Source organism: Pongo abelii, chromosome X (assembly GCF_028885655.2).
Source record: "Pongo abelii isolate AG06213 chromosome X, NHGRI_mPonAbe1-v2.0_pri, whole genome shotgun sequence".
Lineage (NCBI taxonomy): Eukaryota > Metazoa > Chordata > Mammalia > Primates > Hominidae > Pongo > Pongo abelii.
The window spans coordinates 123,193,050-123,265,138 of NC_072008.2; positions in this window are offsets into that span (position 1 = coordinate 123,193,050).

The following is a 72,089-nucleotide window of genomic DNA, read 5'->3' on the forward strand; positions in this document are numbered from 1 at the left end:
AAGAATTTTCCTCTTTTCCTAATTGAATACCCTTGATTTCCTTGTCCTGCCTAATTGCCCTGGCCAGAACATCCAACACTATGTTGAATAGAAGTGGTGAGAGAGGGCATCCCTGTCTTGTGCCAGTTTTCAAAGGGAATGCTTCCAGTTTTTGCCCATTCAGTATGATATTGGCTGTGGGTTTCTCATAGATAGCTCTTACTATTTTGAGATACGTCCCATCAATACCTAATTTATTGAGAGTTTTTAGCATGAAGGGTTGTTGAATTTTGTCAAAGGCCTTTTCTGCATCTATTGAGATAATCATGTGGTTTTTGTCTTTGGTTCTATTTATATGCTGGATTACATTTATTGATTTGCGTATATTGAACCAGCCTTGCATCCCTTGAATGAAGCCCACTTGATCATGGTGGATAAGCTTTTTGATGTGCTGCTGGATTCGGTTTGCCAGTATTTTATTGAGGATTTTTGCATCAATGTTCATCAAGGATATTGGTCTAAAATTCTCTTTTTTTGTTGTGTCTCTGCCAGGCTTTGGTATCAGGATGATGCGGGCCTCATCAAATGAGTTAGGGAGGATTCCCTCTTTTTCTATTGATTGGAATAGTTTCAGAAGGAATGGTACCAGTTCCTCCTTGTACCTCTGGTAGAATTCGGCTGTGAACCAATCTGGTCCTGGACTTTTTTTGGTTGGTAAGCTATCAATTATTGCCACAATTTCAGCTCCTGTTATTGGTCTATTCAGAAATTCAACTTCTTCCTGGTTTAGTCTTGGGAGGGTGTATGTGTTGAGGAATTTATCCATTTCTTCTAGATTTTCTAGTTTATTTGCGTAGAGGTGTTTGTAATAGTCTCTGATGGTAGTTTGTATTTCTGTGGGATCGGTGGTGATATCCCCTTTATCATTTTTTGTTGCATCTATTTGATTCTTCTCTCTTTTTTTCTTTATTAATCTTGCTAGTGGTCTATCAATTTTGTTGATCCTTTCCAAAAACCAGCTCCTGGATTCATTAATTTTTTGAAGGGTTTTTTTTGTCTCTATTTCCTTCAGTTCTGCTCTGATTTTAGTTATTTCTTGCCTTCTCCTAGCTTTTGAATGTGTTTGCTCTTGCTTTTCTAGTTCTTTTAATTGTGATGTTAGGGTGTCAATTTTGGATCTTTCCTGCTTTCTCTTGTGGGCATTTAGTGCTATAAATTTCCCTCTACACACTGCTTTGAATGCATCCCAGAGATTCTGGTATGTTGTGTCTTGGTTCTCGTTGATTTCAAAGAACATCTTTATTTCTGCCTTCATTTCGTTATGTACCCAGTAGTCATTCAGGAGCAGGTTGTTCAGTTTCCACGTAGTTGAGCGGTTTTGAGTGAGATTCTTAATCCTGAGTTCTAGTTTGATTGCATTGTGGTCTGAGAGACAGTTTGTTATAATTTCTGTTCTTTTACATTGATTGAGGAGAGCTTTACTTCCAAGTATATGGTCAATTTTGGAATAGGTGTGGTGTGGTGCTGAAAAAAATGTATATTCTGTTGACTTGGGGTGGAGAGTTCTGTAGATGTCTATTAGGTCTGCTTGGTGCAGAGCTGAGTTCAATTCCTGGGTATCCTTGTTGACTTTCTGTCTCGTTGATCTGTCTAATGTTGACAGTGGGGTGTTAAAGTCTCCCATTATTAATGTGTGGGAGTCTAAGTCTCTTTGTAGGTCACTCAGGACTTGCTTTATGAATCTGGGTGCTCCTGTATTGGGTGCATATATATTTAGGATAGTTAGCGCTTCTTGTTGAATTAATCCCTTTACGATTATGTAATGGCCTTCTTTGTCTCTTTTGATCTTTGTTGGTTTAAAGTCTGTTTTATCAGAGACTAGGATTGCAACCCCTGCCTTTTTTTGTTTTCCATTTGCTTGGTAGATCTTCCTCCATCCTTTTATTCTGAGCCTATGTGTGTCACTGCACGTGAGATGGGTTTCCTGAATACAGCACACTGATAGGTCTTGAGTCTTTATCCAATTTGCCAGTCTGTGTCTTTTAATTGGAGCATTTAGTCCATTTACATTTAAAGTTAATATTGTTATGTGTGAATCTGATCCTGTCATTATGATGTTAGCTGGTTATTTTGCTCCTTAGTTTATGCAGTCTCTTCCTAGTCTCGATGGTCTTTACATTTCGGTATGATTTTGCAGTGGCTGGTACCGGTTGTGCCTTTCCATGTTTAGTGCTTCCTTCAGGAGCTCTTTTAGGGCAGGCCTGGTGGTGACAAAATCTCTCAGCATTTGCTTGTCTGTAAAGTATTTTATTTCTCCTTCACTTATGAAGCTTAGTTTGGCAGGATATGAAATTCTGGGTTGAAAATTCTTTTCTTTAAGAGTGTTGAATATTGGCCCCCACTCTCTTCTGGCTTGTAGGGTTTCTCCTGAGAGATCCGCTGTTAGTCTGATGGCCTTCCCTTTGATGGTAACCCGACCTTTCTCTCTGGCTGCCCTTAACATTTTTTCCTTCATTTCAACTTTGGTGAATCTGACAATTATGTGTCTTGGAGTTGCTCTTCTCGAGGAGTATCTTTGTGGCATTCTCTGTATTTCCTGAATCTGAGTGTTGGCCTGCCTTGCTAGATTGGGGAAGTTCTCCTGGATAATATCCTGCAGAGTGTTTTCCAACTTGGTTCCATTCTCCCCGTCACTTTCAGGGACACCAATCAGACGTAGATTTGGTCTTTTCACATAGTCCTACATTTCTTGGAGGCTTTGCTCGTTTCTTTTTATTCTTTTTTCTCTCAACTTCCCTTCTCGCTTCATTTCATTCATTTCATCTTCCAGGGCTGATACCCTTTCTTCCATTTGATCGCATCGGCTCCTGAGGCTTCTGCATTCTTCACGTAGTTCTCCAGCCTTGGTTTTCAGCTCCATCAGCTCCTTTAAGCACTTCTCTGTATTGGTTATTCTAGTTATACATTCTTCTAAATTTTTTTCAAAGTTTTCAACTTCTTTGCCTTTGGTTTGAATATCCTCCAGTAGCTCAGAGTAATTTGATTGTCTGAAGCCTTCTTCTCTCAGCTCGTCAAAGTCATTCTCCGTCCAGCTTTGTTCCGTTGCTGGTGAGGAACTGCGTTCCTTTGGAGGAGGAGAGGTACTCTGCTTTTTAGAGTTTCCAGTTTTTCTGCTCTGTTTTTTCCCCATCTTTGTGGTTTTATCTACTTTTGGTCTTTGATGATGGTGATGTACAGATGGGTTTTTGCTGTGGATGTCCTTTCTGTTAGTTTTCCTTCTAACAGACAGGACCCTCAGCTGCAGGTCTGTTGGAGTACGTGGCCGGCCGTGTGAGGTGTCAGTCTGCCCCTGCTGGGGGGTGCCTCCCAGTTAGGCTGCTCGGGGGTCAGGGGTCAGGGACCCACTTGAGGAGGCAGTCAGCCCGTTCTCAGATCTCCAGCTGCGTGCTGGGAGAACCACTGCTCTCCTCAAAGCTGTCAGACAGGGACATTTAAGTCTGCAGAGGTTACTGCTGTCTTTTTGTTTGTCTGTGCCCTGCCCCCAGAGGTGGAGCCTACAGAGGCAGGCAGGCCTCCCTGAGCTGTGGTGGGCTCCACCCAGTTCAAGCTTCCAGGCTGCTTTGTTTACCTAAGGGAGCCTGGGCAATGGCGGGTGCCCCTCCCCCAGCCTCGCTGCCGACTTGCTGTTTGATCTCAGACTGCTGTGCTAGCAATCAGCGAGACTCCGTGGGCGTGGGCGTAGAACCCTCTGAGCCAGGTGCAGGCTATACTCTCCTGGGGCACCGTTTCCTAAGCCCGTCGGAAAAGCACAGTATTCGGGTGGGAGTGGCCTGATTTTCCAGGTGCAGTCTGTCACCCCTGGAAAGGGAACTCCCTGACCCCTTGCGCTTCCCGAGTGAGGCAATGCCTCGCCCCTGCTTCGGCTGGCACACGGTGCACTCACCCACTGACCTGCGCCCACTGTCTGGCACTCCCTAGTGAGATGAACACAGTTACCTCAGCTGGAAATGCAAAAATCACCCGTCTTCTGCCTCGCTCGCGCTGGGAGCTGTAGACAGGAGCTGTTCCTATTCGGCCATCTTGGCTCCTCCCCCAGAAAAGAATTTTCAACACAGAATTGCATATCCAGCCAAACCAAGCTTCATAAGCGAAGGAGAAATAAATAAAATCCTTTACAGACAAGCAAATGCTGAGAGATTTTGTCACCACCTGGGCTACCTTACAAAAGCTCCTGAAGGAAGCACTAAATATGGAAAGGAAAAACAGGTACCAGCCACTGCAAAAACATATCAAATTGTAAAGTCCACCGATACTATAAAGAAACTGCATCAACTAAAGGGCAAAATAACCAGCTAGCAAAATAATTACAGGATTAAATTCACACATAACAATATTAACCTTAAATGTAAATGGGCTAAATGCCTCAATTAAAAGATACAGACTGGCAAATTGGATAAAGAGTCAAGACCCATCAGTGTGCTGCATTCAGGAGACGCATCTCACATGCAAAGACACACATAGACTCAAAATAAAGGGATGGAGAAATAATTACCAAGCAAATGGAAAGCAAAAAAAAGCAGGTGTTGCAATCCTAATCTCTGATAAAACAGACTTTAAACCAATAAAGATCAAAAGAGACAAAGAAGGGCATTACATAATGGTAAAGGGATCAATGCAACAAGAAGAGGTAACTATCCTAAATATATACACACCCAATACAGGAGAACCCAGATTCATAAAGCAAGTTCTTAGAGACCTACAAAGAGACTTAGACTCCCACACAATAATAGTGGGAAGTCTTTAACACCCCACTGTCAATATTAGACAAATCAACAAGTCAGAAAATTAACAAGGATATTCAGGACTTGAACTCAGCTCTGGACCAAGCAGACCTAATAGTTATCTACAGAACTCTCCACCCCAAATCAATAGAATATACATTCTTCTCAGGACCTCATCACACTTATCCATATCAAAAAATAATTGACCACATAATTGGAAGTAAAACACCCCTCAGCAAATGCAAAAGAATGGAAATCATAACAAACCGTCTCTCAGACCACAGTGCAATCAAACTAGCACTCCGGATTAAGAAACTAACTCAAAACCACACAACTACATGGAAACTGAACAACCTGTTCCTAAATGACTACCAGGTAAATAACAAAATAAAGGCAGAAATAAAGATGTTCTTTGAAACCAAAGAGAATGAAGGCACAATGTACCAGAATTTCTGGGACACATTTAAACCAGGGTGTAGAGGGAAATTTGTAGCACTAAATGCTCACAAGAGAAAGCAGGAAAGATGGAAAATTGACATACTAACATCAAAATTCAAAGAACTAGAGAAGCAAGAGCAAACAAATGCAAAAGCTAGCAGGAGACTAGCAGTAACTAAGTTCAGAGCAGAACTGAAGGAGATAGAGACACAAAAAACCCTTCAAAAAATCAATGAATCCAGCAGGTGTGTTTTTGAAAGGATCAACAAAACAGACCGCTAGCCAGACTAATACAGAAGAAAAGAGAGAAGAATCAAATAGACACAATAAAAATGATATAGGGGATATCACCATTGATCACACAGAAATATAAACTACCATCTAAGAACACTATAAACACCTCTACGTAAATAAACTAGAAAATCTAGAAGACATGGATAAATTCCTGGAAGCATATACCCTCCCAAGTCTACACCAGGAAGAAGTAAAATCCTGAATAGACCAATAACAAATTCTGAAATTAAGGCAGTAACTAATAGTCTACCAAGCAAAAAAAGTCCAGGACCAGACAGATTCACAGCCAAATTCTACCAGATGTACAAAGAGGAGATGGTACCATTCCTTCTGAAAATATTCCAAACAATAGAAAAAGAGGGAATCCTCCTGAACTCATTTTATGAGGCCAGCATCATCCTGATATGAAAACCTGGCAGAGACACAACAAAAAAAGAAAATTTCCGGCCAATATCCCTGATGAAGATTGATGCAAAAATCCTCAATAAAATACTGGCAAACTGAATCCAGCAGCACATCAAAAAGCTTATCCACCATGATCAACTCGGCTTCATCCGTGGGATACAAGGCTGGTTCAACATATGCAAATCAATAAACATAATCCATCACATAAACAGAACCAATGACAAAAACCACATAATTATCTCAATACATGCAGAAAAGGCATTTGACAAATACAACAGCCTTTCATGCTAAAAATTCTCAATAAACTAGGGATTGATGGCACGTATCTCAAAATAATAAGAACTATTTAGGACAAACCCAGAGCCAATATCATACTGAATGGGCAAAAACTGGAAGCATTCCCTTTGAAAACTAGCACAAGACAAGGATGTCCTCTCTCACCACTCCCATTCAACATAGTATTGGAAGTTCTGGCCAGGGCAATCAGGCAATAGAAAGAAATAAAGACTATTCAAATGGGAAGAGAGGAAGTCAAATTGTCTCTGTTTGCAGATGACATGATTGTATATTTAGAAAACTCCATTGTCTCAGCCCAAAATCTCCTTAAGCTGATAAGCAACTTCAGCAAAGTCTCAGGATACAAAATCAATGTGCAAAAATCACAAGCATTCCTATACACTAATAACAGACAGAGAGCCAAATCATGAGTGAACTCCCATTCACAATTGCTACTAGGAGAATAAAATACCTAGGAATAAAACTTACAAGGGATATGAAGGACCTCTTCAAGGAGAACTACAAACCACTGCTCAAGAAAATAAGAGAGGACACAAACAAATGAAAAACATTTTGTGCTCATGGATAGGAAGAATCTATATCGTGAAAATGGCCATACTTCCCAAAGTAATTTATAGATTCAATGTTATCCCCATCAAGCTACCACTGACTTTCTTTACAGAATTGGAAAAAACTACTTTAAACTTCATATGGAACAAAAAAAGAGCCCATATAACCAAGACAATCATAAGCAAAAAGAACAAAGCTGGAGGCATCCTGACTACCTGACTTCAAACTATACTACAAGGCTACAATAACCAAAACAGCATGGTACTGGTACCAAAACAGATATATAGACCAGGGGAACATAACAGAGGCCTCAGAAATAACACCACACATCTACAACCATCTGATCTTTGACAAACCTGGCACAAATAAGCAATAGGGAAATGATTCCCTATTTAATAAATGGTGTTGGGAACACTGGCTAGGCATATGCAGAAAACTGAAACTGGACCCCTCCCTTATACCTTATGTAAAAGTTAACTCAAGATGGAGTAAAGACTTGAATGTAAGACCTAAAACCATAAAAACCCTAGAAGAAAACCTGGGCAATACCATTCAGGACATAGGCATGGTCAAGGACTTCATGTCTAAAACACCAAAAGCAATGGCACCAAAAGCCAAACTTGACAAATGGGATCTAATTAAACTAAAGAGCTTCTGCACAGCAAAGAAACTATCATCAGAGTGAACAGGCAACATACAGAATGTGTGAAAACTTTTGCAATCTGTCCATCTAACAAAGGGCTAATATCTAGAATCTACAAAGAACTTACCAAATTTACAAGAAAAAAACAACCCCATCAAAAAGTGGGTGAAGGATATGAACAGACACTTCCCAAAGGAAGACACTTATGCAGCCAACAAGCATATGAAAAATAGTCATCATCACTGTTCATTAGAGAAATGCAAATCAAAACCACAATGAGATACCATCTCATACCACTTAGAATGGTGATCATTAAAAAGTCAAGAAACAACAGATGCTGGTGAGGATGTGGACAAATAGGAAAGCTTTTACACTGCTGGTGGGAGTGTAAATTATTTCAACCACTGTGGAAGACAGTGTGGTGATTCCTCAAGGATCTAGAACTAGAAATACCATTTGACTCAGCAATCCCATTACTGGGTATACACCCAGAAGATTATAAATCATGCTACTATAAAGACACACGCACACATATGTTCATTGCGGCACTATTCACAATAGCAAAGACTTGGAACCAACCCAAATGTCCATCAATGATAGACTGGATTAAGAAAATGTGGCACATATATAGCATGGAATACTATGCAGCCATAAAAAGGATAAGTTCATGTCCTTTGCAGGGACATGAATGAAGCTGGAAACCATCATTCTCAGCAAACTAACACAAGAACAGAAAACCAAACACTACATGTTCTCACTCATAAGTGGGTGTTGAACAATGAGAACACATGGACACAGGGAGGGGAACATCACACACCTGGACCTGTTGGGGTGTGGGGAGCTAGGGGAGGGATAGCATTAGGAGAAATACCTAATGTAGGTGATGGGTTGATGGGTGCAGCAAACCACCATGGCACATGTATACCTATGTAACAAAACTGCATATTCTGCACATTTCCCCCAGAATTTAAAGTATAATAATAAAAAAATACAGTATAAAAGATTTTTAAAAAGACACAGGCATGCATATGTTCGTTGCAGAACTATTCACAATAGCCAAGACATGGAATTAACCTATATGCCCATCAATAGTAGTCTGGATAAAGAAAACATGATACATGCCCACCATTAAATACTATGCAGCCATAAAGAAGAAGAAGATTATGTCGTTTGCAGCTACATGGATGGAGTGGGAGGCTATTATCCTAAGCAAACTAACACAGGAATGGAAAAACCAAATACTGCATGTTGTGACTCATAAGTGGGAGCTAAAGATTATGACCACAAAGAAGGGAACTACAGACTCCAGGACCTACTTGATGGTAGAGAGTAGGAAGAGATTGAGGACTGAAAAACTACCTATCACCAACTATGCTTTTTTTTTTACCTGGGTGACAAAATAAACTGTAAATGAATCCATCATGACATGTAACATATGTCCCCCTAACATCCAACCTGATTATATTATTTCACTTCAACTATGTTATTGACCTTAGGCCTACAAATCTAAAATAAAAGTTTTATATAAAAATTTAGGGTGACCAATTTGTCCTGGTTTTTCTAAATACTGTCTTGGTTTTGAAGCTGGAAGTTCCCCTCCTCATAAACTTTCTAAGTCCTGGAAAACCTGGGATTGTGATATGATATGATAACATTCCTGAGTTGTACAATAGCTTTCAAAAACCATCATTTGATGAGCACTGTCTAAATCTCAAACACATACACAACACACAATTTCTGAAATGTACATAAAGTGCTAAGGTCATGGCTCTACTAAGCTGAGAGCTCTAAATACTACAATCTAAGCATTACATGCCCTCCCCACTCCCCCAGATATGCAGAAGAGGTTGAAATATCAAGAGGGTTTTACTGGAGATCTATTTATTATTAATAGCTAGAAAGGGAACCCCTCTGGAAATTTGGGTGATGGACTTTAAACTTGTGACACTGGTTAAATTTACAATCCTTCCTAGGTTTTTTATTACTAAAACTAATAGAATACTTAGGCTGAGGCTCTTATATCTAAATTACCTATTCTAATATTCTAAACTTTATGTTTAATTAGTTACTCAGGATATTGAGAGGTGCAATAGAGAATGTCACTAATATATGAAGTATATTTCAAAACTGTTTCACACTTGTAGGATAGATATAATTGAGTGGTTAGCACAAGGGTGTGTCTTCTTTGGACCACAGAGCGTATTTTTAAAAACCTCAAATTGGTTGCCAATCTTTGAAACCCAAGAGACATTCAGAATAATCTGAACACAGGAAATGCTCCATAAACATGCGTGTCACAGAGTAAAAGTTTTCAATTAATGTTTGTTAAAATAACTGAATGCTAGAGAACAACTTCCAGTGTCCTGAGTTATATAATCTCTCTGAATTGTAGAACAGGTGCAGTTACTTCAATGGACATGCCATTAGGAAGCTGCACATATCAGCTTTGCCTATTGCTTTGAAAATAAAGACATGTTACCAATTAGGTTATATTACATTTAAGCTTTTGCCACTTGGAAAAGGTCCACTATAGCCTTAGGCTCTGTCTACATGCTGCCAAGCATCTGGATAAACATTGACAGCCTCAGTTAATCATTTTGGTAATAATAAACCCTTCCATTTTGATAGTTCTATGTTTTTAAAGCACTGCTATATTTACAGTCTCATTTGAGTCTCACAGCAATTGGCTATCATTTAAAATAGCTTGGTGATTAAGACTCAGGTTATAGAGTCAAATGGATCTGGGCTCAAATCACTATTTTTATATTTGCTAGTTGCATGACTTTTGGCGAGCTATTTAACCTCTCTCTCTGAGCCTTAATGAGTTTGACTTAAACTTGAGGATAATAATACCTGTCTCATGAGACTGCTGTGATGATTAAGTGATTATGGAGGTCAAGCACTGAGCACAGAGCCTGGAACATAGTAAAGGCTCAGTAACTTTTAGCTGCCATTATCATAATTTTAGTTAATTTTATTAATATTGATTTAGATACTATATATCTCATAGTCAAATATTCACAGGCTTAACTGTGTCTTCAATTTTACTGTGTAGGCAAGCCACAGTAAGCTGCGGGGCAAGGGGGGATTTATTACATTGCTTGTCTAAACTACAAAGGGGCATATTTCAGAAGGTCGAAAGCTACAAATATCTCACAGTCCTAAAACTGACAGCTCTAGGCTAAGGACAAGAATTAAAGAGATTGGTGGCAGCAATGGCTTACAAGAGAGGATCCTTAGTACCACAAAAGATAAAACTCAGGAAAGTGTGTAAGCATCCTGCTCCCTCTTTTTAACCTTTGGATATCTTTCAGAGAACATTGCTCTAGCATAATAAATAATTATTGTTGAACACCTACCCTGATAGGCAATGGAATTATTATTCCTATTTAACCTATGAAGAAACTGAGGCTAATAAAAATCAAATAAATTGCACAGGTCACACTGATAAAAATAAATAGAGTTAGGCCTTACCTATAGGTCTCCAAAATCCATATTTTTATCCACCATATGATGCGGTCTTTCGTCATACCTCAGGATATCATCAATCACACACTTCTAATGGAGTCAGCCAGGCTGGCTTCCAGTGAGCATGCCCTTTCTACTTGTCAACCCTCTTATGAAGGAGAATTGGCAAGTCACATGTAGAAGAATGAAACTGGATCATCATCTCTCACCTGTTCGAAATAAGGTCGGAAGAGGGAGAGGATCAGAACAAATAACTATTGGGACTAGGCTTAGTACCTGGGTGCCAAAATAATCTGTACAACAAACCCCTGTGACACGAGTTTACCTATATAACAAACCTGCACGTCTACCCAGAACCTAAAATAATGGTTTTTTGTTTGTTTCTTTGTTTGTTTTTTAAAGAGCTGAAGGGAAGGAGAAAATTATAGACTATTTTCTCAAAGGGTTTAGTAGCAGAGGGAAGGACAATGGATAGTCTGATAAGTGAGGAAGATTCAGGGCTGAGGGAAGATTTTTGTTTTGTTTTTATTTTGAAGGCATATAGGCTTTGGTTAATTGTAGGCAGAGAACAAAGACCCAATGAATAGGAAGTAATTGGAGAGATAGGAGAGAAAAAGAATAACTAATAGAGCACAGTTTTTTTTTTGTGGAAGATAATGAACATAAGTGGCTGGCTTCATCATAAGGGGGGAACATCAAAATATTTTAACTCATTTTGCATTCAGTCACATAGAATCTTTCTTCATCACAAAACTATTCAGCAATGGCTATCACTAGAGCAAACCCTAATCTAGGATCTCATTGCTTTATATCTGAGAGACTGTGATGGCCTTGTAATTATGTTCCTTCTCTATAATCTTCTCCATTCAAAATTGTCCCTGCATGTTAGCTAGTGGAGCGCTCTTCCAAAATCTTTTCTAGAAACAATCCCATATATGGCCCCTTCTTTCTGGTCTCTGATTATAGCTTGGCATCTTAACTTTTCGGTATGGATAAGGATTTGGGTTGTTACTACTCCCTTTAAGTCTAGATTCCTTTACAGTTTCCATTATCAGAAGATACCATGTAACTCCTAATTCTGTTGTGACTGGCATTTGACACACTGAAATTTATTGCTGTAACTGATTTTATTTTAATTATTATACTTTAAGTTTTAGGGTACATGTGCACAATGTGCAGGTTAGATACATATGTATACATGTGCCATGTTGGTGTGCTGCACCCATTAACTCGCCATTTAGCATTAGGTATATCTCTTAATGCTATCCCTCCCCCCTCCCCCACCCCACAACAGTCCCCAGAGTGTGATGTTCCCCTTCCTGTGTCCGTGTGTTCTCATTGTTCAATTCCCATCTATGAGTCAGAACATGCGGTGTTTGGTTTTTTGTCCTTGCGATAGTTTGCTGAGAATGATGATTTCCAATTTCATCCATGTCCCTACAAAGGACATGAACTCATCATTTTTTATGGCTGCATAGTATTCCATGGTGTATATGTGCCACACTTTCTTAATCCAGTCTATCATTGTTGGACATATGGGTTAGTTCCAAGTCTTTGCTATTGTGAATAGTGCCGCAATAAACATACGTGTGCATGTGTCTTTATAGCAGCATGATTTATAGTCCTTTGGGTATACACCCAGTAATGGGATGGCTGGGCCAAATGGTATTTCTAGTTCTAGATCCCTGAGGAATTGCCACACTGACTTCCACAAGGGTTGAACTAGTTTACAGTCCCACCAACAGTGTAAAAGTGTTCCTATTTCTCCACATCCTCTCCAGCACCTGTCATTTCCTGACTTTTTAATGATTGCCATTCTAACTGGTGTGAGATGGTATCTCATTGTGGTTTTGATTTGCATTTCTCTGATGGCCAGTGATGATGAGCATTTTTTCATGTGTCTTTTGGCTGCATAAATGTCTTCTTTTGAGAAGTGTCTGTTCATGTTCTTCGCCCACTTTTTGATGGGGTTGTTTGTTTTTTTCTTGTAAATTTGTTGGAGTTCATTGTAGATTCTGGATATTAGCCCTTTGTCAGATGAGTAGGTTGCGAAAATTTTCTCCCATTTTGTAGGTTACCTGTTCACTCTGATGGTAGTTTCTTTTGCTGTGCAGAAGCTCTTTAGTTTAATTAGATCCCATTTGTCAATTTTGGCTTTTTTTGCCATTGCTTTTGGTGTTTTAGACATGAAGTCCTTCCCATGCCTATGTCCTGAATGGTAATGCCTAGGTTTTCTTCTAGGGTTTTTATGGTTTCAGGTCTAACGTTTAAGTCTTTAATCCATCTTGAATTAATTTTTGTATAAGGTGTAAGGAAGGGATCCAGTTTCAGCTTTCTACATATGGCTAGCCAGTTTTCCCAGCACCAGTTATTAAATAGGGAATCCTTTCCCCATTGCTTGTTTTTCTCAGCTTTGTCAAAGATCAGACAGTTGTAGATATGCGGCATTATTTCTGAGGGCTCTGTATTGTTCCATTGATCTATATCTCTGTTTTGGTACCAGTACCATGCTGTTTTGGTTACTGTAGCCTTGTAGTATAGTTTGAAGTCAGGTAGTGTGATGCCTCCAGCTTTGTTCCTTTGGCTTAGAATTGACTTGGAGATGCAGGCTCTTTTTTGGTTCCATATGAACTTTAAAGTAGTTTTTTCCAATTCTGTGAAGAAAGTCATTGGTAGCTTGATGGGGATGGCTTTGAATGTATAAATTACCTTGGGCAGTATGGCCATTTTCACGATATTGATTCTTCCTACCCATGAGCATGGAATGTTCTTCCATTTGTTTGTATCCTCTTTTATTTCATTGAGCAGTGGTTTGTGGTTCTCCTTGAAGAGGTCCTTCACATCTCTTGTAAGTTGGATTCCTAGGTATTTTATTCTCTTTGAAGCAATTGTGAATGGGAGTTCACTCATGATTTGGCTCTCTGTTTGTCTGTTATTGGTGTATAAGAATGCTTGTGATTTTTGTACATTGATTTTGTATCCTGAGACTTTGCTGAAGTTGCTTATCAGCTTAAGGAGATTTTGGGCTGAGACAATGGGGTTTTCTAGATATACAATCATGTCATCTGCAAACAGGGACAACGTGACTTCCTCTTTTCCTAATTGAATACCCTTTATTTCCTTCTCCAGAAGGCCATTACATAATGGTAAAGGGATTAATTCAACAAGAAGAGCTAACTATCCTAAATATATATGCACCCAATACAGGAGGACCCAGATTCATAAGCAAGTCCTGAGTGACCTACAAAGAGACTTAGACTCCCACACAATAATAATGGGGGACTTTAACACCCCACTGTCAACATTAGACAGATCAACGAGACAGAAAGTTAACAAGGATACCCAGGAATTGAACTCAGCTCTGCACCAAGGGGACCTAATAGACATCTACAGAACTCTCCACCCCAAATCAACAGAATATACATTTTTTTCAGCATCACACCACACCTGTTCCAAAATTGACCACATATTTGGAAGCAAAGCTCTCCTCAGCAAATGTAAAAGAACAGAAATTATAACAAACTGTCTCTCAGACCACAGTGCAATCAAACTAGAACTCAGGATTAAGAAACTCACTCAAAACCTCTCAACTACATGGAAACTGAACAACCTGCTCCTGAATGACTACTGGGTACATAATGAAATGAAGGCAGAAATAAAGATGTTCTTTGAAACCAATGAGAAGAAAGACACAACATACCAGAATCTCTGGGACACATTCAAAGCAGTGTGTAGAGGGCAATTGATAGCACTAAATGCCCACAAGAGAAAGCAGGAAAGATCCAAAATCGACACCCTAACATCACAATGAAAAGAACTAGAAAAGCAAGAGCAAACACATTCAAAAGCTAGCAGAAGGCAAGAAATAACTAAAATCAGAGCAGAACTGAAGGAAATAGAGACAAAAAAAAAGCCCCTCATAAAATTAATGAATCCAGGAGCTGGTTTTTTTGAAAGGATCAACAAAATTGATAGACTGCTAGCAAGACTAATAAAGAAAAAAAGAGAAGAATCAAATAGATGCAATAAAAAATGATAAAGGGGATATCACCACCAATCCCACAGAAATACAAACTACCATCAGAGAATACTACAAACACCTCTACGCAAATAAACTAGAAAATCTAGAAGAAATGGATAAATTCCTCGACACATACACTCTCCCAAGACTAAACCAGGAAGAAGTTGAATCTCTGAATAGACCAATAACAGGATCTGAAATTGTGGCAATAATCAATAGCTTACCAACCAAAAAGAGTCCAGGACCAGATGGATTCACAGCCAAATTCTATCAGAGGTACAAGGAGGAATTGGTACCATTCCTTCTGAAACTATTCCAATCAATAGAAAAAGAGGGAATCCTCCCTAACTCATTTGATGAGGCCAGCATCATCCTGATACCAAAGCCGGGCAGAGACACAACAAAAAAAGAGAATTTTAGACCAATATCCTTGATAAACATTGATGCAAAAATCCTCAGTAAAATACTGGCAAACCGAATCCAGCAGCATATCAAAAAGCTTATCCACCATGATCAAGTGGGCTTCATCCCGGGGATGCAAGGCTGGTTCAATATATGCAAATCAATAAATGTAATCCAGCATATAAACAGAACCAAAGACAAAAACCACATGATTATCTCAATAGATGCGGAAAAGTCCTTTGACAAAATTCAACAACCCTTCATGCTAAAAACTCTCAATAAATTAGGTATTGATGGGACGTATCTCAAAATAATAAGAGCTATCTATGAGAAACCCACAGCCAATATCATACTGAATGGGCAAAAACTGGAAGCATTCCCTTTGAAAACTGGCACAAGACAGGGATGCCCTCTCTCACCACTCCTATTCAACATAGTGTTGGAAGTGCTGTAACTGATTTTAAATGATGATGATGACACCTCTTGTTTTCTAACTAGATAGCATGGATTGCTGCCAAGGAGACTTTTTCTAAACAACTATTTATTTCAAAAAAAGATCATTAAGTGTCTAACTCTGTATGCCTGTGTGTTCGTGTATCTGTACATGTGTGTGTGTTATGCCACAGACATAATTTATATTTGGTATATTTATTCTCATATGTGGGCTAATTGATAGCTTACAGGGTCCTTGTGTTTTTCAGTCTGTTGTTTTTGCTCTCAGCAAAAATTTTCTCAGCTGATGAGGATATTTTGACAACTCTGCCTGTGTGTCCAGGAACTGCAATTTGGTATGAATTTTCTGGCTGAAATGACCTAATTTTAAGATATAAAATATTCCAAATTTATAAGGAAATGATGTAGGTAGCCTGATGCAAGGAATAACAAATATTAAGACTTTATGCAGTTCCTAATATATAAAATCACAGGTGGAAACATCATGATTATAGCTTCCTTTCATTTGCAAATATTACAAATGTTGTTTACTAAAACTGCATTCTAACAAAAGTTACAAAGAATTATAGTTTCCAGCTTGAACAAACAGTTCAATTTAATTCTTAGGAATGTTTCAGTCAACATTTACAATGTATTTGTACCTTCAAGAATTCACATACTTTCTCAAATGTCTTTGTTTCTTGATGCTTCCAAATATACTATGCCCAAATAATTAATTTTCAACACAGTGAAAGTGTTTTGTTATTGTTTTTCTTTTGTGTTCAGTAGCCCAATAATGGCCTTTATATAATTTAGTGTGATTCCTATCTCCTCATTTATTTTGCAGCTGATTTAATTTTTAAGATTCTGATCACACAAATAAATGCATACAGAATTTTATGGATAACTCATGAAAACCAATCTCTCTCTCTCTCTTTCCCTCTATCTTTCCCTCCCTCCCTCTATCCCCCCATGTGTGTATATATACAGATAGATAGATCGATAGATGGATAGATAGATAACACTTATTATTTGCATAGGTGTTTTGTGAACTTTAATATTTAAAAACCTGGAACTCAACTAACACAAGTGCTGAGCTGTAATTGTTTATTAAAGATGCCTTTCCCAAACAAGAAGCAAAATACCACTCTGCACTTGCTGACAGAGAAAGCAAAATAATCTGTATTCTCCAAAAGTGTTGTGATTTAGCAACTTTCCTCTGCAGAATTGAGGCTGGCTTTATAGGATTCATCATATTGACCATTTTTTGAGTCTATTGCCAAGCAATTGAACAGTTGATTTGATTTGGTTTTCTTAATGGCCAAAAGAACCAGATGGCTTGATTGGAATGATTACTGAAACAACCAATTCAACCAGGAAAACAGTTGGATTAATGATGATGTGTTAACAACATCCAACTTCACAAAGAGATAGCTAATGTAGAAACTTCAAAGCCCGATTTCTCAGATTTAACTAGCATTGTGAGTCTTGATGGCCAGCTCAGAATTAGTATTGCAGTGGACAACTTTAATTGGGGGTATTTTTAAGTTTTTCATAATGCAAATCGGCATTCTAAAGGGTAGGATATTAAAGGAGCCAGAAAGAGAGACAACAAATTGTTAGTGCTATTGAGAAGCTTTGAAAGCATGCCAAGCTAAAATGATGATGGGCCATGATATGAGAATCTATAATGAATTTAGAGCACAAACATTGCGACTCATAAGCTTCTCACATCAGAGCAATTTAAAAAAGGTATCCTTGCAAATTTATACCTGTGATATTTGTTCTTTTATATCCTAAAGTGAGATTTACAAACTGTTAGGAAACTTTATAAAAATGAAAAACATTAACAGTTACAAAAGAAAAGGCAACATTACAAAGCAAAAAAATTGTATGTATTAAGGCTTAAGTATTCACCTAGTTCTATGACTTTTGGCTCAATTATTACTGTGATGGCAATGTCTAGACATAGATTGTGAAATCAAGGGCTATGGTTGGAGCAAATATTAAGATGTCTCTTGTTACAGTATCTCTTAATGAGAAAAATGTTGGGGCTCATGATATCCTCAAACATTATGAGAATCAAATTTCTCTAAAACTTCCTCTCCTTTTAAATTCCCTTTTTCCCCTATAATAGTGAATGTTTGATAGTTTCATTACATTCACTGAGCATTTCCCTTCCTTGTCCATATAAGAAGTGTTACCATCCAAAGGACACCATATTCCAGATGTTTTCCTGGGTATGAAACAGGACTGCATCTCTTGTCTCTGTATCTGAGAAGAGGAGCAACCCTGTTTTAGGAGCCTTTTACCAAGACTGCAGGGGGTAGTTTGTCAGATTCCTGTTCTTGGAATGTGAGGCCTAGACAAGAAAATATAAATTTGAAGCAGATGTTTTCAGAGATATTATCTCAAGGAATGAATTTATCCATTAATTCCACAAATACATATCTATTAAATGCTAGGCATTGTGCTAAGCGCAGTGTATACAGTAGTTAACACTATAGACATGCTCACTGACAGATATTAATAGATTACTCTTAAAATATATTTGTAATGAAAAGTTTTTACATGAGCTATTTCACAAAGGGTCAGGGTGTTATGAATGAATAATGGAGAGTTGTAGAATGTTTAAATTGGTAACCAGGAAAAGTATCTGAGAGAGTGACATTTAAGCTAAGACCCGAAGGATGAGTAGATGTTAACCAGGTAATAAGTGGCAGGGGGAGATATGTCCCAGGCAGTATGTAAAAAGGCTTGGAATACAGAGGCTCATGTAGCTCAAGGGCAGAGAGACCAGGGAGAATAGCTCAAGATAAACCTGGAGAGGCAGGCAGAGGCTGGGGATGCTGTAACAAAGTGCAACAAACTGAATGGCTTAAGCAATATAAATCAACGGTCTCATAGTTCTGGAGGCTAAAAAAATTAAAATCAAGGTATCAATAGATTTTGTTCCTTTGGAGGTCGGTGAGGGAAGGCTGTCTTCTAGGCCTGTCTCCTTATATTCTACCTGTATTTTCACATTGTCTTTCCTCTTTCCATGTGTTTCTGTGTCTATATTTCTTTTTTTTTTTTAATAAGGATATCAGTCATATTGCATCAGTGCCTATCCCAAAGACCTCACTTTAACTTGATTACCTCCATAAAATCCCTATGTCCAAATAAGGTCACATTCTGAGGTATTGGGACTTAACACTTCAATATATGGATTTTGAGAGGAACACAATTCAACTCATAACAGAGCTTTGACAGACATGCTACGCATTTTTTATTCTTTCCTGAGTGCCTAGGGCTGTCATAGACAGATTTTATTTTTATAAATGATTGCTGTGCTGTGTGGAGAATCTATTGTAGGGATTTTTATCAGTTCCCAATTGATGCTATGACAAATTAACATAAATTTAATGGCTTAAAAACCACCTAGTTATCTTATAGCCCTAGAATTCAGAAGTCTATAATATCTAGTTTCAATAGGCTAAAATCAAGGCAGAAGTCTTCATTCTAGATACTCTAAGAGAGAATGCCTTTCTTTGTCTTTTCCAGCTTCTAGACACCACCTACATTTCTTTATTCATGGCTCCTTCCCCCATTTTCAAAGCCAGCAGTAGGGCATCTTCTCTCCTCTCTGACCTCAGCTCCAGTCATTACATCCTCACTTTCTGATTCTCATCCTCCAGTCTACCTCTCATATGGACCCTTGTGATTACATTGGAGCAAATTGAATGGTCCAAGAGAAATCTCCCCATCTCAAGATTTTTAATTTAGTCACACCTGTAAAATCCTTGTTACCATGCAAGGTGACATACACACAGATTCCTGAACATCCTGGTATGTGTATGGAGGGGCATTATTCTGTCTACCGCAGTAGTCAAGAATGAAAGTAAAAAGCCAGTTACAAAGATATTGCGATAATCTAAGTGTGAGACGATGGTAACTTAGATTGGGTAGCAATGGAAATGGAAATAAGTAGTCAGATTGGAGAATTAATTAGGAGAAACTGAACAGGACTTGCATATATATATATGTATGTATGTATATATATACTGAACTATAATTGATTTATAATATGTCTCCTGATTATTGTGAATATCATATCTATAGCATGGACTAGGAAATTAAAATATTACATTTTGAACATGGTCCTGTATATTTCTAAAAGTAGACATTTTTGCATCCAAAAAGTTTTGCTTCTTTGTTTATTTTGGCATAGGTAGAAATTTTATTTTTAACTTTTTGGAAGAGTTGTATGAAATAGTTTGCTCAGATTTTGAAACCTTATGAATAAATCATTTGAAATTGTCTACTAAATTTGCTATTTATCTCATTAAGTTTGAATATGAGAGAGAAAAATGCTAACAAATTGGAAAATAAAGTCAATTAGAAAATAAATACTGGTTGTGTTCAAAGTGCATCATGTGTGGGTGGCAGTTGAAACACTAAAAAAGTAATTTTCATGAGCAGACGACTGAACTTTGAACATGTTTTAAATGGCATTACAAGAAACGAAACTAGATTTTAGTTGGAGGTCTCCAGAAATTACAATGTAGAAGACTGACAGAGATAGACCTGTTGAGAAGTTCTCTTGACTGATTCCTATGGCCAAAATCTCTGGAGGAATATTTAGGAGTGTGGAAAAGGAAAACAGAAAGTTATATGGGCATTCTTAGGCTAGACCATTACCACATTACAGATGTACCCTGAGGAAAATACAATATGTTAAAATAAAAACTTATTCATTTTATGAGGTTTGACACATCTCGAGAACATATCTGAGGATCACATTAAATTAAAAATCCCTTTAGAGGAAAGTGACATTAGCAAGATGGTGGAACAGGAAATTCTATCACCCATCCCCTGACAAAAACATCAATTTGAACAACCATCCAAGCATAAAAATCCATTACAAGATACCCTCAATAAATGTAAGAAATTTATGTGAGAGAATACAGCAGATGGGTGGAACACAGAAATGAGAAAAGATACATTGAAGAGAGTAGGAAGGATAGTTTTACATTACCTATGTCATCCATTGCCTAAGCTTGAGCAATGCTGTGCAGGGAGAGATACCCTTCATGTAGGAGAAGAGTGAGGTGAGCACCTGACTTTGCTGTAGTGAGCCCCCAGAGCTTCAGGCTCCAGTACTTCCTCAGTGCCAGGCTGGCCCTCATAGCACCAGGCTTCAGGCCCACAATGGCAGTCTAGCCTCATGGCCACAGGCTCCAGGCTGGCAGGCCCAAGTTCCAGGCCTGCCACAGTACCAAGTTGGTTCCCATGAACCCAGGCTTCAGGCTGGCCTCCATGGACCCAGGACTCAGGCCTTCCCCTATAGACTCAGACTCTAGGCCTGCTACAGTACCAGGCCAGACCTGTGGACCCAAGTTTTAGGCCTCCTCTCTGGAGTCTGGTGCCCGGCCCATATCAGTGGACCCTGGCACCAGGATGTACCCTATGGACTTATGATCAAGACTATCCCTGTGGACCCAATCATCAGGACAACTTCAATGAGCCTTACTGTCAGGCTGGCCACCATGAACCCAAGATCTAGGCCTGCTCCAGTGGACACAGGCTCCAGGTCCACCCCTGTGGATGCAGGCACCAGATCTGGCCACCTGCTAACCAGGGAACTAGGTCTGCTAGCCTTAGGACACCAGCAGCAAGCTTGCCCATGGACCACACCAGCTGGCCTACCCAGAATCTTTGGATAGGCTGACTTTAAAGGGCTTTATTTGCTAAAACCAGTCCGTAAAGACTGTAAGAGGTGCCTACTCTTTCAAATGTGCAGACACCAACCAACACACGGCCCCAAGAATTACAAATAATGAGGGAAACATGACATTATCAAAGGAACAAAATAATGCATCAGTCACAGATTCGAATGAAATGGAGATCTACAACCTACTTGACAAAGAATTCAAAATAATTATCTTAAATAGCTCAGTGAGCCACAAGAGAGCACAGATAGCCAACCAGACTAAATCAGAAAATGAACATACGAGCAAAATAAAAAAGTTCAACAGGGATATAGAAAGTATTAAAAAAAGCCAAACAGAAATTCTGAAACTGAAGAACAAAATGACTGCACTGAAGAATGTCATACAGACATTCAGCAACAGACTTGATGAAGCAAAAGAAAGAATCAGCAAGCTTGAAGACAGGTTATTTGAAATTACTTAGAGAGAAACAAAACAGAAAAAAAAGAATTAAAAATAATGACAAAAGCCTATGAGACTTATAGAATATCATCAAGCAAATCAATGTAAACATTATGGAAATCCAAGAAGGAGAAGATAAAGAGAAAGAAAGAGACAAAAAAAGTAAAGAGATAATGAAAAAAAAAAACTTTCAAAATATGGAGAAGAAAATGAACACCCAGATCCATGAAGCCTAAAGACTCCAAACAGATTAAACATAAAGATCTCATCATTGATACACAATATAATCAAATTCTCAAAATTCAGTGATTAAAAAGAGAATTTTGAAAGCAGCTAAAGAAAAAAAAGTGACTCGCCTCATCACATATATAGAAACTCTCATAAAACAATCAGCTGATTTCTCAGAACAAAACTTGCAGGCCAGGAGAGAGTGGAATGACATATTCAAAGTGCTGAAATGAAAATACTGGGTGGGTGTAGAAAAATGGCAGAGTAGAAGGCTCCACTGGTCATACCCCTACCCTTCACAAAAAACTATTTACACACACACACACACACACACACACACACATATACACCACCTTCATAACAACCAAAAGTCAAGTGAGCACTCACAGTACCTGGATTTAACTTCATATTGCTGAAAGTGGCACTAAAGCAGTAAGAATCTGGAATGACAGGTAGTGCGGGTGCAGTGTGGAGAGCATTTTTGTGCCCTGGGAAGAAAGGAAAATAGCAACTGTGAGACATTAAACTCAGTGCTGACCTTGTTATAGCAGAAAGCAAAACTAGACCAAACTCAGCTGATGCCTGCCCATGCAGGGAGCATTTAAACTAGCTCTAGCCAGAGGGGAATCATTGATCTCAGCAGACAACTTGAGTTCCTACAAGCGTTGCCACCTCAGGCTAAAGTGTTCTGGGGCACCAAATAAACTTGAAAGGCAGTTTAGGCCACAAAGACTGCAACACTTAGGTGAGTCCTAGAGCTGAACTAGGCCCAGAGACAGTGAACTGGAGGGGAACATGACCTACTGAGACACCAGCAGAAGTGGCAAAGGGAGTGCTGGCATCACCCTTCCCCTAACCTACTTAAGGAAAGCAGATGGAAAAGTGGAGAAGACTTTGTCTTGCATCTTGGATACCAGCTCGGCGAGAGCAGGATAGGGCACTGGTCATGGTTGTGAGGCCCCCTTTCCACGCCCTAGCTCCTGGACATTTCTAGAAACATACTGGACCAGTAGAGAACATGTGGCCGTGAGGGTAAGAACTCAGTCTTGGCAGGATGCATCACCTATTAACTGAAGAGCCCTTGGGACTTAAATAACCAGCAATAATACCACAGTACTACACTGGGCCTTGGGTGAGACTCAGACTTGCTGGCTTCTAGTGATTCTCAACACATTCCCAGTTGTGGTGATGACGAAGCAAGATTCCTGCTTGAGAAAGTGGATGGAAAAGTAAAGGCGACTATGTCTTGCACCTTAGGTATGAGTTCAGCCACAGGAGTTAGAGCACCAAACAGGCTCTTGGGGTCCCCAATTCCAGGAGTTGGCCCTTGGATAACATTTCTTGACTTGCCCTGTGTGAGAGGAGGGCCCATTCTCCTGGAGAATGAATGGGCCTGGAGGGTGAATCCCAGGTGAGGCAGCATTCACCACAACCTGACTGAAGAACACTTGGGCCTTGAGGGAACATCAGTGGAAGTCTGGCAATATTCTCTGTGGGCCTGACTTGGCAGTGGTCACGGAGTGAAACTCTTCTGTCTTTGGAAAGCAGAGACAAAAGTGAGAGGGACTATGTCTTGTGGTTTGAGTGCCAGCTCAGCCACATTAAATTTCTCTGCATACAAAGACTTTCCTCCTCTCATACATTCTGTTATTGAGGTAACAGTTTACATCTCTTATAATGTGTGTCCATTAATAAATTGTTGTGGCTATGGTTATTTTTTGTAATTATTTTTAGTAATTCGACATTTACAGTAGAGCCAAAAGTGATTTGTGCACTACCATTACATTATTAATGTATTCTGAATTTTTTTGTCAGTACATAGTAGGTATATATATTTATGGGTTATATGAGATATTTTGATACAGGCATGCCGTGTAACATAATCACATCATGGAAAATGGGGTGTCCATATCCTCAAGCATTTGTCTTTGTGTTATAAACAATCCAATTATACTCTTTTAGTTCTTGTAAAATGTACAATTAAATTACTAATGACTACAGTCATGCTCTTGTACTATAATATGCTAAGACTTATTCATTTTCTCTAATTGTTTTTGTATCCATGAACCTACCCAAATCCCCATAAGCCCCGCACCACCCTTCTCAGCCTCTATTCACCATACTTCTACAGTCTATCTCTGTGGGTTCAATTATTTTGATTTCTAGATCCCACAAATAAGAGCCAGTATGTAATTTGTCTTTCCGTGTTGACTTAACCAAAGATGTTAAAAATCTTTATAATAAAAAAGTATACAATACTGATGAAAGAAATTGAAGACACCACCAAAAAAAAAAATGGAAAGATAATCCATGTTCACAGATTGGAAGAAACAATAGTGTTAAATGTCCACACTACCCAAAGCAACCCACCCGTTCAAGGCAATGCTTATCAAAATACCATTGACACTCCACAAAATTTTAAAAAGTATCCTAAAATTTATATAAAACCTCAAAAGATCCAGAACAGCCAAAAATATCCTAAGCAAAAAGTACAAAACATAAAAAATCATATTACCTGACTTCAAATTATACTACAGAGCTACAGTAACCAAAACAGTATGGTACTGGCATAAAGACAGGCACATAGACCAATGGAACAAAATAGAGAACCCAGAAACAAATCCATACATCTACAGTGAACTCATTTTATTATTATTATTATTATTATTATTTTATACTTTAAGTTCTAGGGTACATGTGCACAATGTGCAGGTTTGTTACATATGTATACATGTGCCATGTTGGTGTGCTGCACCCATTAACTCGTCATTTAAATTAGGTATATCTCCTAATGCTATCCCTCCTCCCTCCCCCCACCCCACGACAGGCCCCGGTGTGTGATGTTCCACACCCTGTGTCCAAGTGTTCTCATTGTGCAATTCCCACCTATGAGTGAGAACATGCAATGTTTGATTTTCTGTCCTTGCGATAGTTTGCTCAGAATGATGGTTTCCAGCTTCATCCATGTCCCTACAAAGGACATGAACTTATCCTTTTTCATGGCTGCATGGTATTCCATGGTGTATATGTGCCACATTTCCTTAATCCAGTTTATCATTGGTGGACATTTGGATTAGTTCCAAGTCTTTGCTATTGTGAATAGTGCCGCAATAAACATATGTGTGCATGTGCCTTTATAGCAGCATGATTTATAATCTTTTGGGTGTATTCCCAGTAATGGGATGGCTGGGTCAAATGGTATTTCTAGTTATATATCCTTGAGGAATCATCACACTGTCTTCCACAATGGTTGAACTAGTTTACACTCCCACCAACAGTGTAAAAGTGTTCCTATTTCTCCACATCCTCTCCAGCACCTGTTGTTTCCTGACTTTTTAATGATCTCCATTCTAACTGGTGTGAGATGGTATCTCATTGTGGTTTTGATTTGCATTTCTCTGATGGCCAGTGATGATGAGCATTTTTTCATGTGTCTGTTGGCTGCATAAATGTCTTCTTTTGAGAAGTGTCTGTTCATATCCTTTGCCCACTTCTTGACGGGGTTGTTTGGTTTTTTTCTTGTAAAGTTAATTAAGTTTTTGTAGATTCTGGATATTAGCCCTTTGACAGATGGCTAGATTGCAAAAAATTTTCTCCCATTCTGTAGGTTGCCTGTTCACTCTGAGGATACTTTATTTTGCTGTGCAGAAGTTCTTTAGTTTAATTACATCCCACTTGTCAATTTTGGCTTTTGTTGCCATTGCGTTTGGTGTTTTAGACATGAAGTCTTTGCCCATGCCTATGTCCTGAATGGTATTGCCCAGGTTTTCTTCCAGGATTTTTTATGGTCCTAGGTCTTACATTTAAGTCTTTGATCCATCTTGAGTTGATTTTTGTATAAAGTGTAAGGAAGGGGTCCAGTTTCAGTTTTCTGCATATAGCTAGCCAATTTTCCCAACAACACTTATTAAATAGGGATTCTTTTCCCCATTGCTTGTTTGTGAAAGGTTTGTCAAATATCAGATGGTTGTAGATGTGTGGTGTTATTTCTGCGGCCTCTGTTCTATTCCATTGGTCTATATATCTGTTTTGTTATCAGTACCATGCTCTTTTGGTTACTGTAGCCTTATAGTATAGTTTGAAGTCAGGTAGCGTGATGCCTCCAGCTTTGTTCTTCTTGCCCAGGATTGTCTTGGCTATGCAAGCTCTTTTTTGAAGTTTAAAGTAGTGTTTTCCAATTCTGTGAAGAAAGTCAGTGGTAGCTTGATGGGGACAGCATTGAATTTATAAATTACTTTGGTCAGTATGGCCATTTTCACGATATTGATTCTTCCTATCTGTGAACATGAAATGTTTTTCCATTGTTTGTGTCCTCTCTTATTTTCTTGAGCAGTGGTTTGTAGTTCTCCTTGAAGAGGTCTTTCATATCCCTTGTAAGTTGTATTTCTAGATATTTTACTCTCCTAGTAGCAATTGTGAATGAGAGTTCACTCATGATTTGGCTCTCTGTTTGTCTGTTATTGGTGTATAGGAATGCTTGTGATTTTTGCACATTGATTTTGTGTCCTGAGACTGCTGAAGTTGCTTATCAGCTTAAGGAAATTTTGAGCTGAGACAATGGGGTTTTCTAAATATACAATTATATCATCTGCAAACAGAGACAATTTGACTTCCCCTCTTCCTATTTGAATAGCCTTTATTTCTTTCTCTTGCCTGATTGCCCTGGCCAGAACTTCCAATACTATGTTGAATGGGAGTGGTGAGAGAGGGCATCCTTGTCTTGTGCTGGTTTTCAAAGGGAATGCTTCCAGTTTTTGCCCATTCAGTATGATATTGGCTGCAGGTTTGTCATAAATAGCTCTTATTATTTATTTTGAGATATGTTCCATCAATACCTAGTTCATTGAGAGTTTTTAGCATGAAGAGCTGTTGAATTTTGTGAAAGGCCTTTTCTGCATCTATTGAGATAATCATGTGGTTTTATGATTGGTTCTGTTTATGTGATGGATTACGTTTATTGATTTGCATATGTTGAACCAGCCTTACATCCCAGGTATGAAGCTGACTTGATTGTGGTGGATAAGCTTTTTGATGTGCTGCTGGATTCAGTTTGCCAGTATTTTATTGAGGATTTTTGCATCAATGTTCATCAGGGATACTGGCCTGAAATTTTCTTTTTTTTGTTGTGTGTCTGCCAGGTTTTGGTGTCAGGATGATGCTGGCCTCATAAAATGAGTAAAGGAGGATTCCCTCTTTTTCTATTGTTTTGAATAGTTTCAGAAGGAATGGTACCAGCTGCTCATTGTACCTCTGGTAGAATTCGGCTGTGAATCTGTCTGGTACTGGGCTTTTTTTGGTTGAAAGGATATTAATTACTGCCTCAATTTCAGAACTTGTTATTGGTTTATTCAGGGATTCGATTTCTTCCTGGTTTATACTTGGGAGGGTGTATGCGTCCAGGAATTTATCCATTTCTCCTAGATTTTCTAGTTTATTTGCATAGAGCTGTTTACAGTGTTACCTGATGGTAGTTTGTATTTCTGTGTGATCAGAAATACACTATACCATTTTTTATTGTGTCTATTTGATTCTTCTCTCTTTTCTTCTTTATTAGTCTGGCTAGCAGTCTACCTGTTTTGTTGATCCTTTCAAAAACCCAGCTCCTAGATTCATTGATTTTTTTGAAGGGTTTTTCGTGTCTCTATCTCCTTCAGTTCTGCTATGATCTTAGTTATTGCTTTTCTTCTGCTAGGTTTTGCATTTTTTTGCTCTTGCTTCTCTAGCTCTTTGAATTTTGATGTTAGGATGTCAATTTTTGATCTTTCCTGCTTTCTCTTGTGAGCATTTACTGCTATAAATTTCTCTCTACACATTGCTTTAAATGTGTCCCAGAGATTCTGGTACATTGTGCCTTCATTCTCTTTGGTTTCAAAGAACATCTTTATTTCTGCCTTCATTTTGTTATTTACCCAGTAATCATTTAGGAGCAGGTTGTTCAGTTTCCATGTAGTTGTGTGGTTTTGAGTGAGTTTCTTAATCCAGAGTTCTAGTTTGATTGCACTGTGTCCTGGGAGACTATTTGTTATGATTTACATTCTTTTGCATTTGCTGAAGAGTATTTTACTTCCAATTATGTGGTCAATTTTAGAATAAGAGCTATGAGGTGCTGAACAGAATGCATATTCTGTTGATTTGGGGTGGAGAGTTCTGTAGATATCTATTAGGTCCCCTTGGTCCAGAGCTGAGTTGAAGTCCCGAATATCCTTGTTAATTTTCTGACTCGCTGAACTATCTAATATTGACAGTGGTGTGTTATAGTCTCCCACTACTATTGTGTGGGAATGTAAGTCTCTTTGTAGGTCTCCAAGGACTTGCTTTATGTATCTGGGTGCTCCTGTATTGGGTGCATATATATTTAGAATAGTTAGCTCTTCTTGTTGCATTGATCCCTTTACCATTAAGTAATGCCCTTCTTTGTCTCTTTTGATCTTTGTTGGTTTAAAGTCTGTTTTATCAGAGATTAGGATTGCAACTCCTGCTTTTTTTTTTTCCTTTCCATTTGCTTAGTAAATATTCTTCCATCCCTTTATTTTGAGCCTATGTGTGTCTTTGCATGTGAGATGGGTCTCCTGAATACAGCATACTGATGGGTCTTGACTCTATCCAATTTGCCAGTCTGTATCTTTTAATTGGGGCATTTAGTCCATTTACATTTAAGGTTAATATTGTTATGTGTGAATTTGATGCTGTCGTTATGATGCTAGCTGGTTGTTTTGCCCATTAGTTGATGCGACTTCTTCATAGTTTCAATGATCTTTACAATTTTGTATGTTTTTGCAGGGGCTGCTACTGGTTTTTCCTTTCCATGTTTAGTGCTTCCTTCAGGAGCTCTTGTAATGCAAGCCTGTTGGTGACAAAATCTCTCAGCATTTGCTTGAAATCTCTCAGCATTTGCTTGTCTGTAAAGGATTTTATTTCTCCTTCTCTTATGAAGCTTAGTTTGGCTGGATATTAAATTCTGGGTCAAAAATTCTTTTCTTTAAGAATGTCAAATATTGGCCCCCACTCTCTTCTGGCTTGTAGGGTTTCTGCAGAGAGATCCGCTGTTAGTCTCATGAGCTTCCCTTTGTGGGTAACCTAATCTTTCTCTCTGGCTGCCCTTAACATTTTTTCCTTCATTTCAGCCTTGGCGAATCTGATGATTTTGTGTCTTGGTGGTTGCTCTTCTTGAGGATTATCTTTGTGGTGTTCTCTGTATTTTCTGAATTTGGATGTTGGCCTGTCTTGCTAGGTTGAGGAAGTTCTCCTGGATAATATCCTGAAGAGTGTTTTCCATCTTGGTTCCATCCTCCTTGTCACTTTCAGGTATACCAATCAAGTGTAGATTTGGTCTTTTCATATAGTCCCATTTTTCTTGGAGGCTTTGTTCATTCCTTTTCATTCTTTTTTCTCTAAACATGTCTTCTTTCTTTATTTCATTAAGTTGATCTTCAATCACTGATATCCTTTATTCCACTTGATCGATTCAGCTATTTAAACTTAGGTATGCTTCACGAAGTACTTGTGCTGTGTTTTTCAGCCCATCAGGTCATTTATGTTCTTCTCTACACTGGTTATTCCAGTTAGCAATTCATCTAACCTTTTTTCAAGGTCCTTAGCTTCCTTGCATTGGGTTAGAACGTGCTCCTTTAGCTCGGAGGAGTTTGTTATTACACACCTTCTGAAGCCTACTTCTGTCAGTTCATCAAACTCATTCTCTGTCCAGTTTTGTTCCCTTGCTGGTGAGGAGTTGTGATCCTTTGGAGGAAACAAGGTGTTCTGGTTTTTGGAATTTTCAGCATTTTTGTGCTGGTTCTGCCCCATCTTTGTGGATTTATCAACCTTTGGTCTTTGATGTTGGTGACCTTTGGATGGGGTCTTTGAGTGCACGTGCTATTCCTTTCTGTTAGTTTTCCTTCTGACAGGCCCCTCTGCTGCCAGTCTGCTGGGGTTTGCTGGAGGTCCACTTCCAACCCTGTCTGCCTGGGTATCACCAGTGGAGGCTCAGTTGGAAATGCAGAAATCACCCACCTTCTGCGTCAATCTCACTGGGAGCTGCAGACCGGAGCTGTTTCTATTCGGCCATCTTCCCACTGTATGTTTTTGATAACTTGTTGAAAATCAGTTCAATATAGGTATGTGGATTTGTTTCCAGGTTCTCTATTCTGTTCCATTGAGTTATGTGTCTGTTTTTATGCCAGCATCATGCTGTTTTGGGTACCATAGGTGTGTAGTATAATTTGAAATCAGGTAATATGCTTCTTCCAGTTTTGTTCTGTTTGCTTAGGTTAGCTTTGGATATTCTGGGCCTTTCGTGGTTCCATATATATTTTAGAATTGTTTCTCTATTTCTGTGAAGGATGTCCTTTGTATTTTAATAGGGATTACATTGAATCTCTAGATCACTTTGGGTAGTATGGACATTTTAACCATATTGATTCTTCCAATGCATAAACATGGAATACTTTTCCATTTTTGGTGTCCTCTTCAATTTCTTTCATCAGTGCCATACAGTTTTCATTATAGAGATCTTTCATTTTATGGTTAATTCCTAGGTATTTGATTTCTTTTTCACATTGTTCTGTGTTGGCATATGGAAATGCTACTGATTTTTCTATGTTGATTTGTTTCCTGCAATTTTATTGAATTTACCAGTTCTAATAGTTTTCTTGTGGAGTCTAGGTTTTCCAAATATAAGATTAAATGATCTGCAAACAAGAATAATTTGACTTCTTTCTTTCCAATTTGGATGCCCTTTATTTCTTTCTCTTGTCTGACTGCTCTAGCTAGGATTTCCAGTACTATGTCTGATAACAGTGGTGTCAGTGGGCATCCTTGTTGTGTTCTAGATCTTAGAGGAAAGGCTTTCAGTTTTTCCCCATTCAGTATGATACTAGATGTGAGTCTTTCATATATGGCTTTTATTATGTTGAGGTATGTTCCTTCTATCCCCAGTTTTTGGGGGTTTTTTATCATGAAGGGATGTTAAATTTTATCAAATGCTTTTTGAGCATCAATTAAAATGATCATATGGAGTTTATTCTTCATTCTGTTGATATGATGTATCACATTGATTGATTTGCGTATGTGAACCATCCTTGTATCCCAGGGATAAATCCCACTTCCTCATGATGAATAATCTTTCTAATATATTGAATTTCGTTTGATAGTATTTTGTTGGGGATTTTTACATCAATATTCATTAGAGATATTGGTCTATAGATTTCTTTTATTGATGTGTCATTGTCTGATTTCTGTATCAGGGTAATACTGGCCTCATATAATGAGTTTGGAAGTATTCTCTCCTTCTCTATTTTTCAGAATGCCTTGAGTAGGACTGATATTAGTCTTTCTTCCTGGTTCAATCTTGGTAGGTTGTATAGATCTAGGTGATTTTTTTGTGTGAGCATCACAGAGTATACTTACACAAATCTAGATAGTATAGCTTACTATACATCTTGGCTATATGTATAGGCTACCATAGCAATAAAAAGGAATGAACTATTAATACACTCAATGACATGGATAAGTTTTAAATGCATTACTTTATATAAAAGAAGACTAAGAATACTGCACAGTGTATACTTCATTTGTATGACATTCTGGAAAAGACAAAACTATAGGGACAGTTAACAGATTAGTCGTTGTCAGGGGTTGGGGGAGGGCGAAGATTTGACTACAAAGGAGCAAGAGGGATTTTATGGAAGTGATAGAATTGTATGCTTAAAAGGGTAAACTTTAAGAACTACATGCTTGTAATATTTAGCACAGCTAGTCTTTGAACAGAGTAGGTGCTCCAGAATATTCTCAGTGAAGGAGAGAAAGATTTCAAATGTTTGTAAGCCAGGAAGAGTAAGGTAATGATGGAGCTACTAGCAAAGGCAGAGTAGAGAAAGGAAGGCAAATATTTAGCCAGACAGAACATGAATAGTGTGGTAGACTTGACCCACTGTGTTTTCCTTACCCCATTATATGCCACAACCTTTAGATTGAGTGAAAATCAGAGCCCAGTGCATCTGATATTAGGATTATCACCTACAGAGGGGAAACAAGAGACTATGCAAGGCTGAAACAAGTAAGATAGGCAACTAAAATCAGCAACATAGACTACAAGTCAGAACTGGGAACAAAATGACTAAAGAAAAAAATCAAAAATGAAATGGCCACAAAATACAGTTTATTTTGTGTATTTTTTGCCAGGGAAGACAAGAAATAAGGCAACATCCTCGAATAGCTTCATGCAGAGAGAATAATCTAGAGTCTAAAACACAATACTTAATAACAGCAGCTATGTTTGCATACTGCCTCTGCTTTCCAAACTACTTTCCCAGCCATTATCATGTTTGGTCCTTGTAGGATTTTAATTAGCAACATTATTTACATATTATACATATTTATCATTTGATATGATTTGTCTGTGTCCCCAGCCAAATCTTATCTTGAACTGTAATAATCCCCACAGGTCAAGGGCTGAGCCAGGTGGAGATAATTGAATCATGGGGGCAGTTTCCCCCCATACTGTTCTCATGGTAGTGAATAAGTCTCATGAGATCTGACGGTTGTATAAATGGGAGTTTCCCTGCAGAAGCTCTCTTGACTGCCACCATGTAAAATGTGACTTTGCTCTTCATTCACCTTCTGCCATGATTGTGAGGCCTCCCCAGCCATGTGGAACTGTGAGTCAATTAAATCTCATTCCTTTATAAATTACCAAGTCTCAGGTATGTCTTTATTAGCAGCATCGGAACACAGTAATATACAGTTCTTTTCCCACCACCAAATAAAGCAATAACATTTGCCGACATTTGTGATTCGTTTTTTATTAGCTCAAAAAATTCTCAAATTTTCCATATTTTCCCTTCACATACACAGTTTATTCCCTCTTTTATCTAAGGTAGTTTCTTCTATAAGCCAATATTCCTCCTGACTCTTGTTTATCTGCAGTCTGCTCTCACAGCAGGGTTTTTATCTCCCAAGTTCTGATGCTATATTTTTCCTTTTTTCTGCTTTTTTTTAAATACGACCTGATGAATTGTCACCATCAGAAAGACTTTATTAAGAATTATAACTCTTCATGAGTATGCAGCAAAAATGATACAAATTAATACATACATTCTAAAGTAGGTATCAGCAAACTGTTTCTATATGGGACCAGACATTAAATACTTAAATCTTTGTGGAGCATATAGTCTGTTGCTACTGCTCAACTCTGCCCTTATAGAAAGGCAGTCAGCCATAGACAATATATAAAATTGTACTTATAAAAACAGGCATTAGGTCATAGTTTACCATTCATGTTCTCAAGTTTCACTTAATAAGAAGCACCACATACTGTCAGTCTTCAAAACACTCCCAGAGCAGAATATAATATTCTTCTCATATCAATGCTTTATTTTTTGTTGTTTGTTAGATAAATTAAATCAACATTTTCATAATGTCTTTAAAAAAACTTTTAACCTCATTTTTATAACCTCTTAAAATACAATTTATAAAATATAAAACTAACTTCTTAAAAGTGTTTAATTCAGTGTTTTTTGAACAGTCAGAGTTGTACAACCCTCACCACTAATATTTACCACCCCTCCCCTTTCAGACAATAATCATTCATCTGGTGCCTGTTGAGCATCTATTATCTGCCCATCCTTGTATAATGTTTTTCTTTTGTTTTACTTTGTTTGGTTGGTTTGGTTTGGCTTGGCATGGCTTGGTAGAGGGTGTGGCTAGTGCATAGTGGGTAATAGGAGAAATATAATACATGACATGTCTGACACAATCAGCTAACAATATAAAAATTAAGAAATGGGAGTGCTAAGTTAGGCGACATGGAGACTACATACACAATAAAATTTTACTTATAGGTGGGTGGGGCAGGGGGATCCTAAGGATCATGATGAATTTATCTAGAGATTCAGCAGTCCTGCTATCACCCTCTCTAATCCAATGTCATCCATAATCTGACTAACTCAGAAAGGTTTTCACTGGGGCACTTCCAAAGATGAAGGATGAGTTACATCTTTTTCTTCATAATCTTCTTTTAAGACATATGGTGTCTCCTCTGAAATTTTGCATTCATTTTAAGCAGTTGTTTATTACATAGAGCAAAACTTGATAATTTTTTCCCAGTTCTCTAGTTCCTGCAACCTCCTAAGGGTATATGAAGTATTTCTCTTCATTGAGTTCATCAGTTCTAATTTCACAAACCACATCTTTTGATTTCTTACAACCTTTTCAATCCTCAGTCCTTAGCATTCACTCTGCCTCATCCATTTTCATTTTTGAAAATGTTTTTCTTTTCTTTCCAGCAGAGGGAATGCTTCTCATTAGTCATTTACTGCTTTTCTCTTTCAGTACTATGAAGACAGTCTCTGGAGCAAAGTAATGACATATGATACAAACATGGGTGGACTTTAAAAACCTTATGCTAAGTGAAAGAAGCATGCACAAAAGACCACATGCTATATGACTTCATTTTATGAAATGTCCAGAATGGGCAACTTCATGGAAACAAAAAGTATATTAGGCCGGGCGCGTTGGCTCATGCCTGTAATCCCAGCACTTTGGTACACCAAGGCGGGTGGATCAACTGAGGTCAGGAGTTTGAGACCCACCTGGTCAACATGGCAAAACACTGTCTCTACTAAAAAATACAAAAATTAGCTGAGTGCAGTGGCAGGTGCCTGTAATCCCAGCTGCTCAGGAGGCTGAGGCAGGAGAATCGCTTGAACCCGGGAGGCGGAGGTTGCAGTGAGCCAAGGTTGCCCCATAGCACTCCAACCTGGGAAAGAGAGCAAGACTCCATCTCAAAAAAAAAAAAAAAAAGTAGATTAGTAGTTGCCTAGAGCTGGGAAAATGGGGGGAATGATTGCTAATGTATATGGAGTTTCTCTTTGGGACAATAAAATGTAAAATAATTGTGGGAATGGTTACATAACTTTGTTTTTTTGTTGTTTGGTTGTTTTTGGTTTTGGGGGGTTTGGGGTGCCTTTTGAGACAGAGTCTTGCTCTGTCACCCAGGCTGGAGTACAATGGTGCAATCTTGGCTCACTGCAACCTCCGTCTTCCAGGTTCTAGCAATTCTTGTGCCTCAGTCTCCCGAGTAGCTGGAATTACAGGCACACACCACCATGTCAGGCTAATTTTTGTATTTTTTTTTCTAGTAGAGATGGGGGTTTCTCCATGTTGGCCAGGCTGGACTTGAACTCCTGGTCTCCAGTGATCCAATGGCCTTGACCTCCCAAAGTGCTGGGATCACAGGTGTGAGCCACCACACCTGGCCTGGTTGCACAACTTTATAAATGTACTAAAAAATTCACTGAATTGTTCTTTTAAAATGGATAAGTTTATGGTACATAAATTATACCTCAATAAAGTTGTTGTTGTTTAAATAAAAAGGCAGCCAATGACAGTTGTGGTATAGGGGCATGCTTCAAGCAGGAGTCTGATCATACCAGACCATCCTTCCTCCTGTAACACAAAGTTGACTTCCTTTTGATTCTGCCTGATTTCAAAGGGCTATAAAAAAAACTCAGTCAGTAAATTCATGTCAGTTGTTAGTGGTAACTATACATTATTAAAACACAGGAAAATTGGCGCCACAAAAAATTTTAATTAGTCTAACCCCATGTTCTAATGATGATTCCAGTTCTCCCACAATTGTCCTGGTACTGACTGTCAATCTGTCTAGCTCTGTGGACTGCTCCGTTTTTCTTTGCTAGAACTCCAGTTGTCATTACAATAAGCTCCAAATATTTAGGCTCATTTCCTCCCATATCCATAGCCTTCCCTGATACCAGGTTCCTATTCAACATCAGTGAGAAAATTTGACTGACCCTACCACTGACAAGATAACATGTAACTTGTAAGTGCAAAAAAAGTTTTACATGTTTCTGATTATAAAAATCATCCTATTTATTGTAAAACTTTGAGAAAAAAAAAACAGAAAAAAATATATAGAAGAATAATACCTAGTGCCCAGGTATAATTAGCTAACATTTTGCTATTATATACTAAATATACAGATAAAGATGAGATGATTACTCTATGTAAAATTTAATAGCCTGGCTCTCTTTTCATGTCAATAAATATAGTCATATACAATTTTAAGGTCTGAATATTACTCTATCATATAAATTAACACAATTTCTTATTAGTAATCTTTTAGATTATTTCTAAGATTTATCAAATGTGAACAACGTTGAAATGAGCATCCTCATAGATACTTATTTGCACATTTGCCTAATAAACTTCTAGAAGTAGAATTGCTGAATGAAAGGGCATCCATTTTTCAATTGAGGTTGATTTTATAAATTTCCTCTTAGAAAGAGATTACCAATTTACATTGCTGTCAGCTGTATATTAGAGTGCCCATTTCCCCCAGATTCTCTCCAACACTGAGTATAGTTGTGTGATGCATAACGATGTTTTGGTCAATGACAAACGGCAGATACAACAGTCATCCCATAAAATCGTAGTGTAGTTGTTACTTCTCCTGGACACCTTTCAGAGGGACAAGACGTGAAAGTGGAAGTCAATGATTTTGATGCTTCTGACCCTATGTAGGCCTAGGGTAATGTATGTGTTTATGTCTTAGTTTTTAAGAAAAAAGTTTAAAAAGTAAAGAAATAAATAATTTCAAAAACAGAAAAAAGCTTATAAAGATATAAAGAAAGAAAACCTTATTGTACAGTTTTACAATGTGTTTGTATTTTAAGCTAAGTGTTATTACAAAAGAGTCAAAAAGTTTAAACTGTTAAAAAGTTTATAAAGAAAGTTACCATAAGCTAAGGTTAATTTATTACTAATGGAAAAATGTTTTTATATATTTAATGTAGCCTAAGTGCAGTGTTTATAAAGTTGACAGTAGTGCACAGTAGTAGTCTATGCCTTTGCAGTCCATCACCACTCACTCACTGGCTTATCCAGAGCAACTCCAGTCCTGCAAGTTCCATTCATGTTAAGTACACTACACAGGTGTACTATTTTTTTTTAAACCTTTATACTGCGTTTTTGCCATGGCTTTTCTATGTTTACATATGTTTAGGTACACAAATACTTAACAGTTGTATTATAATTACCTACAGTATTCAGTACAGTAACATGATGTACAGATTTGTAGAGTAGCAGCAAAAGCTATATTATATAGCCTGTGTGCATAGTAGGCTATACCATCTAGGTTGCTGTAATACACTCTATGATGTTCCCATAGCAATGAAGTCTCCTAAAGATGCATTTCTCACAAGTTGTCCCCATCGTGAAGTGATGCATAACTATATTACCAATTTCTCATTATTATAATTCTGAATGGGTTTAAAAAGGTATAACGACTGTTGTTATTTGAGGTTGAGTTTTTAAATCTTTAAAATTTTTATTTTCCCATTTGGTAATTATTCTTTGCTCAACATTATACTGGGGTGTTAATTTAGTGAGATTATTTTTATTTTTTTATTTTTTTAATTTTGTGAGAAATAGTAAGTGTAAATATTTATGGGGTACATGAGATGTTTTGATACAGGCATGCAAATTGAAATAAACACATCATGGAGAACGGGGTATCCACTCGCTCAAGCATTTATCCTTTGAGTTACAAACAATCCAAATACACTCTTTAAGTTATTTTAAAATGTACAATGTAGTTATTATTGAATATAGACACCCTATTGTCCTATTAATAGTAGGTCTTATTCATTCTCTCTATTTTTTGTCTCCATTATAAATCCTGACCTCCCTCCAAGCCCCCTACTACCCTTCACAGCCTCTGGTAGCCATCCTTCCACTCTTTATCTCCATGAGTTCAATTTTTTTTTAAATTTTTAGGTCCCCAAAATAAGTGAGAACATGCAATGCTTTGCTTTTTGGGCTTGGCTTACTTCGATTAACTTAATGATCTCCAGGTACATCCATGTTGTTGCAAATGACAGGATCTCATTCTTTTTTATAGTACTCCCATTATATATGGAGTACAATATATAGTACCTTTTTAATAGTACTTCATTTTATATATGTATGACATTTTCTTTATCCACTAATCTGTTGATGGAAAGACACAAAGGTTGTTTCCAAATCTTAGCTATTATGAAGAGTGCTACAACAAACATAGAAGTACAGATAATCTTTCGATATGGTGATTTTCTTTCTTTTGGGTACACCCAGCAATGAGATTGCTGGATCATATGGTAGCTCAAATTTTAGTTTTATGAGGAACATCCAAACTGTTCTCCATAGCGGTTGTACTAATTTATATTCCCCAAAACAGTATACAAGGGTTCCCTTTTCTCCATGTTTTTACCAGAATTTGCTATTGCCTGTCTTTTGTATACGAGCCGTTCTAACTGGGGTGAGATGATATCTCACTGTAATGTTGTTTTGCATTTCTCTGATGACCAATGATGTTGAGCCCCTTTAAAAATGCCAGCTGTCATTTGTCTTTTTTGAGTAAATATATATTCAAATCTTTTGCACATTTCTTGATAGTATTACGAGATTTTTTTCTATAGAGTTGTCTGAACTCCTTATATATTCTGGTCATTAATCTCTTGTAAGACAGGTAATTTGCAAATATTTTCTCTTACTCTGTGGGTTGTCTCTTCACTTTGTTGATTGTATCCTTTGCTATGCAGAAGCTTTTTAACTTGATGTGATCCCATTTGTCCATGTTTCCTTTGGTTTCCTGTGGTGGTGGGGTATTGCTCAAGAATATTTTGCCCAGACCAATGTCCTGGAAATTTTCCCCAATGTTTTTGTTTTGTTTTGTTTTTTTCCGTAAGTTATTGAGACACAGGTGGTATCTGGTTACATGAGCAAGTACCTTAGTGGTGATTTGTGAGATTTTGGTGCACTCATCACCCAAGCAGTACACACTGCACCATATTTGTAGTCTTTTATCCCTCTCCCCGCTCCCACTCTTCACTCCAAGTCCCCAAAGTACATTTTATCATTCTTGTGCCTTTTCGTCCTCATAGCATAGCTCCCATGTATTAGTGAGAACATACAATGTTTGGTTTTCCATCCCTGAGTTACCTCATTTAGAATAATAGTCTCCAATCTCATCTAGGTCACTGCAAATGCTGTTAATTCATTCCTTTTTATGGCTGAATAGTATTCAATCATATATATATATGACTGATATACATATATATATACATATCACAGTTTCTTTATTCACTCATTGATTGATGGGCATTTGTGTTAGTTCCACAATTTTGCAATTGTGAATTGTGCTGCTATAAACATGCATGTGCAAGTATCTTTTTCGAATAATGACTTATTTTCCTCTGGGTAGATACCTAGTAGTGGGATTGCTGGATCAAATGGTAGTTCTACTTCTAGTCCTTTAAGGAATCTCCACACTGTTTTCCATAGTGGCTGTAGTAGTTTGCATTCCCACCAGCAGCGTAGAAGTGTTCCATGATCACAGAATCCACACCAACATCTACTGTTTTGTAATTTTTTTTTTACTATGGTCATTCTTGCAGGAGTAAGGTGGTATCATATTGTGGTTTTGATCTCCATTTCCCTGATAATTAGTGATGTTGAGCATTTTTTTCATATGTGTGTTGGCCATTTGTATATCTTCTTTTGAGAAATGTCTATTTACGTCCTTATCCCACTTTTTGATGGGATTTTTTTTTCTTACTGATTTGTTTGAGTGCATTGTAGATTCCAGATATTAGTCCTCTGTCAGGTGTATAGATTGTGAAGATTTTCTCCACTCTGTGGTTTGTCTGTTTACTCTGCTGATTGTTCCTTTTGCCATGCAAAAGATCTTTAGTTTAATTAGGTCCCAGGTATTTATCTTTGTTTTCCTTGTATTTGCTTTTGGATTCTTGGTCATGAAATCCTTGCCTAAGCCAATGTCTAGAAGGGGTTTTCCAATGTTATCTTCCAGAACTTTTACAGTTTCAGGTCTTAAGTTTAAGTCCTTAATCCATCTTGAGTTGATTTTTGTATAAGGTGAGAGATGAGAATCCAGTTTCATTCTCCTACATGTGGCTAGCCAATTATCCCAGCACCATTTGTTGAAAAGGGTGTCTTTTCCTCACTTTATGTTTTGTTTGCTTTGTTGAAGATCACTTGGGTGTAAGTGTTTGGGTTTATTTCTGGGTTCTCTATTCTGTTCCATTGGTCTATGTGCTTACTTTTATACTAGTACCACGCTGCTTTGGTGACTATGGCCTTATAGTATAGTTTGAAATCAGGTAGTGTGATGCCTCCAGACTTATTCTTTTTGCTTAGTCTTGCTTTGGCTATGCAGGGTCTTTTTTGGTTCCACATGAATTTTAGAATTGTTTTTTCTAACTCTGTGAAGAATGATGGTGTTATTTTGATGGGGATTGCATTGAATTTGTAGATTGCTTTTGGCAGTATGGGCATTTTTACAATATTAATTCTACCCATCCATGAGCATGGGATGTGTTTCCATTTGTTTGTGTAGTCTGTGATTTCTTTCAGCAGTATTTTGTAGTTTTCCTTGCAGAGGTCGTCCAACTCCTTGGTTAGGTATATTCCTAAGTTTTGGGGTTTGTTGTTGTTGTTGTTTGCAGCTATTGTAAAAGGGGTTGAGTTCTTAATTTGATACTCCACTTGGTCGCTGTTGGTGTATAGAAGAGCTACTGCTTTGTGTACATTAATCTTGTATTCAGAAACTTTGCTGAATTCTTTTATCAGTTCTAGGGGTTTTCTGGAGGAGTCTTTAGGGTTTCCAGGGTAAACGATCATATCATAAGCAAACAGTGACAGTTTGACTTCCTCTTTACCAACTCAGATGCCCTTTATTTCTTTCTCTTCTCTGATTGCTCTGACTAGGACTTCCAGTACTATGTTGAGGAGAGGTGGTGAGAGTGAGCATCCTTGTCTTGTTCCAGCTCTCAGAGGGAATGCTTTCAACTTTTCCCCATTCAGTATTATGTTGGCTGTGGGTTTGTCATAGATGGCTTTTATTACCTTAAGGAATATCCCTTCTATGCTGATTTTGCTGAGAGTTTTAATCATAAAAGGATGCGGGACTTTGTCAAATGCTTTATCTGCATCTATTGAGATGATCATGTGATTTTTGTTTTTAATTCTGTTTATGTAGTGTATCACATTTATTGACTTACATATGTTAAACCATCCCTGCATCCCTGGTATGAAACCCACTTATTCATGGTGGATTATCTTTTTGATATGTTGTTGGATTCGGATAGCTAGTATTATGTTAAGGATTTTAGCATCTATGGTCATCAAAGATATCAGTCTGTAGTTTTCTTTTTTGGTTGTATACTTCTCCTGGTTTTCTTTTTTGGTTATATCCTTTTCTCTTAGCACCACCTTTGCTGTATCCCAGAGGTTTTGGTAGGTTGTGTCATTATTGTCATTCAATTCAAAGAATTTTTAAATTTCCATCTTGATTTTGTTTTTGACCAAATGCTCATTCAGAAGCAGGTTATTTAATTTTCATGTTTGCATGGTTTTGAAGGTTCCTTTTGGAGTTGTTTTCCAGTTTTATTCCACTTTGGTCTGAGAGAGTGCTTGATATAATTTCAATTTTCTTAAATTTATTGAGGCTCATATTATGGCCTATCATATGATCTATCATGGAGAAAGTTCCACATACAGTTGAGTAGAATATGCATTCTGTGGTTGCTGGATGAAATGTTCTGTATATATCTGTTAAGTCCATTTGTTCCAAGGTATAGTTTAAATTCATTGTTTCTTTGTTGACTTTCTGTCTTGATGACCTGTCTGGTGCTATCAGTGGAGTATTGAAGTCCCCCCGTATTATTGTGTTGCTGTCTATCTCATTTCTTAAGTCTATTAGTAATTGTTTTATAAATTTGGCAGCTCCAGTGCTAGGTGCATATATGTTTAGGATTGTGATATTTTCCTGTTGGACAAGGCCTTTTACCATTATATCATGTCCCTCTCTGTGTATTTTAACCTCCATTGCTTTAAAATTTGTTTTGTCTGATATAAGAATAATTACCCCTGCTCTCTTTTGGTGTCGTTTGCATGAAACGCCTTTTTCCATCCCTTTACTTCAAGTTTATGTGAGTCCTTATGTGTTAGGTGAGTCTCCTGAAGGAAGCAGATAGTTGGTTGGTCAGTTCTTATCCATTCTGCAATTCTGTATCTTTTACATGGAGTATTTCAGCCATTTATATTCAATGTTACTATTGAAATGTATGGTATCATTGGATTCATCATGCTCTTTGTTGCCTGTGTACTTTGGTCTTTTTGTTTTTTGTTTTTGCTTTTTAACTTGCATTTTGTTTTATAGGTCCTGTATGATTTATGCTTGAAAGAGTTTCTGTTTTGATGAGTTTCCAGGATTTGTTTCAAGATTTAGAGCTCCTTTTAGCAGTTTCTGTAGTGGTGGCTTGGTAATGGTAGATTCTCTCAGTATTTGTCTGAAAAAGACTGTATATTGCCTTCATATATGATGCTTAATTTCACTGCATACAAAATTATTGGCTAATAATTGTTTTATTTGAGGAGGCTGAATATAGGGTCCCAATCCCTTCTAGCTTTTACAGTTTCTGCCGAGAATTCGGCTGTTAATCTGATAAGTCTTCCTTTATAGGTTACCTGATGCTTCTGTCTCACAGCTCTTAAGATTCTTTCCTTTGTCTTAACTTTGGATAACCCGATGACAATATGCCTAGGCATTTTTTTTTTTAATGAATTTTCCAGGTGTTCTTCGTGCTTCTTGTATTTGGATGTCTAGGTCTCCAGCAAGGCTGGGAAAGTTTTCCTCTATTAATTGCCCAAACATATTTTCCAAGCTTTTAGATTTCTCTTCTTACTCAAGAACATTGATTGTTCTTAGGTTTGGTAGTTTAACATAATCCCAGACTTCTTGGAGGCTTTGTTCATATTTTCTTATTCTTTCTTACTTGCCTTTATTGTATTGGGTTAATTCAAAGACCTTGTCTTTGAGCTCTGAATATCTTTCTTTTAGCTGTTCAATTCTATTACTGAGACTTTCCAGAGCATTTTGCATATCTAAAACTGTGTCCAAAGTTTCCTGAATTTTTTATTGGATTTTCTTTAAGCTATCTATTTCCTTGAATATTTCTCTCTTCTTCTTGTATCGTTTTTTGGACTCCCTTGCATTGGGCTTCACCTTTCTCTGGTGCCTCCCTGATTAGCTTAATGACTAATCTCCTCAATTCTTTTTCAGGCAAATCAGGGATTTCTTCTTGGTTTGGATCTATTGCTGCTAAACTAGTGTGATTTTTGGGGGGTGTTGAAGAGCCTTGTTTTGTCATATTACCAGGGTTGGTTTTGGGGTTCCTTCTCTTTTGTGTAGGCTCTGTCAGAGGGAAGGTCTAGGGCTAAAGGCTGTTGTTCAGATTCTTTTGTCTCATGAGGTATTCTCTTGATGTAGTACTCTCCCCATTTTCCTATGGATGTGGCTTCCTGTGAGCTGAACTGCAGTGATTATTGTCTCTCTTCTGGGTCTAGCCACTCAGTGAGTCTACACAGCTCAAGGCTGATGCTGGGGGTTATCTGCATAGAGTTCTGTGATATGAACCATCTATGGGTCTCTCAGGCATGGATACCGGCACATGTTGTGGAGGTAGCAGAGGGGGTGCAATGGACTCCCTGAGGGTTCTTAGCTTTGGTGGCTTAATGCTCTATCTTTGTGCTGGTTGGCCTCCTGCTGGGAGGTGCCACTTTCCAGAGAGCATCAGCTGTAGTAGTATAGAGAGGGACTGGTGGTAGGTGGGGCCCTATAACTCCCAAGATTATATGCCCTTTGTCTTGCTACCAGGGTGGGTACAGAAGGACCATCAGGTGGGGACAGGGCTAGGCGTGTCTGAGCTCAGAAGAGCAGACTCTCCTTGGGTGGATCTTGCTATGGCTGCTGTGGGGGATGCGGATGAGATTCCCAGGTCACTGGAGTTGGGTGCCTAGAAGGATTATGGCTGCCTCTGCTGAGTCATGTAGGTTGTGATGGAAATAGGGAAAAACCAGTAGCCACAGGCCTCACCCAGCTCCTAGGGAAACTGCACATCTGGTCTCACTCCTACTGTGCCCCCGCTCAATAGCCCCAAGTCTGTTTCCTGGTGGTGAGTGAGATGGGCTTGAGAACTTGCCCCAAGCTACCCGCCTCCTAGCTGCAAAAGAAAAGGGTGTGGTTCTTCCCTGGCCTCTTGAGTCTGCACACCGAATTTGCACCCTCCCCTGAGTCCTAGCCAAGAGGCTTCTCACTCCATTCAAACTGTTACAAAGTTCATTTAGAGATTTCCTTCTCCCTGTGGAGTTTTACCCCCTGCTCCTCTGGCCACCCTCCCAATGGATCCCTGTGGTGCCAATCAGGAATGGCCCACTGGGGGACCCAGCGAGCTACGAGGGCTTTTCTGCTGCTTCCTCTACCTCTGTATTTTGCTCAGCTCTCTAAATTGACTCAGCTTCAGGTAAGGTTGGAAGCTTCTCCCACAAACAGACCTTCAATTTCTCCAGTGGGGGTGTGTGTATGGGAGAGGAGGGTCTCCCTTTCCCACTTCCACAGTTGGGGCACTCATAGTATTTGGGGTGTCTCTCCCCTCAATGTTTACTTGTAGCAATGTCATAGTTGGAGGTCTTAGATTTAAGTCTTTAATTCATTTTGATTTGATTTTTGTATATGACAAAGGACAGGGGTCTAGTTTTATTTTTTTGCATATGGATATCCAGTTTTTCCAGCAACATTTATGGAAAAGAATGTCTTTTCCCCACTGTATGTTCTTGACACCTTTGTTGAAAATCAGTTCAATGTGTTTGAAAATATTCCCTCCTCCTCTATTTTTCAGAATACTTTGAGGAGAACTGATATTAGTTCTTTAAATTAAGCAGTATAGCCATCAGGTCCCAGGCTTTTCTTTACTGGGAGACATTTTATTATCACTTCAATCTCATTACTTGTTATTGGTCTGTTCAAGTTTTGGATTTCTTCTTGGTCCAATATTGGTAGATTGTATGTATCTATGAATTTGTCAATTTCCTCTACAGTTTCCAATTTATTGGCATATAGTTGCTCACAGTAGCCACTAATGATCTTTTGGATTTCTTCAGTATTAGGTGTAATGTCTCCTTTTCATTTCTAATTTTATTTATTTGGATATTCTTTTTTTCTTAGTTATTCTGGTTAAAGGTTTGTCAATTTCGCTTAACTTTTCAAAATACCAAGTTTTTGTTTCGCTGATGTTTTGTTTTATCTCTTTCATTTCAATTTTATTTATTTCTGGTCTGATCTTTCTGGTTTTTTTTTCTTCTACTAATTGGGGGGGTTTGGTTTGCCCTTGCTTTGCTAGTTCTTTAAGATGCATCATTAGAGGCAGAGCAAGACAGCAGAATAGAAAGCTCCAGTGATTGTCCCCCTGACAAGGACACTTTTATAGGGATCAAATATCAGGTGAGTACCTATAATACCTGGCTTTAACTTCATATCACTGAAAGAGGTACTTAAGAGTTAGAAAAAACTATCCTGAATTGCCAACACCACCCTTCCCCCACTGTAGGCAGCAGCTGTGCTGTGTGGGGAACTTCTCTGGGTGCTAAGGAGGGAGAACACAGAAATTGTGAGGCATTGAACTCAATGCTGTTCTGTTAGAGAAGAAAAAATAAATAGAAACAAACTCACCTTATACCCACACACAGAGGAAATATTTAAACCAGCCCTAGCCATAGGAGAATTGCCAATCCCACGGGTCCAAATTTGAGTGCCTGCAAACCTTACCACCAAGAACCAAAGTGTTTTTGGTCTCTGAGTAAATTTGAAAGGCAGTTTAGGTCATAAGAACTGTAACTCTTAGGCGGCTCCTAGGGCTGAAGGAGGCCCAAAGACAGTGGATGGTGGCAGGTGGGGACACATGACATTCTGAGACACTAGCTGGGGCTACCAAGGGAGTGCTGGCATTATCCCTTCCCTAACCCCAGGCTCCACAGCTCATGGCTCCAAAAGAAAACCCCTTCATTCCTCTTGAGGAGAGGAAAGGGAAGAGTAGGGAGGACTTTGTCTTGCATCTTAGATACCAGCTCAGCCAAAGCAGGATAGGGCAATAGTCAGACTCATGAGTCTGCTGTTCCAGTCCCAAGCTACCAGACCTTATTTAGAGATACACCCTGGGCAAGAAGGGAACCTGCTGAAAGAGAGGACCCAGTCCTGGCATTATTTATCACCTGCTAACTAAGGAACCCCTGGGCCCTGAATAACCAGCAGCAATAACCAGACATCAAGAGCCTTGGTGAGCCTCTGAGACTTGCTGGCTTAAGGTGAGACTTGGCCAGCTGTGGTGACTACAGGGCAAAACTCCTTCTGCTTGAGAAAACTAGAGAGAAAAGTAGAGGGAACTTTTGTCTTCCAAGTTAGGTACCAGCTCGGCCACAGGGGAGTAGAGCACCAAAGGGGCTTCTGGGGTCCCTGAATCCAGGACTTGGCACTTGGATGGCATTTCTGGGCCTGTCCAGGGCCAGAGGGCAGCACACTGCCCTAAAGGGTAAGTATCAGGCCGGGCAGCATTTACAACAAGCTGACTTAAGAGACCTTGGGCCTTAAGGGAATATCAGTGGTAGTCTGGCAGTAGTCCTCATAACCAAGGGTACTGGTGGCTACAGGATGAGGCTCCTCTGCCTTTGGAAAAAGAAGCAAAGAGTGGGAAAACCTTTGTTTTGTGATTTGACTGCCAGCTTAATCGCAATACAATAAAATATCAGGTAGATTTCTAAGGTTTTTGACTCTAGTTCCTGACTCCCAGAAGGTACTTCTGGACCTAACCAGGGCCTAAGATGCCTTGCCACCCTGAAGGGAAGGACACAGGCCTGAGGCCTGGCTGGCTTTGCCACCATCTGACTGTAGAGCCCCAGGGCATTGAGCGAACATAGGCAGTAGCCAGGGAGTGATTACAGAAGGCCTTGGGAGAGACCCAGCACTATGCTGGCTTCACTTTGGGCTTATTTGTAGCTGTCCTTGGGAAGGTTTTCCAGATATTTGAAAGGGCTTGGTTGTTGTAATCGAATGTGTATCTGCTTTAGGGGCTACCCCAAGCTCAATAATGTTGTGGTCCTTTCAGACTCGTACTGGTACTGCCTTGATGGTCTTTGAGAAGACCTGTGAGAATTCTTTGAATTACAAGGGAGAGAGTTTTGTTATCCTCCCTTACTTTCTCCCAAACACGGTGTCTCTCTCTGTTCTGAGCCACTTAAAGCTGGCAGCAGTGTGACACAAGCACCCCTTGTCACCATTATGACTGCACTGGGTTAGAACTAAAGCTAGCACACTGGATCTTACCTAAGGCCTGCTGTAACCACTTCTTACCTACTGCCTATGTTCACTCAAGGCCCTGTGGTTGTACTGTCAGATGGTGGCAAAGCCAGCCAGACCTGTGTCCTTCCCTTCAGGGAAGCGAGGTTCCCTACGTCTGAGGTGGGGCCAGATGTCCTGTCCTGGAGTAAAGGCCTAGAGTTAAAAACCTTAAACGTCTAGCTGGTGTTCTATAGTATTAGGACTGAGCTGGCACTCAAACCTCAAGACACAGTCATTCCCACTTTTCCCTCCCCTTTCCAAAGGCAGAGGAACCTCATCCCATAGCCACCACGACCCCAGGCCATGAGGGGTACTGCCAGACTACCACCAATATTTTCTTATGGCCCATGGTCTTTTAAGTCAGCTTTTTGTGAATCCTTTCTGGCCTGGTACTCACCCTTTATGGCAGTGTGCTGCCCTCTGACCCAGGGCAGGTTACAGAGTCCTCACCGCTCTTCCCTCTCCTCTCCTCAAGGGGCAGGAAGAGGTCTCTTTTAGAGCCATGAGCCATGCAACGTGGGATTAGGGGTGGAGCATGCCAGCACTCCCTTGGCTGCCCCAACTCAGTATGACACGTGCCCCCACCAGTCCACAGTCTCTGGGCCTAGTTCAGTACTAGGACTCACCTACAATTTGCAGTTCTTTTGGGCTAGACTGTCTTTCAAGTTTACTTGGAGACACAGAGTGCTGTAGCTCTCAGCAGGCACTCAAGTTTGGACCCCTGGGATTGGTGATTTCCCTATGGCTAGAGCTAGTTTCAACACTCCCTCCGTGGACAGGTATTAGCTGAGTGTGATCTGATTCTCCCTTATGCTGTAATAGGACATCACTGAGTTCAATGCCTCACGGTTTCTGTGTCCTTCCGCCCCAGTGCCCAGAGATGTTCTCTGCACCATGCTGCAGCTGCAGGGTGGTGGGGGGTGTGGCATTGGTGATTCTGGACTGTTTTTTCCTATCTCTTCAGTGCCTCTTTCAGGGATATGAAATTAAAATCAGGTACTGTGAGTGCTCATGTGATTTTTGGTTCTTATGAAGGTATTTTTCTGTGTAGATAGTTGTTAACTTTGTGTCCTTGTGTGGGGGACAATTGTTGGAGCTTTCTACTCCATCTTACTGTGCCTCCTCTGAAGGTGATTTTCAAATGCTTTATAGAAGTCCAATATTTATGCTACTGAGTGGATCCCTAAAGAACTATATGGGTCTGTGGTATCAGTGGATCTTGAGGATGGTTACTAATATGGAACTGTTTGTGACCAGGAACACCTTGGATTTTGACTAAACCTGGAGTCTCTGTCTTCAGTATCTGTTATTCATTTATTTACCTCTTTGATTCTCTGTAAATGTGGCCAAAATTCTCTATTTCACACGCATTGAGTTACTGAGCCTATCCCTCTAATCTTAGAAAGCCAAAACTTTGTGATTATGATTTCTAAAACTATATAAATTATAATGTAATGGAAGGTAGTATAGTCATTAAGAATATGGAGTCAGAAAGATCTGAATTTGAATTCAAGTTCAGCAACTTACTAGTTATCTATCCCTAAAAAAGCATACTTGACTTTTTAAAGTCTCAGTGTTCTCATTTATAATATGAAACAAATAATAACACTCCAATGAGAGTATTATTTTGGGAATTAAATCAGATATTACATGTTAAATACTACCAAGAAAAATGACTACCAAGAAAATACTCAATACATAGCACTTTTAGTATTTACTAGCTGCTGTAATAGAGATGAAAGACAGAGGAAATTAACTGGATCCTTTAGAATCCAGTTAGAAATTTTGTTTGCATATACATTAGAAAATGAGTGACTAGACAGAAATCTGCCTGGCTTTCAGCACCTATTACAGTGTCCAAATTAACTTAGAAACTACTATAGTATAATGAAGTTAAATACAAACCAAACATACAGAACATATGTAATTCTGCCTCTCTATTCCCAGTGTCGAATAGCTTCACTATGCTACAACCTATCATGCTTTCAACGAAATCCAAACTCCAAAGCAGAAATCATCAAGCAGATTAAGTTAAACAAGGGGTGTAGTAGGAGTGTAATCGTAAAATATGAATACCCTACTATTAATAATAAATGGGATAGAGCTGAAACATCAGGCTCACAGGCTTTTGTTTCCTCTGAAGAGAAGCTCAGTTTTGGCCTGGGGCCCTACATGTGGGCCATCCACAGCTTTCCACCTGGCTGCCAGAATTTAGGGGACCTCTTCACCAAAAATCTGGGCAAAGAAGCAGGAATACAGATTCCTCAGAAAACCACAGCCCCAGACTTTTCATCCCTCAACCCAAGGACATATTCTGGGATTTAATTTTGAGTTTTATCTTCCTCGTTGCTGTCTTGGCATTTGCAGAATAAACAGAATAAAGGAGGCAGGCAATATGCCAGACTTCATTCTCCAAGACAGACAGAGTGCCAACAGGCACATCTAGAGAAAGGGAGGGTGTACCCCAACCCCCAAGTCAGCTTCTGGGATGCCTTTAGTCCAAATACTGCTGCACAAACCTCAACATTATACCATTCGTACTGGGAATCCTAGTATTTCTCAGCTGCAAGCAGTCTCTCTAATATTTTAGAAAATGCTGGCTGAGGATTGTACTTTTTGTAAATATTTATGTTGCAGAGAGAACTTACAGGCTCCCATAGCAACCCAGCTAGTTCTGAAAATTAATGGAACATTAGTCTAGTCTTATGGAAGGCACTAGAATGGTTCTCTGCATAGAAGCCAAAAGTCATATACATAATATGGTTCTGTCTAGGATTAGAACTCAAATCTCTTAAACTCTTTTCTGAGGCTTTTTCTACTATGCCATGCTCTGTTTCATAAGCTGGTAACCTTTTAAATGTTTTATACCAAATATATATATACTGATAAGAAGTAGGAATGTTGCTTCTGCTGCTAGCTACTTTTCTTTTAGTGGGGAGGGAGCATGGGAGTGCCTGTCAACTGCCTGCTACTTCTGGCCCCAGATGGTATTCTCAAACAGCAGGAAGGTAGGGGTGGATGAAAATTGTTTCCAGCTTTCTAAGCATGCCATTATAGATCTCATCTCCTCAGGCTGTGAGTAGGGGCTACTAGGTGAGGATTTTATTCCTTGTGGGGTACAGGATTTATTCATCCAATTATTTAGTTTTTAAAGAAAACACGAACCAAAAACATGAAATAGGTTCAGGAAAGTTTCAAGATCAAGAGGAACACAGATATGGCAATATTAAGACTTGGCCAGTCTTGGACATTATAAAAATCACAATAGGAAAAGGAAGTCCTTGAAGAGGTAGCCCAGTGGTGAGTGAGGCTATGGACCTGACATGAGAAAATAACACATAAAGGACTACATGCCCTGGATATGGTACAAAATATGTAGTCATTTACACATCTTGGACTGTCTTTTCAGTCCATACACCTTGTCTGTATAAACTGCACTATCCACCTACCCACAGGGTACCCAACTCAAAAGTATCCAATCCACTGGATGACAAATAGACAATCACAATTTCTATCTCAGAAATTTGAACTAAGCATAGAAAGTGAGAGTGTAGAGCTAAGGCAGATTAAGATTAGTGGTTTTCTTTGTTGGTTTTGTTTTCTGTTTAAATGTTTTTTCTCTTTTTTGTTGTATAAAGTCTACAGTGTAATGTTTGGGTATACTTTATACATACATAGTGAAATGATTACTACAGGTAAGCAACTTAACCTATCCATTATCTCACATGGTTACCTTGTGTGTGTGTGTGTGTGTGTGTGTGTGTGTGTGTGGTAAGAGCACCCAAAATCTACTCTCTTGGAAAATTTCCAGTATACAAGGTTATTAACTATAGTCTTCATGCTGCACTGTAGGTCTGTACTTATTCATCCTATATAACTGCAACTCTGTACTCTTTGACCTATATTTCCCCCTGCCCCCACTTCTGGTAACCACCATTTTATTGTTTCTTTGTATTAGCCTTTTTTATAGATTCTACACGTAAGAGTCATTATGTGGAATTTGTCTTTCTGTGTCTGACTTACTTCCCTTAGCCTAATGTCCTCCAGTTCCATCCATGTCATCTCAAATGACAAGATCTCCTTTATTTTAAAGCTGAATATTATTCATCAATACATACCACAATTTCTTTATCCAGTGATCCATTGACAGACATTTAGGTTTTTTCCATATCTTGGCTACTGTGAAAACTGTTTCAATGAACATGGGAATACATATATATCCTAAAGGTGCTGATTTCATTTCCTTTGGGGATTTGCTCAGAAGGATTCCTGGATCATATCATAGTACTAATTTGAATTATTTGAGGAAACTTCATACTGTTTTCCATAATGGTTGTACTAATTTACATTACCACCGGTAGTGTACAGAGCTCCTTCTTCTCTACGTCCTTGCAAACACTTACCTATCATCTTTTTTATAATAGCCATTATGACAGATGTGAGGTGATGTGTCATTGTGGTTTTGATTTGCATGTCCCCAGTGATGCTGAGCAACTTTTTATACACTTGTTGACTACTTTTATGTCTTCTTTGGAGAAAAGTCTATTCAAGTCCCCTGGCTATTTTTTATTTGGGCTATTCATTTTCTTGTTCTTGAGTTGTGTGTTTCTTTATACATTTTTAATATTAACTCCTTATCATATGTACAGTTCACAAATATTTTCTCTCAATCTGTAGGCTGACTTTCATTTTGTTGATTATTTCCTATGCTGTGCAGGGCTTTTTAGTTTGATATAGCTCCACTTATGGTTTTTGTTTGTTTGTTTGTTTGCCTGTGCTTTTGTTGTCATATCCAGAAATCACTGCAGAGACCAATGTCAAGGAGCTTTCTCCCTGTTTTCCTTTAGGAGTTTCACAGTTTCAAGGTCTTACATTTAGGTTTTTAATCATTTTGAGTTGATTTTTGTGTACAGTATAAGAGTCCAATTTCATTACTTTTCATGTAGATATAATTTTTAACGCCATTTATTGAAGAAACTATCCTATCCCCACTGTGTATTCTTGGTGGCTTTACCAAAAATCAGTTGACCATATATGCTTGGGCTTATTTCTGGGCTCTCTATTCTGTTCCATTGGTGTATATGTCTATTTTTATGCCAGTACCATACTGTTTTGATTATTATGGTTTTGTAATATAATTTGACATCGGGTAGTATGATGCCTCCAAATTTGTTTTTCTTTTGTGGTCTTTTGTGGTTCCATATGAAATTTAGGTTTTTTTGTCTATTTCTATTTTTCTATCGTTTTTTCTATTTCAATTGCATTGAAAAAAATGTGATTGGAATTTTGATAGGAATTGCATTGAATCTGTACATTGCTTTGGGTATTATGGACTTTTTAACAATATGATTATTCTAATTCTATAAACATGGGATATCTTTTCATTTATTTATGTCTTTATTAATTTTTAACAGTTTTCAAGGTACAGATCTTTTACATTCTTGGTTAAATTTATTTCTGTATACTTTATTCTTAACATTCATTTTCTTGTTTGCAAACAAAAGAGACTTGCCTATAACAGTAAGAAAACAAATATATATTTTTCCCCAACTTAAAAAGCTCAACAAAACTCTCTATCACAGGTAAGTAGGCAACTTAGAGTTGCCTTAGATTTAGGAGTCAGGTACGATCAAGAGCTATTGTAATCACAAGCAAAACTGTTAATTTCAGCAGAGAAAAGGAGGAAACCAGTGTCCCAAACCTGAAAAAGACTGTTATAATTGGAGAGCCAGAGCTGTGGGGTTACCAAACAACTTGGAAAGCAGTAGGACTACCAGTGATTATATAAGAAAGGCTCCTTCCACTTCCCACCCCTTGGGAAGAATATATGAATGTTCTTGATTGATAGACAGTCCATAGTCTTTCTGATCACAAATAGGAGGATCTGGAGGCAGTATTCCTAAGCTACCCTGGGAGTTCAATTCACCCCAGAATGGACTATGTTGCAGCCCCATGGAACTATCCTTGGACAGTAAATGAGGAATCTTCTAGTCAAAAGAATAAATAAGGTTAGAATATATTATTATTATAGGAAATAATAATAGCTAACATTGATATAACATCTACTAATATTATTCCATATCTATCTATACTGGTTTAAGATCTTTACACACATTGACTCATTCAGTGTTCACAGCAAGACACTATTAGTATTATTATCTCCAATTTTATAAGCACAGAGAGGTTTCATAGCTTGCTCAAGGTTGCAGACTTGTTAAAAAGTAGAGTCGAGATTGGAACACAGGTAGTCTGTGCACAAATCCATGCTCCTAATGAATATGCTGTACTGCCTCTCTACTAAGACTAGCACTTAGCTGGCTAAATTGGAAAGAACCTGGTAAACCAACCCCTTATTATCAGTTTATGAGGTAGTGTTTTAAGAATTGAGCTCTCATAGAAAAATTTATAAAAGGAAACTCTAGAAAATAAGAATACAAATTTAAAAAGAAATATTATCAATGGTAAAATCTTAGATATAATGATAGATATCAGAGGAAATATATGAGAAGAGAATTTCTAAATATCCTCTCTCTTATATATATAGTTCCTAGGATTAGGCTGGCACATGGTAGATAATTGTTATGTATCCCTTTATGTACCTCTTTCTGAGACTCAGCTCTCCAAACTTATCTTTCCATATATGCTACTTTGCTGGCTCATTTTAATGGCTTTTGCTCCTACTCTTCTAAAGCTTTCCACTTATCATTTGAGTTGATCCTTTCAGAATTAGATTGAGTACTCTAGGGAAAGTCCAACCACTGCTGAATCGAATGAAACTCTGAGGTCTTGTACTTCTGGTTCATTAAAACATTATACAATAAATTGCTGACATATTCTTACCTTGTTATCTCCCTTGATTACTTTAGTAAGGGTTCTTAACTTAGACTCCAGCTATAAGAATCCATGAATAAGTTTCAAGGGATCTATGAACCTCCAGAATTTAAATATCAACTATGTGCTTATGTCTGGCTGTGTTTTGGGAGGGGAGTTTCTAATGCTTTCATTAATTCTCAAATATATTTTGACAAAACAAAACAAAACAAAAACACCTATGGCATACCTTTTCTATCACTCTCAAAATAATACAGAGCAAGCAAGGTACTTTTTTCTCTCTAATTACATTACAATATACATGTTCCAACTGAACTTCAATCACAGAATTACAGGACTTGACACGACCACAAATCTCATCTGTACAAGACCTCTGCAGCTGTCTCCTTCCACAACTAGAGCCATTCCCCACAATGCCCTCATACATACAGACCTTGCTCCAGCTTTAGTGTTAAGATCAGTCCATACCTTAGGAAAAGTTAAGAAGCTCCTGACAAACTTTATGCTATACCAAATCATCTTTGCTTTATATCCATTCATAGTCTTTTTCATATTTTGACAGCTATATTGATGCATAATTTACATAACATGAAATCACCCATCATCTAGAATCTATTACCTGAGTGTTAATAACTAGATTTCTGCCTTGTTTCTTCCTCCCTGATTCAGCTAAGTAGTTTCTCTGATTTCTTTCTGCATCTGAGTCCCTAACTAGTAAACTTCCTGTGACCATAGTTCTTCTAAGTTTCCCCAGTCTCCCTCCAATGAACTGAAGTCCTGTTCCTGATCCTGTTTGTGTGTTATCAAGGAAAAGAGCACATATTAGGCTTCTACTATATGCTGGGTGCTGCTTGATGTTTTATATATGTTCCCTTATTTAATTCTTATAGCATTTCTAAATACATATTTACCCCCCCTCTTTTTTTTTTTACATAGGGAAACTTAGGCTTAAATAAGCTAATTAATTTACCTAAGGCTATTCAGCTAGTAAGTAACATATTTGAAAATTTAACAGAGAGCTGACTGATTGCAAAGTCTGTGCTTTTATAATTATATTCTCCATAACAAATATCTACTGTACTTATATTGTAATATCATTTGATATTTCACTTTATGTTCCACCTACTTCTCTGGAAACCAGCTACTTTGTTTTCTGTCTAGAAAGCTGAGCTCCTTTTTTTTCCTACTCTATAATCTCTTTCAATTCCTTCCCTACCCCATGCCACCTCCTTGAGTCAGTCAGAGTCCTGTTAATTCTTCCTCCTCTTTGTCTTTCAAATAAACCCCTGGTTCTCCATCCTCATTGTCATTCTCTTATTCAGACCTCACCATCTTTCAATTGCTATTATATTTCTACATGCTTTCTCCGTCCTCAGTCTTTCTTCTCCCTCCACATTCATCTTCTACCCAGCATCACAGATTTGTCATGACATCCCCTTTTTAAAACCCTCAGTAGTTTCCCACTGCATGCATAAAGTCCAAACTCTTTAACACATGAAAATGTCCACCGTAACCTGTCCTTTCCCTGCCTCTCCAGCCCTATCTTTTGCCAACATGTAGTTCATGCACTGTCACCCCACCCAATTTTGGCCACACCCAACTACTAGTTGCTCCTTCGACAAACCATAATCTTCTGTAACTCCAAGGATTTGTACAAGTTATTCTCTCTGATTATGATGGCCAAATTTCTTATTCACATGGTGAAATTCTAGTCTTCCTTAAAAATCCAGTTCAAAAGTCGGTATGTATTGTCAAACCTTCAACTTTCCCAGGAAGAATAAATCATTCCCTTTCTGGGCTCTCATTTTGCCTTTTATATTTCTCTTTTGTAGTACTTACTGCACTATTATTATCTAATGGCCTGTGTCTCCCTTCCCCACTAAACTGTAAATGTGTTATTGACAAAGACTGCCTTATTGACTATCTCCAGCATTTAGCACAGTGATCAGCATACACATGTTCTTTATAGGTACCTATTGAATGAAGGAAGAAATGATCTGTACTTGTAGTATGCAAAACAGTGTTCACTCTCCAATAATGTCCTTGTCCAAATCCGTGGAATGTATGAGTTTGTTACCTTTCATGGTAAAAGGAGAATTAAGGTTGCAGTTGGAATTTAGGTTGCTAATCAGCTGGCCTTAAAATAAGAAGATTAGCCTGATTATCCTGATGGGCCCAATGCAATCCCAGGAGTCCTTACAAGTGGAAGAGGGATGCAGAGAGGAGTCAGAGTCAGAAGGAGATGTGACTATAGAAGAGAAAACCAGAGAGATTTGCAGCATGAGGACCCAGTCCAATGTTGCTGGCTTTCAAGAGGTCATAAGCCAAGGGAAGAGGGTGTCCTCTAGAAGCTGGAGAAAGCAAGAAAATAGGTTCTTCCCTATAGCCTCCAGAAATAAACACAGACATGCCAATATACAATGAGACCTGTGTCAGAATTCTGATATAAAGAACTATAAAATAATAACCTTGTGTTGTTTTAAGTCACTTAATTTGTGGTAGTTTTTCCCAGCAGCCATAAAAACCCACAGCTGTTTTGAGCCAAAAGCTTTGACTATATTTTCTATCAACATGTCCTGCTGCTCTTTAGAACAGAGGTTCTCAAACATTAGTGTTCAAAAGAATCATCCAAAGAACTAGTTTAAAATGAAGATCCTGCTCTACACTCGAAAAGATTATGATTCAATGAGTTAGAGGTTGTGCCCAAGAATCTACATATTAAATAAGCACCCCAGGTAATGCTGGTGAAGGTAGTCCCTGTATCAGGAGAAATGCTGCTGTAATGAGAGTTAATTAATATTTATAAGACTAGCATTATATCCCTTATATTAATTTAGTGATGAAAATATTGCAACCTTTCTGAGCACGCTGAACATTTTTGCTCGAGGCACTTCCCTTTCCTTAGTGCTGATTTAATTTTATTCATTATACAAGGCATCCAAATTATTTCATTGTGAATCCTGTCTGTCTGTCTCTAGACATTAAATATTATCATAACATCTTCCTACTTAAATGTCACAAAGACAGCTTTTTCTTTGTAATACAAGGTTTAATGAAGGGTAAAATACCGCTTTCGAAATACATGATGCTTCTAAGGCTACTAAGCACAGTAAACCCAGGATGGAATTCTAGTACAGATCTAAAAGATATTTAGTAAGGTAAAACATAGGTAAAGCACCATTGTGACTATCTCCCATTAGTTCTGCCTCTATGGAAAAGAGTAGCATAATAGGATTACAATATAACTTGGGCACTGTAATATGTTTATAAAACTCCATTTAGCAGACTTTAGCATGAAGAGTGTCTCCTAACATAATCAGTCTGAACATTTGCCATTTTCAACACTACATATTGACTGATTGCCTATTCTGCCTCTTCCTCAGTTGTTATGGAGCCATTTAACAGAGAAAAATAGCATTAGCCTGTAAGACAAATTACTCCTTGAAAAGGTCAAAGTAATACAATTTTTGTCCTACTTCAAAAGGAGATGGAAATTCTAAATTGTGTAGCCCTCAATCCCATCCCTACAAAGCACAAAGGTCTTCTAAAATGTTAGTCTTTGATGCTTATCAAAGACCATTAAAACACATCAGGTTATATTTATCCATTCAAATTCTTTCACTATATAAATTATTCCTCAGGGCTTTCAGAGATGCAGTAACTCTTTGAGACCCCCATTGATGAGTGAGTACATCACAGCAGTCATTTGCTAATCAACCCCATGGCCTAAATGCGTTAATGCACTCCCCAGGGGACTGGCTAGCTTAATAGTCATCTATTCTTAAAGGCCTTAAAAAATGTATATCATTATAGTGACACTATCTTTTCAATATACATCTTTGGCCTATAGTACTGTTATATTTAACATATTCTAATTCTCAGAATGAAACTTATTAGAGCTAAGATTCACATGTTCTTATCAGCTCATGCTCTCACCACCATTAGTGTGAAAGAAACTGTTCAACAATGAAACAATAAATAATTTAAAGCTTCCCAACAGCTAATATTTCATCCTAATGAAATATCCTAGGGAAATAAATGATTAGGATTTATTTCCTAATAAATAAGCAATACAGTGATGCATTGCTTAGTGATGAGGATACACATATTCTAAGAAATGAGTCTTTAGGCAGTTTAGGTATTATGCAAAAATTATAGAGTATACTTATACAAATCTAGATGGCATAGACTACTACACACCTAGGCTATATGGTATAGCTTATTTCTGCTAGGCTGCCAACCTGTACAGCAGGTTACTGAATTGAATACTGTAAGCAACTGTAAAACAATGGTATATCTAAACATAGAAAAAGTACAGTAAAAATACAGTAGTATAATCTTATGGGACCACTCCCAAAATGTCATTATGCAGCCCATGACTGTAGTTTGATCATTCAAATAACATGAAGTTATAGGGCAAGTTTTAACGTGGTCCTAAATCTTATAGGACCTTGGAAATCTGCTACAGGGTGAAGGTCCCTGGGATAACACAGTCAGAGAAAATTAAAGTTAAGGGGACATTTGGGTTGGAGACAAGCAGAGGCGATATGATCAGACTCTCCCCCAAGCCTTTATACAAAAACATGGTCTTGTTTATTCAGACAATGGCACATATATTGGTTAACTGACTTCTACTTACAAATTGCAAAATATCCACATTAAAGCAAAAGTTGAAAAAGAAAGGAAAATTTAAGTAAAGTACTTATTACCACTTAATGTAATTCCCATTTCCTAAAATGTCGGCTTATTTTTCTCCTACCTACAGCTTGTCTCAAGCCTTTTAAAGTTCTCTGGTCCCATGTCACCATTTTTTCTCAGCTACTATTTTGAGTACAGATATTAGTTTTACATTTATATATGTAAACTCCCACATTGTTTCTAAAAGGAGGTAAAGCAGGACAGGTATTAATTACCTATTTTAAATTCTTTTCAGTTACCTTTAGCAAAAAGGACCTGAAGAGACTAGTATTTTCTAAACCTACATGGTCTTTTTTTTTCTTCTCTTTAGGGCACCAAACTTCTAAGACTTGCCTTTTGCTTATTTATCAAGCAGCTCTGAAATACCTTTTAAAGGGTCAAGCAAGACTTTCCTTCTTCCACTTTTGTCTTCCCCTCTCCCAACCTTCATTGTGTTTCCAATGTACTCATTCAAGTCTGTTTGCTTTTGATATAATCTGGCTCTTTTAAGGTACTATCCAGAAATAATTTCAAACAATATGCCTAAAAATGCTTAAAAACTAGTTATTTCCATAATTTTCACATAACCCTTTGTTTTTACTTTTTTGTATAGGCATTCTCTGAATATTGAATCTGTTTATGTACATTTCCTCTATGGCCAAAGCTGCTCCCACAAAACAAACTAGAAAGCATAAAATGAAATGTATTATAGTTAATCATAAGGATGATCAAATATACCTTATCAACCTTATGGTTAAATTGTTTGCATCATTTAGACATCACATTAGTGTTAAGAGAGTCTAGATTACTAACAGCATACATTTGCATGCTATTTTATAAACCATAAGCCATTTTACGCATTGGGTCTGCATATTTCTTTTCTTTTCTATTTTTTTTTTTTTTGAGACAGGGTCTCACTCTGTTCCCCAGGCTCTGGAGCACAGTGGCACCATCTCTGCTCACTGCAACCTCCACCTCTCGGGTTCAAGTGATTCTCATGCCTCAGCCTCCCTCCCGAGTAGCTGGGATTACAGGCATGAGCCACTGCACCTGGCTTTTCTGCTATTTCTGGTTCTAGATCCTTGAGGAATCGTCACACTGTCTTACACAATGGTTGAACTAATTTACACTCCCACCAACTGTGTAAAAGTGTTCCTATTTCTCCACATCCTCTCCAGCATCTGTTGTTTCCTGACTTTTTAATGATTGCCATTTTAACTGGCATGAGATGGTATCTCATTGTGGTTTTGATTTACATTTCTCTAATGACCAGTGATGATAAGCTTTTCTTCATATGTTTGCTGGCCACATAAATGTCTTCTTTTGAGAACTGTCTGTTCATATCCTTTGCCCACTTTTTGATGGGGTTGTTTTATTCTTGTAAATTTGTTTAAGTTCCTTATGGATTCTGGATATTAGCCCTTTGTCAGATGGAGAGATTCTGTAGGTTGCCTGTTCACTCTGATGATAGTTTCTTTTGCTGTGAAGAAGCTCTTTAGTTTAATTAGATCCCATTTGTCAATTTTGACTTTTGTTGCCATTGCTTTTGGTGTTTTAGTCATGAAGTCTTTGCCCATGCCTATGTCCTAAATGGTATTGCCTAGGTTTTCTTCTAGGGTTTTTATGGTTTTAGGCCTTACATTTAAGTCTTTAATCTATCTCGAGTTAATTTTTATATAAGGTGTAAGTAAGGTGTCCAGTTTCAGTTTTCTTTATATGGCTAGCCAGTTTTCCCAACACCATTTATTAAATAGGGAATCTTTTCCTTGTTGCTTGCTTTTGTCAGGTTTGTTGAAGGTCAGATGGTTGAAAAAGGATGAGTTCATGTCCTTTGCAGGTACACGGATGAAGCTGAATCCATCATTCTCAGCAAACTAACACAGAAACAGAAAACCAAGTACCACATGTTCTCACTCATAAGTAGTAGTGGAACAATGAGAACACATGGACACAGGGAGGGGAACATCACACACCGGGGCCTGTTGGCGGGTGGGAGGCTAGGGGAGGGATAGCATTAGGAGAAATACCTAATGTACATAACACGTTGACGGGTGCAGCAAACCACCATGGCACGTGTATACCTATGTAACAAACCTGCACATTCTGCACATGTATCCCAGAACCTAAAGTATAATAATAAAAAAAAGTGGTACATATGCAGCATGGAATACTATGCAGCCTTAAAAAAGGATGAAATCATGTCCTCACAGCACCATGGATGGAGCTGGAGGCCATTATCCTTAGCAAACTAATGCAGAAACAGAAAACCAAAGGCTGCATGTTCTCACTTATAAGTGGGAGCTAAATGATAAGAACACATGGACACATAGAAGAAAGTAACACACACTGGGACCTATTGGAAGGTGGAGGGTGGGAGGAGGGAGAAGATAAGGCAAAATAACTAGTAGGTACTAGGCTTAATACCTGAGTGATGAAATCTGTACAATAAACCCTCATGACAGAAGTTTACCTATATAACAAACCTGCACATGTACCCCTGAACTTAAAATGAAAGTTAAATTTAAAAAGGAAAATAATGAAAATGAATGAACAAAACCTCTGAGAAATATAGGTTAATAAGGAAGCCAAATCAATGAATCATTGGCATCCCTGAAAGAGATGGAGAGAAAGCAAATAACTTGGAAAATCGAACTCAGGGTATCATCCATGAAACCTCCCCCAACCTAGATAGAGAGTCCAACAGTCAAATTCAGGAAACACAAAGAACTCCTGAAAGATCCTACACAAGAAAATCATCCCCAAGACATATAATCATCAGATTTTCCAAGGTTGAAATGAAAGAATTTATTTCTTTTATTTCATAAGGGCAGCTAGAGAGAAAGGGCAGGTCACCAACAAAGGTAACACCATCAATGGACCTCTCAGCACAAATCCTATAAACCAGAAGAAATTGCAGACCTATATTCAGCATTCTTGAAGAAAAATATCTTCAACCAAGAATTTCATATCCAGCTAAATGTAGCTTCCTTGGCAAAGGAGAAATAAGATCCTTTTCAAACAAGCAAATACTGAAGGAGTTCATGACAACCAGACCTGCCTTACAAGAGATTTTGAAAGGAACATTATGAAAGGAACGATATGGAAATGAACAATATGGAAAGGAAAGGAAAAGCCAGCCAATTTTACATTAGCAGCCAATGCAAAAACACACTTCAGTACACAGACCAGTGACACTATAAAGCAACCACACAAACAAGCTGGCATAATAACAAGCTAAGAACACAATGACAGGATGAAATCCACACATACCAACAGCAAGCTGGAATGTAAATGGGCTGAATGCCCCATTAAAAAGGCACAGAGTGGCAAGCTGGATTTAAAATAAAGCAAGACTCAGTTATATGCTGCCTTCAAAAACCCATCTTACAGGCAATGACACACATAGGCTCAAAATAAAGGGATAGAGGAAAATCTACCAAGCAAAAGGAAAATTAAAAAAAAGCAGGGGTTGCAATCCTAATTTCAGACAAAATAGACTTCAAACAAACAAAGACCAAAAAGACAAAGGAGGGCATTACATAATGATAAAGGGTTCAATTCAACAAGAAGACCTAACTTTCCTAAATATATATGCACCCAACATAGGAGCACCCAGATTCATAAAGCAAGTTATTAGAGACCTTCAAAGAGACTTGTACTCCCACACAATAATAGAGAGAGACTTTAGCACCCCACAGACAATATTATATCATCAAGGCAGAAAATTAACAAAGATGTTCAGGACCTGAATGCAGCACCAGATCAAATGGACCTGATAGACATCTACAGAATTCTCCACTCAAAAACAACAGAATATACATTCTTCTCATCACCACATGTCAATTGCAACAAAAACAAAAATTGACAAGTGGAACCTAATTTAACTAAACAGCAAAAGAAACTATCAACAGAATAAACAGACAGCCTACAGAATGGGAGAAAATATTTGCCAACTATACATCTGACAAAGGTCTAATATTCAGCAACTATAAGGAACTTAAACAAATTTACATGAAAAAAACAAACAACCCCATTAAAAAGTGGGCAAATGACATGAACAGACACTTTTCAAAAGGAAACATACAAGCAGCCAACAAGCATATAAAAAAAAACTTAATATTATTGATCATTACAAAAATGCAAATCAAAAACACAGTGAGATACCATCTCACACCAGTCAAAATGGCCATTATTAAAATGTCAAACAGGCTGAGTGCAGTGGTTCACACCTGTAATCCCAGTACTTTGGGAGACCGAGGCAGGTGGATCACCTGAGGTCAGGAGTTCGAGACCAGCCTGGCCAACATGGTGAAACCCTGTCTTTACTAAAAATACAAAAATTGGCCTGGTATGGTGTCTCACACCTGTAGTCCCAGCAACTCGGGAGGCTGAGGCACGAGAATCATTTGAACCCAGGAGGCAGAGGTTGCAGCGAGCCGAGATCACGCCACTGTATTCCAGCCTGGGCAATGAAGTGATACTCGGTCTCAAAAAAAAAAAAAAAAAAAAAAAAGTCAAATAATAACATATGCTGGCAAGGTTGCAGACGAAAGGGAATGCTTATACATGGTTGGTGGGAGTGTAAATTAGTTCAACCTTTCTGGAAAACAATATGGTGATTCCTATAAGAGCTAAAACCAGAACTACCATTTGACCCAGATATTACATTACTGGGCATATACCCAAAGGAATATAAATTGGTCTACCATAAAGACACATGAACACATATGTTCATTGCAGCACTACTCAAAATAGCAAAGACAGAATCAACCTAAATGCCCATCAATGGTAGACTGCAGAATACTTATTCTTCTCAGCTGCACATGGAAAGTTCTCCAGGATAGATCACATATTAGGCCACAAACCAAGTCATAACAAATTTAAGAAGATAGAGATTGTATCAATTATCTTTTCTGACCACAATGGTATAAAACTAGATATTAATAAAAGGAAGAATTTTGGAAACTTTACAAATACACAGAAATTAAACAACAGGCTTATAAATAACAAATAGGGCAATTAAGAAATTAAATGGCAATTTTTAAAAATTTATTGAGCCAAATAAAAGTTGAAACACAGCATAGCAAAACCTATGGGATACAGAAAAAGCAGTTATAAGAAGGAAGTTTATAGCAATAAATGCCTACATCAAAAAAGAAAAAAAAATCTCAAAAAACCTAATATTGCACCTCAAGGAATTAGAAAAACAAGAACAATCTAAATCCAAAATTAGTATAAGGAAGGAAATAATAAAGATCAGAACACTGAAAAGAAGTAGAGACTAGAAAAATAACAAAAGATCAACAAAACAAACAGTTAGCTTTTGAAAACATAAAGAAAATTGACAAACCTTTACCTGGACTAAAAAAAAAGAAAATATTCAAATAAATAAAATCAGAGATGACAAAGGAGATATTACAACTGATACCACAGAAACACAAAGAATCATGAGAGACAATTATGAACAATGATATGCCAAAGAAGTGGATAACCTACAAGAAATTAAAAAGCTATTACACACATACAAACTACCAAGATTCAGTTAAGGATAAATAAAAAATCTGAACAGACCAATAATGAGTGAGAAAATTGAATCAGTAATAAAAATACTCCCACCAATTAAAAAAAGGCCCACAATCTGACGGCCTCACTGATTAATTTTACCAAACATTTAAAGAAGAACTAATACCAATTCTTCTCAAACTACACCAGACAATTAAAGAAGAGGAAATACTTCCAAACTCATTTTGAGGCCAGCATGACTCTGATATCAAAATCAAAAACACAACAAAAAAGAAAACTATAGGCCAAGATCACTGATGGACATAGATGCAAAAATCCTGAACAAAATATAGTATCAAACCAAATTCAACAACACATTAAAAGTATTATTCACTATGATCAAGTAGGATTTATCCTAGGGATGCAAGAATGTTTTAAAATACACAAATCAATAAACGTGACAACACATTAACAGAAAGAGGGACGAAAACTATATGAACATTTCAATAGGTGCAGAAAAAGCTTTTGACGAAATGCAACATCCCTTTATAATAAAAACTCTCAACAAATTAAGTATAAAAGGTACATATCTCAATATAATAGAGGCTATATATGGCAAACCCACAGCAAACATTATTCTAAATGGGAAAAATTTAAAGCTTTTCCTCTAAGATCTGGAATATGACAAGAATATTCACTTCCACCACTTCTATTCAACCTAGTACTAGAAGCCCTAGCCAGAGCAATTAGGCAGAGAAAAAATAAAGGGCATTTGAAATAGAAAAGAGAAAGTTAAATTGTCCCTGTTTGTAGATAACAAAATCTTATATATAGAAAGCCCTAAAGGCTTCATAAAAAACTATTTGAACTAATAAACAAATTAAAGTAACAAGATACAAAATCAACATATAAAAACTGATAGTGTTTCAAGATCCTTCAATAGCTCAGTTGGTAGAGCAGAGGACTGTAGAAGATTTCATCACAAAAACATCAAAGGCAATTGCAACAAAAGCAAAAATTGACAAATGAGATGTTACTAAAACTAAAAAGCTTCTGCACAGCAAAAGAAACTATTATCAGAGTGAACAGACAACCTACAGAATGGGAGAAAGTTTTTGCAATCTATCCATCTGACAAAAGTCTAACATCCAGAATCTACAAGGAACTTAAGCAAATTTACAAGAAAAAAACATTAAAAAGTGGGCAAAGTACATGAACAGACACTTCTCAAAAGAAGACATTTATGTGGCCAACAAACATATGAAACAAAGCTCAACATCACTGATCATTAGAGAAATGCAAATTAAAACCACAATGAGATACCATCTCATGCCATTCAGAATGGTAATTATTAAAAAGTCAAGAAACAACAGATGCTGGTGAGGCGTGGAGAAATAGGAACACTTTTACGCTGTTGGTGGGAATGTAAATTAATTCAATCATTGTGGAAGACAGTGTGGTGATTCTTCAAAGACCTAGAACCAGAAATACCATTTGACCCAGCAATCTCATTACTGGGTATATACCTAAAGGTATAGAAATCATTCTATTATAAAGATACATGCATGCATATGTCCACTGCAGCACTATTCACGATAGCAAAGATATGGAATCAACACAAATGTCCATCAATGATAGATGGGATAAAGAAAATGTGGTACATATACACCATAGAATACTATGCAGCCATAAAAAGGAATGGGATCATGTCCTTTGCAGGGACATGGATGGAGCTGGAAGCCATTATCCTCAGCAAAGTAACACAGGGAAAACAAACACCGCACATTCTCACTTACAAGTGGGAGCTGAACAATGAGAACACATGAACACAGGAAGGGAAACAACACACACTGGGGCCTGTTGGGGGGCTGAAGGAGGGAGAGCATCAGTATAAATAGCTAATGAATGTGAGGCTTAATACCTAGTGATCGGTTGATAGGTGCAGCAAACTGCCATGGAACACATTTACCTATGTAACAAACCTGCACGTCCTGCACATGTATCCCAGAACTTAAAATAAAATAAGATTAAAAATAAACAAATAGAAAAAGAAAAAAGTTCTTGTATGTATTCTGATAGGTAGTAGGGGTTTTTGTTTTCTAGCTATGTCATCAATTTCTAGTTTAAATGTGTTGTGGCGGATTGTATTTTCTGTTCTGTTGTTAGATTTTGGAACTTAAAATATTTTTACGCCTAACGTTTGTTCAATTTTTGAGAATAGACAAGGATGTGTGAAAAGAAGGAATATTATCTATTTTCAGATATGTTGTTTGATGTATATTAGTTACATTTACTTCATTATGTTTTTAATGCCTTTTATAGCCTTAATTATTTTTGGTGATCTATCATGAAAGCAAAGTGTTGAAATGAATAAAATATCTCCAGTTTCTAATGTGAAAAAAGTAGTGCTTCTACACATTAATAGTGAACTATCTGAAAAAGAAATCAAGAAAACAATCCCATTTATAATAGTTACCAAAAAGTAAGATACCTAGGAATAAATCTAACCAAACTGGTGAAAAATATCTAAATTGAAAACTGTGAAACATTGATGGAAGAAACTGATGAATACACAAATAAATAGAAATATATCCCCTGTTCATGGGTTGAAAAAATTAATTTTGTCAAAATGAACATACTACTCAAAGTGATCTACAGATTTAATGCAATCCCTATCAAAATACCAAAGACATTCTTCACAGAAATATAAAATATAATCCTAAAATTTGTATAGAACCACAAAAGATACCAAATAGCCATAGCAATCTTAAGCTAAAACAAACCAAATTAAACAAACAAACAAAAAACAAAGCTGGAGGCATCACACTACCTGACTTCAAAATATACTGCAAATCTATAGCAACCCAAACAGCATGGTATTGGCATAAAAATAGACACATAGAACAATGAAACAGAATAGGGAATACAGAAATACATCAATGTATCCATAGCCAACTAATTTTTTGACAATGGTACCAGGAACAAAAATTGGGAAATGACAATCTCTTCAATAAATATTGTTGGGAAAATTGGATATCCATATGCGCAATAATGAAACTGGACCCCTATCATTCACCATATTTGAAAATCAACTCAAAATGGATTGACTTAAATGTTAAGACCCAAAACTGTGAAAGTACTAGAAGAAAACATAGGGGGAAATGCTTCATGACATCGGACTGGGCAATAATTTTTTAGATAAGGTCTCAAAAGCACAGGAAACAAAAACAAAAATAGACAAATGGGATTACATCAAACCAAAATGCTTCTGCACAGCATTTTCTGCACAGCAAAATGCTTCTGCAGTCAACAGAGTGAAGAGACAACCTCCAAAATGGGAGAAAATATTTCCATGCTATACATCAGACAAGGAGTCAATATCCACAATATATAAGGAACTCAACTTAAAAGCAAAAAGCAAACAATCTGATTAAAAATAGCAATAAAAACCACTTGATAGGCATTTTTCAAAAAAAATGTAGAAAAGGAAAACAGTATATTGAAAAACATTCAACATCACTATCATCAGGGAAATGCAAACCAAATCATAATGAAATATTACCTCACTCCAATTAGAATGGATATTATCAAAAAGACAAAATATAACAAGTGTTGGCAAGGATGTTGAGAATAGGAATCTTTTACACACTGTTGGTGAAAATGTAAATTAGTACAGCCATTATGAGAAACATTATGGAGGTTCCTCAAAAAACTCAAAATAGAACTGCCATATGATTCAGCAATCCTACTTCTGGATGTATATCCAAAGGTTGTTAAATCAGTATGTCAAAGAGATATCTGCATTCCCATGTTTAGTGAAGCACCATTCACATTAGCCAAAATATGGAATCGACCTATGGCAGACACAGAAAGATGAATACCATATGATCTCACTCATATGCAGATTTTTAATAAATCGATCTCATGGAAGTAGTGGATTGGACAGTGGTTACCAGAGACTGGGAAGAGGGAGGTGGTTGGTCAATGGGTATAAAGTTACAATTAGAAAAATGTGATAACTGTAACAGGTGTATTGCATGTGTAATCAGAATTCCAGAAGGAGAATAAAGAAACCAAATAAATATTTGAAACCATAAAGACTCAGAATTTCTCCCAAATTAATGTCAGACACCAAACCACAGATCTAGAAAGCCCAGAGGACATCAATCAGAATAAATGCCCCCAAATCTATACCTAAGCATATCAGTTTCAAATTATAGAAAACTAAAGATAAAGAAAAAAATCCAAGAAAAAGCTAGAGGGTAAAAAATGCCTATAGAGGAGCAAAGCTAAAAATTAGATCTGACTTCTCAGAAATCATTCAAGCAAGAAGAGAATGAAATGAAATATTTAAATTCTTGAGAGAAAAAAATACCTACCAACCTAGAATTCTGTACCCTATGAAATTATCCTTCAAAAATGAAGAAAAAATAGACTTTCTCAGACAAACAGCAAATGAGAGAATGTGTTACTGATTGATCTGCCTTGAAATAAATGTTAAAAGTTCTTTAGAGAAAACAAAAATATAGGGTGGATACTCAGATCTTCATAAGGAGAAAGAAAGAGCATCAAAGAAGAAATAAATAAAGATAAAGGTTAAAATGTTTTGTGATTAGCAAGGTGACATGTATCTGTAATCCTGGCTACTCAATGGGAGATAGGAGGATCACTTAAACCCAGAAGTTTGAGGCCAGCCTGGGAAATACAGTGACACTCTTTCTCTAAAAAATAAAATTAATATAATAAGAGCTATTTATGACAAACCCACAGCCAATATCATACAGAATGAGCAAAAAGTGGAAGCATTCCCTTTGAAAACTGGCACAAGACAGGGATACCCTCTCTCACCACTCCTATTCAGCACAGTGTTGGAAGTTCTGGCCAGGGCAATCAGGCAGGAGAAAGAAATAAAGGGTATTCAATTAGGAAAAGAGGAAGTCAAACTGGCCCATTTTGCAGATGACATGATTGTATATTTAGAAAACCCCATTGTCTCAGCCCAAAATCTCCTTAAGCTGATCAGCAACTTCAGCAAAGTCTCAGGATACAAAATCGATGTGCAAAAATCACAAGGATTCTTATACACCAATAACAGACAAACAGAGAACCAAATCATGAGTGAACTCCCATTCAAAATTGCTTCAAAGAGAATAAAATACTTAGGAATCCAACTTACAAGGGATGTGAAGGACCTCTTCAAGGAGAACTACAAACCACTGCTCATCGAAGTAAAAGAGGACACAAACAAATGGAAGAACATTCCATGCTCGTGGATAGGAAAAATCAATATTGTGAAAATACTGCCCAAGGTAATTTGTAGATTCAATGCCATCCCCATCAAGCTAGCAATGAATTTCTTCACAGAATTGGAAAAAACTACTTTAAAGTTCATATGGAACCAAAAAAGAGCCCGCATTGCCAAGATAATCCTAAGCAAAAAGAACACAGCTGGAGGTATCACGCTACCTGACTTCAAACTACACTACAAGGCTACAGTAACCAAAACAGCATGGTACTGGTACCAAAACAGAGATATAGACCAATGGAACAGAACAGAGCCCTCAGAAATAATACCACACATCTACAACCATCTGATCTTTGAAAAACCTGACAAAAACAAGCAATGGGGAAATGATTCCCTATTTAATAAATGGTGCTGGGAAAACTGGCTAGCTATATGTTGAAAGCTGAAACTGGATCCCTTCCTTACACCTTATACAAAAATTAATTCAAGATGGATTAAAGACTTAAATATTAGACCTAAAACCATAAAAACCCTAGAAGAAAACCTAGGCAATACCATTCAGGACCTAGGCACGGGCAAGGACTTCATGACTAAAACACCAAAAGCAATGGCAACAAAAGCCAAAATTGACAAATGGGATCTAATTAAACTAAAGAGCTTCTGCACAGCAAAAGAAAGTACCATCAGAGTGAAAAGGCAACCTACAGAATGGGAGAAAATTTTTGTAATCTACCCATCTGACAAAGGGCTAATGTCCAGAATCTACAAAGAACTTAAACAAATTTACAAGAAAAAATCAAACAACCCCATCAAAAAGTGGGCGAAGGATATGAACAGACACTTCTCAAAAGAAGACATTTATGCAGCCAAAAGACATATGAAAAAATGCTCATCATCACTGTTCATCAGAGAAATGCAAATCAAAACCACAGTGAGTGTGTCACCATTAAAAATTCACTCCTTTGGGTTAATGAGCTACTCACTTAAACAGAGTCATTCCTAGCCAAAGTTGTAAAATACTTAATTTCCCTTTAGCACTTATATTTAGACTTCCCATTTGATACCCTTCTTTTCTTAAATTGGTATTTTGTTAGAGATAAAGAGAGAGAGCGATCAGAGAATGCTTGGGAGAAAATAGAACTAAAAAAAACTCACACCAGTTAGAATGGTGATCATTAAAAAGTCAGGAAACAACAGGTGCTGGAGAGGATGTGGAGAAATAGGAACACTTTTACACTGCTGGTGGGACTGTAAACTAGTTCAACCATTGTGGCAGACAGTGTGGCAATTCCTCAAGGATGTAGAACTAGAAATACCATTTGACCCAGCCATCCCATTTCTGGGTATATACCCAAAGGATTATAAATCATGCTGCTATAAAGACACATGCACACGTATGTTCATCATGGCACTATTCACAATAGCAAAGACTTGGAACCAACCCAAATGTCCATCAATGGTAGACTGGATAAAGACAATGTGGCACATATACATCATGGAATACTATGCAGCCATAAAAAAGGATGAGTTCACGTCCTTTCTAGGAATATGGATGAAGCTGGAAACCATCATTCTGAGCAAACTATTGCAAGGACAGAAAACCAAACACCGCATGTTCTCACTCATAGGTGGGAATTGAACAATGAGAACACTTGGACACAGGGTAGGGAACGTCACACACTGGGGCCTGTTGTGGGGTGGGGGAAGGGAGGAGGGACAGCATTAGGAGATTACCTAATGTAAATGACGAGTTAATGGGTGCAGCAAACCAACATGGCACATGTATACATATGTAACAAACCTGCACGTTGTGAACATGTACCCTAGAACTTAAAGTATAATAAAAAAATTTTTTTAATTAAAAAAATGAAAACTATATTTTTCTTATTTTAAAATGATCTAACATAAGTTTGATCAAAGTAGTATTAGTAATAATATATTTTATTTTATATGCTTATGCATATATGTTATGAAATGACATATATGAAATGAGTGACAGCAATGATATGAGGAACAGAAGGGAAGAATTAGAATTATTCTGTTATTATAAGATATGCCGCCCATGAAGTGGTATACTGCCACTTGAAAGTGGACTTGGATTGGTTGTAAATGTAAATTGCAAACTCTATGGCAGTACTTAAAAGAAGTTAAAAAAAAAAACAAGTATAACTGATATGCTAAGAAAGGAGAGAAAATGAAAGCATATAAAATGCTCAATTAGAACCACAAAAGACAGAAAAACAGTGGAAAATAAAACTAGGGACAAAAAATAAGGATACTAAATAGAAAACAGTAACAAATATGGTAGCTATCAGTCTAACTATATCAGTAATGACTTTGAATCTCATTGGCCTTAATGCTCCAATTTAAAGACAGATATTGTGAAAGTGGATCAAAAAACAGAAAACCATCAAGTCAACTTACCAAAGTTAATGAGAAGCAAGATTTTGGCTTTTCCTTTTGCAAACTACTGTGGTCTGAGGGCATTATGGTTACATATTA